Raw genomic sequence first — 63,183 nt, 5'->3', positions numbered from 1 at the left:
TTGAAGGAAGTGCCTGTGAGAGAGTTGTGTCCCTCAGATTCTGTTCACCACAGGTGACACTCAATGCAACCCCAAACCTCTTCTGCACAATCCCAAGGGGTGCTGACTAATCCAACCCAAAGGCTGTGATGTTTGGCAGAGGCAGAAAAGAAAAGGCCAGGTGTTCTGGGAAAGACCACCTTCAAATAACACATCACCCTCATGGCCCAGAGAGACAGTTCTAACTATTATGCCAATAAACCTGGAAAAGACCAAATACAGTATGACACATATTTCCTGTTTCGTTTTGATTTCATGCCCCCTCCCTTAACCTCCCAAGCAGCATGGATACCCCGAAGGCCCCTGGGAACTCTCTCCCATTGGATCTTACGTGGAAAGTAGTTACCTACCTACAAATCCCCATCATCGGATATGCTCTCCACAATCAAATCTTTAGAAACACAAACACCAGGATAAGTCATTAGAGAGAGGCCCACCCACTCCTCCCACCCCAGCTGAAGCCATGGTGCTTCGCACAGGATCCCCTGGTGTTTCACCATCTTGGCCTGGCTGGTCTCGGGCTCCTGACCTCATGAACCACCTGCCTCAGCCTCCTAAAGTGTTGGGATTACAAGCCTAAGGCACCATGCTCAGCCATATTTATTTATTTAATTATTTAGAGACAAAGTCTTGTTCTGTCACCAAGGCTGGGGTGCAGTGGCACCATCTCAGCTCACTGCAGCTTCCACCTCCGAGGTTTAAGCGATTCTCATGCCTCAGCCTCCTGAGTAACTAGGACTACAGATACTCACCACCATGCAGGGATTTTTTTTCTATTTTTTTGTAGAGACACGGTTTCACCATGTTGGCCAGGCTGGTCTCAAACTCCTGACCTTAGGTGATCGGACAGCCTCGTTCTCTCTAAGTACTGGAATTACAGGCATGAGCCCCTTGCCCGGCCTCTCACTACATTTAAGTGACGCCATGGTTCATGCCTGTAATCCTAGCACCTTGGGAGGCCAAGGCAGGTGGATCACCTGAGGTCAGGAGTTCGACACGAGCCTGGCCAACGTGGGGAAACCCCGTCTCTAGTAAAAATACAAAAATTAGTCAGGCGTGGTGGTACAAGCCTGTAGGCGCAGCTACTTGGAAGACTGAGGCAGGAGAATCACTTTAACCGGGAGACAGAGGTTGTAGTGAGCCAATATCATGCCACTGCACTCCAGCTTGAGTGACAGAGTGAGACACTGTCTCAAAAAAAAAAGAAAAAAAAAGAAAAAAATATGATGCCAGGGCATCTCGGCCTCAATACCTGCGTGAGCACAGTCATGTCCAGGCCAGGGCTGCTGGTCGAGGTCCAGCCCCATCTCTTCCAGCAGAAAGGGAGTAAGCTTGTGGGGTGGCTGGGGGACAAGATCCCAGGATCTCGGCCTCTGCTCATGGATCAGCTCTGAGACCCCGAGTGAGCTGGGGGTGCTCTGTGCGCTTTGGTTTCCCCAGCTGTCAAGTAAAGGGATTGGATGAGGAAGTCTTGTCAAGGTGGAATGATCTCACATTTGGGGCAGCAGTGAATGATCCCACTCCCTGGGCCATGCCAGTGGCCTGGCCTCGGCTGAACACAGCCCCAACACTCTGGAATGGGGATGAGGGGGCAGTCAGCTCTTGCTCCTAGTAAGAGAGATGAAACAGGGCTCTGTGGCTGAGTTGGGTGCCTTGCCTCACACCTGTAATCCCAACCTTTGAGAGACTGAGGCAGGAGGATTGCTCAAGACCGGGAATTTTGAGAATAGCCTGGACAACATAGCCCGACCCCATGTCTACAAAATAATAATAAAACACACAGCTATAGTCCAAGCTACTTGGCAGGCTGAGGCAGGAGGGTCCCTTGAGTCCAGGAATTGGAGGCTGCATTGAGCTATAATCATACCACTGCACTCCAGCTTGGGTGACAAAGTGAGACCCTGTCTCTAAAAGAAAAAAAAAAATGGCCTGTGAGCATGGGTTTGATTTTCAAACAGGACCCGGAGGGTAGGGTAAACGTGTGGGTAAATCTAAATGAATGTTATTGGTATAAAATGACAGTAGTATAGAAAATGATATCTTGTGGGGTTTAAAATAAAACATACTGAAATATGTATGGGTACAGTTATATATCTGGGATTTGCACTGAAATAATGTGGGGTAGAGGGAAGCAGGAAAGAGTATACATGAAATTAGCTTGGCCATAAGATTGTTGTTGAAATTGAATGGATACGTGGGGCTTCATTACACAATTCTCTTTACTCTTACATAGCTCTACACTCTCAACATAAATAAGAATAAAAACACAAAAAACACACAGGTACATCTATGCACACACACATATTTAAAATACACAAAAATATTAGCATATAAGTCACTGGGGGTAAATTTAGTTCCTGTTCCAAGGTTCTTGTACTGACTAGGAAGAGGATAGAAGTACTAACTCATAGGCTGGGCACGGTGGCTCACGCCTGTAATCCCCAACACTTTAGGACGCCGAGGTAGGCAGATCTCTTAAGGTCAGGAGTTCAAGACCAGCCTGGCCAACATGGTGAAACCCTGTCTCTACTAAAAAAGAATACAAAAATTGGCCGGGCATAGTGGTGCACACCTGTGGTCCCAGCTACTCAGGTGACTGATGCAGGAGAATTGCTCGAACCCAAGAAGTGGAGGTTGCAGTGAACCAAGATTGCTTCACTGCACTCCAGCCTGGGCAGCAAAGGAAGACTCTCTCTATCTCAACAACAACAACAAAAAGTACTAGCTCATGTTAGACTTTGATAAGTGAAGGATGCATGTTGTAAGCTGTAAAATAATCCAGTCATCTTTTAAAATAACTCTAAGACTGCACAGTTAAGAAACTAATAGAGAAGGAGGAAATTAAATAATAAAAATAATAAATCCAAAACAAGATGTGAGAGGAGATAAGAAGAAATAGAATAGGCATGGAAAACAAATTGGTGATGGGTTTCAACCCAAATAAATCATTAGTTACATTTAAAAGGACAATAAAAATTAAAATAATTGAAAATAAAGTAAAACCCAACTAATGCCTTTTATATAAGGATACAGAGAGGTGGAAAATAATGAAAAATATGTCATGCATGCACTAACCAAGAAAGCTGTATAACTTTTTTTTTTTTTTTTTTTTGGAGATAGAGCCTCACTGTGTCTCCCAGGCTGGAGTGCAGTGATGTGATCTTGGCTTACAGCAATCTCTCCCTTCTAGGCTCAAGCGATTCTCCCACCTCAGCATCCCAAGTAGCTGGGACTACAAGTGTGCCAACTTAGAATTATATTAGCCACACCCAGCTAATTTTCATATTTTTTGTAGAGGCAGGGTCTCGCCATGTTGCCCAGGTTGGTCTTGAACTCCTGGGCTTCAGTGATCCACCCACCTCGAACTCCAACAAAGTGCCAAGATTACAGCCATGAGCCACCATGCCCAGCATAACTATTTTTAATGAAGTAGACTTTAAGAAGAAAAGTATTATTAGAGGTAAGAGACACATCACGGAAAAGAAGAATTTACTAGGAGCCAGGAGCAGTGGCTCATGCCTGTAATTCCAGCACTTTGTGAGGCCAAGGCGGTGGATCACCTGAGGTTGGGAGTTCAAGACCAGCCTGACCAACATGGAGAAGCCCTGTCTCTACTAAAACTACAAAAATTAGTCAAGCATGGTGGCACATGCCTGTAATCCCAGCTACTCAGGAGGCTAAGGGAGGAGAATTGCTTGGACCCAGGAAGTGGAGGTTGCGGTGAGCTGAGATTGTGCCATTGCATTCCAGCCTGGGCAACAAGAGCAAAACTCTGTCTCAAAAAAAAAAAAAAAAAAAGTTACTAGCTAGTTTCAGTAATTCTTAACATCCAGGAAACTGGATGTGAAAGCTTTTCAGAGAAACTAAACTAACAGATTATACATAGAGAGAGATTTATTTAGGAATTGGCTCACATGATTGTGGGGACTAGCAAGTTTAAAATCTGTAGGGCAAGCCAGCAGGCTATAAATTCAGGTAAGAGTTGATCTCGAAGTCTGGAACCTCACGTCTGTAGAGCAGTCAGGAGGCCAGAAACTCAGGCAGGGTTTGTGTGTTACAGTCTTGAAGCAGAATTCCTGCTTCTCTGGGAAACCTGTTTTTGTTCTTAAGGCCTTCAACTGATTGGAGGTGGCCCACCCATATTATGGTGGGTAATCTGTTTTACTTAAAGTCAATTGACTGTCAGTATTAACCACATCTATGAAATAACCTCCCAGCAAGATATTGACAAGTATTTGACCAAACAACGGGGCACCATAGCTTAGCCAAGTTGACACATAAATTAACCATCAGGAACGAGTAGAATATCCAAAAAACAACATACTAGGGATATTATATCTTATATAGCTATTATAATTATATAAAACATATAATTATAGAATGAAGATATTAAGATAACCATTAGAATAAAAATATAAACTATTCTTTCTTTCTTTTTTTTTTTTTTGAGACCAAGTCTTGCTCTGTCACCCAGGCTGGAGTGCAGTGGTGCAATCTTGGCTTACTGCAACCTTTGCCTCCTGGGTTCAAGTGATTCTCCTGTCTCAGCCTCCCAAGTAGCTGGGATTACAGGCACCCGCTACCATGCCCAGCTAATTTTTGTATTTTTAGTAGAGACGTGTTTTCACCATGTTGCCCAGGCTGGTCTCCAAATCCTGACCTCAAGTGAGCCACCCCCTCGGCCTCCCAAAATGCTGGGATTACAGGTGTGAGCCACCACACCCAGCCAAAAATCACCTTTTTCACAAGGATCAAAGCAGTCATTATGCTGGAGATGACAGACCTCACTGTCACCATGCTCCTTTTGTATGTCTACTAGGCACGGTGCTGGGTCCACACTCACAGAAAGCTTAGGAGCTCACACCCAGGGGCTCCGGCTGTAGCAGAATCCTAAGAATAAAACCTGGTGCTGAAAGAGTAGGAGATGAGGCCGGGCGCCATGACTCACTCCTGTAATGCCAGCACTTTGGGAGGCCAAGGCGGGCTAATCAAGAGATAGAGACCATCTGGCCAACATGGTGAAACCCCGTCTCTACTAAAAATACAAAAATTAGCTGGGCTTGGTGGCTGGCACCTGTAGTCCCAGCTACACAAGAGGCTGAGGCAGGAGAATCATTTGAACCGAGGAATCAGAGGTTTCAGTGAGCTGAGATCACGCCACTGCACTCCAGCCTGGTGACAGAGTGAGACACCGACTCAAAAAAAAAAAAAAGCAGGACACTGAACTCTGGGAGGGCCTCCTGGTGAGAGGTGAGCACAGAGGGGAGAGATGGAGGCAGGAGCATGGGCTTCTGGTGGCCCCAGCAGACCCTGTGGCAGTGTGGCCAGGGTCCTCTGCAGGGAGGAATCTTGGACAGGATGACGCTGTAGCAGGCCTCTTCCTGAGGCCTCCAGCCAGCCCGGCCAGGGTCCCAGCATCCAGTGACCCCTGTTTCACAGCAGCAGCTGGGGCCAGCCCCAGGCTCTCTTCCACTCTCAGCTTCTTAAAACTGGAAGTGGAGAGAGTTGTTTGATAAAACACTGCGGCAAACCACATCCTCTCTTCACCAAGGGAGAGTTCGAGGGGATGCCGGCAGAGGGAGCTTTAGAGTAGAGACCCCTACCCAACCAGTGACCGTCAGGCACACAGCAGGGCATGCTATGGAGACCCCCAGACAGTCACTCGGTGAGACCCAGCAGGTCCAGACTCTTCAGAGATCTGTGGCAGCAGGTCCCCACTCCCAAAAGCCACGTGCCCACGGGTGGTCTCTGGTGCCTGAGACCCCAGTCTCATTTGCATCTTTGCAACTTCGAGTTTAAGTGGGTGTCGCATCCCTGTATGTCCTCCTGAGCAGAGGAGGGGCACAGCCCGGGGTGGCAGCTGGCGTCAAACCCTCAAATCCCCTGAGAGCCACTGGGGAGACTAAGCAGTCCCCAGCCCCCACTTGTCCCTGAGCTGCCATTCTCAGCCCTGTGGGAGGAGACAGAAAGCCCTGAAGAGAAACCAAAGGATCAGGTCAGGAGGGGCTAGGGGGGTGGCGTGAGCAATCAAGACAGGGAAGGATGGACAGATGGGGGAATGGAGGGAAGAAGGAATGAATGAAAAGGTGAATAAACGAACAAAGAGAGAGCATGGCCACTCCTCCCTTGCTTTAGTTTACAAAGTACTGGGATCCTCCCAACAGCCTGCAAGACAGAATTTCTGGGAAGCAGACCAGGTGGCTAGCAGGGAGGGGAGGCTTGCCCTGGCTTTTGTGGGCCCAATGGGAGGCAGGGGGCAGGAAGGGGCATCCTGTATGTGTCCTCCCTGCAGTGGCAGCAGCACCTTCCTGGAAGAGGATCAGGAAACACCCACTGTGGCCCCTCTCCATCACGACCTCATCCAGGACACCAAGTATCAGTCACTCAGCTCACGAGACCCAGGCCCTGACACAGGAAGAGAGGATGTGAGGGGTGGGGCACCAGGTTCCTCAGGACTGAGAGACCTTAGATGTGGCCCCGGGCTGGGTGTTGGGGCAGACTGGCTATGGCAGCATTGTGTGTACCCCAGCAGGCCAGTACCACGCAGGGAGCCTCCAAACCCCTTCACCCATGACCCTGGGAGGAGACCCCAGCCTTGGAGAATTGGCCTCACTGAAGGGGCCTGCGCCGGCCAGCAGGGTCAGGTGGGGCCAGACAGGTTCCCACCTGGGATATGCAAATGGGCCTCCTGAATCCTGGAGCCAGGTATGGACTCACACACCACCATTGTCCCAAAGTCCCCATCTGCCCCACGGGCACACCCTGCCACCTGTTCTGTGCAAGGGCCCTGAGGCTGTCTCCTTGCGCTCAAGCCCTGCAGGTGCTGAAGCCCACACACACAGCTCCTGCTTCCTGGGCCAGTGCACGTGCACACACACACACACGCACACACACACACCCCCACACATACACATACCCCCACACAATCACACACATTCATACATACCCACACCCCCCATACTCACACTCACACACACCCACAAACACCCACACATACACTCACACACACAATCACACACATTTACACACACCCACACAACCACACACTCACACTCACACACTCACAGTCACACACACCCTCCCACAGCAAAACACAATCACACATATTCACACCCACCCACACCCCCACACACTCACACTCACATATACTCACACCCACACACACCCACACACTCACACATACACAAACACAATCACACACATTCACACCCACCCACACCCCACAAACACACTCACACATATACCCACACACACTCACACTCACACATAATCTCACACACACACACACATGCTCACACACACACGCCTTCTCCAGCAGGGGCTGGCTGCCAAGGGCCACCCAGCTTCCTCCCACGTCTCACTCACCGTACAACATTTGAGCAGACCTTGGAGTCAGCAGCTACAGCAGCGTGGACAAAGGCCTGGGGGCCACTTGGGGCCTGGTGTCTCGAGAGAGGAACACAGCCAGCACAATCACAGCCAGCGCCAGCCCCAGCCCCAGCCCCAGCAGGACCAGGTCAACCATGGCTCCGCAGTCCTGGGCCATGGCTCTGCGGCCCAGAAGGAGAGGGGAGGCTGGTGGGCAGACGGAGGGACAGATGGTTGGGCAGATGAATGGACAAGAAGATGCATAGATAGACTCACAGGTAATTGGACAGATGGACAAACAGGTGGGGGCTTAAGACAGACACGAAGATGGATCGACAGACAGGCCAGATAGCTAGAAAAAGAGGACAGTAAGAGAAAGATGGTCAGATAGACCATGGGACAGAGATGGGCTTACAGATGGGCGGACAGACAGACAGGTCTGAACAGCGGGCTGCCAGATGGACAGATGGGTGAATGGACAGATGGCTGGCAGCTGTGGTGAGCTGCTGCCCTCACCAAGTGCACACTACGGAGTGGCCAAACTCACGCCTCAACTTCTAGTTTTCAGCTCCTGCTTGTTCCTGGCAGGAGGCCAGGCAGCAAAGCGTCTGAGGGGAGTTTTCTTTGCCTAGAGAAGTCAGCTGCTGTGTTAACTCCCTCACTGCTGGTAGGTCCAAAGGCCCCACCTACCGCCTGCCAGAGCCCATGGTCACACTGTCGCAATGTGCAGGAGAACTTGGTGCCTGCTGCACTGCTGTTGCCAGGTAGGGGCAGGGCTCCCTGGAACCTCCACACCATTCCCCAGGTTCTCAGCAGCTCTGGGAAAGCAGAGCTGGGGCCGCTTAACTCTGCCCTGGATCCGGCAAGGCTGCCCCCCTCCCAGAGTGGAGCCCTGCTCCCCAGCTCCCATCTCTATCCCTTAACCCTCTCCGCACGGCCCAGCCTAGTCAGCATCAAGGTGGAGCTGAACAGAGGCAGAAGGAGGAGACCCAAGGTGGTGTCACTCAGGACCCGGGTTCAAGTCCTTATGCTTCTGCAGCCTTGCCTGGGTCCCCCAACCCCCCCCCCCAGGGTGACCAAGGGCTTCCCAGTCTGCACAGAGGACAGCGGGACTTGACCGCATCAAATGCTGGTGACTACGAGACACTTACGTGAGAAATGCAGACAGACCATGCCTCTAGCCCTTGGTACCCGGCACCATCCATCCCTGGGACTTGCTGTCCTGGAAATGCAGCATGGACCTCCAGGGAGGGGGGCTGTGCCATGTGGGGGCCCCACCCCACCTGCAGCTCTTTCCCACCCTGGCTGCAGGTCTGCTTCCCTGAATCCAAATCCGCTACTACTGTGCTGGCAGCGCAGCCTCTCTGGGGACACTGGCCTGGCTCTGTTCTCCCCAGGCCTCAGGGTGCCTAAATGGGAGGCAGCCAGGGGAGTGAAGACCCACTGAGGGGCTCCGTTGACCAGGCTCAGCAGGGGTGCAGGTGATGTGGGATGGAATCCTTCCCACATGGCCCCCACAGTCCTCCCCGCTTCCTCCCCAGCTGAACACTGCCTGCTCCAGATGTCTACACCTGGAGTCCGGGCGCCTCCATCTGGGCAGCAGAGAAACTGAGACACAGAGACAGACTGTGTCCTTACAGGCCACACAGCCTGCCAGGCCCCTATGTCTGGCCAGAGCCCCTGGTCAGCCTGGGCCGCAGTGATTGTTTAGAGGTAGGCTGTTCCCACGGCTGCCTCTCACGGTATGGGAGCCTGTGGACGCCTCCTCCCGCCCCCACCCGACTCCCAAGCCTCAGTGACATTGCTCAACCAGGAGCTGAAGTGCATTCCTGGGCTCAGGCCAGCCCACCCATCGACCCGCTGCAGTCCTGGAAGCCCAGAGGCCTGGGCAGCAGGAACAGTGGAGACAGCAGTGTGGGGGACGTCCCCCCTCCTCTCCCCACCATCCTCGTCAGGCAGAGGCCAGGGTGCAGGGACCACCCGAGCAAAGGCCCAGGGAAATGAATGGGTGTCATTCTGGTCCTGACCCGAGGCACAGCCAGGAAGGTCCCTGTGGGGAAAAGAGATATCAGACTGTTACTGTGTCTATGTAGAAAGAAGTAGACATAAGAGGCTCCATTTTGTTGTGTAGTAAGAAAAATTCTTTTGCCTTGAGATGCTGTTAATCTGTAACCCTAGCCCCAACCCTGTGCTCACAGAAACATGTACTGTGTCGACTCAGGGTTTAATGGATTTAGGGCTATGCAGGATGTGCTTTGTTAAACAAATGCTTGAAGGCAGCATGCTTGTTAAGAGTCATCACCACTCCCTAATCTCAAGTAAGCAGGGACACAAAACACTGCAGAAGGCTGCAGGGACCTCTGCCTAGGAAAGCCAGGTATTGTCCAAGGTTTCTCCCCATGTGACAGTCTGAAATATGGCCTCCTGGGAAGGGAAAGACCTGATCATCCCACAGCCCGACACCCGTACAGGGTCTGTGCTGAGGAGGATTAGTAAAAGAGGAAGGCCTCTTTGCAGTTGAGATAAGAGGAAGGCATCTCTCTCCTGATTGTCCCTGGGCAAAGGAATGTCTCGGTGTAAAACCCGATTGTATATTCCATCTACTGAGATAGGAGAAAACTGCCTTAGGGCTGGAGGTGGGACATGCTGGTGGCAATACTGCTCTTTAATGTATTGAGATGTTTATGTATATACACATCAAAGCACAGCACCTTTTTCTTAATCTTGTTTATGACACAGACATTTGTTCACGTGTTTTCCTGCTGACCCTCTCCCCACTATTACCCTATTGTCCTGCCACATCCCCCTCTCTGGGATGGTAGAGACAATGATCAATAAATACTAGGGAACTCAGAGACTGGTGCCAGCGTGGGTCCTCCATATGCTGAGTGCAAGTCCCCTGGGCCCACTTTTCTTTCTGTATACTTTGTCTCTGTGTCTCTTTCTTTTCTCAGTCTCTTGTCCCACCTGATGAGAAACACCCACAGGTGTGGAGGGGCAGGCCACCCCTTCAGGTCTCTGAATGTCCTTCCTCAGGAAATGATGGGGGAAGGGGTGATGAGAATGAAGGAGAGGATTTAAGTCCCTCACCCCCCGAGGTAGTCCTGGGCTGAGCCCCATGGGACCTGGAGAACCAGGCTGTACCCCACCAGCGTGTCAGGTCCAGGAAGTCTAATGGCCAGCTCCCACTTCTCTTGCTGCTGTGCAACCCAGAGCAAGGCCTGCCCCTCCAGCTTCAGTCTTCTCCCCTGCAAATGGGGTCACAGCCTTTCCTCTCAGGCCAAAATAAGGATTGAGGCCGGGTGCAGTGGCTCACCCCTGTAATCCTAGCACTTTGGGAGACTGAGATGGGGGGACTGCTTGAAGTCAGGAGTTAAGACCAGCCAGGTCAACATAGTGAGACCCCATCTCTATTGGTTTAATTTTTTTTAAAAAAAATTAAATAAATAAAATAAGGATTGAAGAGTGACTTGTACACCAGTTGAGCCTACCTCCACCTCACCCTTGCAGAGCCCCAGAGACACAGCCCTCCAGAGCTCAGACCCAGTGGGACTTGACTCCACAGGCATAAAACCCTGTTTGTCTATGGGCCCTTTGGAATCACCAGGTTTTCGGGGCTCCTGAAGGATAGCCCTGACCTGGCCTCACCTGGCCCCTGGCCCCAGTGCCCCTGGTGATATCCAGGTGCTGACCTGTGATCACCGCCTCCCACCAGCCCACCTCCACCAGCCCTTCCCAGAACCCTGCTCCAGGTGTTGGAACTGTGCACAGAGGAGGGAGCAGGCCCCGAGGGAGGCCTGGAGGGGCTCCCAATGGTGAAGGCTGCTGTGTCTAGCTGTTTCCTTCTGGACCCACTCCCTCTGGGCAGCGTCCCCAGGGGACATCTTCCCGTTTGCTGTTCCCTGAGAACCAGACCTCCCTCTGGAGAGGATGACAAGCTTGGGTTTCAGTCTGGGCTTGCTCTTGGGAACCCCCCAGGGGCGTGGCTCTGACCGAGATGTTTTCCTCCAGCCTGTTGCCCAGTCCCCATTCCTCGGACCTCAGCTTCACAGCCAGTGTCATCGGCAGGGTGAGCTGGAGGCCTACGGGTCTGAGAAGGCGCCCGGGTTCCCAGCATCAGCTGGCCACCCTCTGCCTAAGAAAGCGCCAGGGTCGTGACACCCCCTGGTGGCTGCTCCTAGGTAGTGTCACTGCCCAGCCCCAGTAAGGGAGGGCCTGGCCCCAAAGTCCGAGGGATCAGGGTGGGAAGGGGCAGGGCTTGGTGTGAACCTTCCCCTGGCCCCCAGCCATGTGCCCCGCTCTCCCCATGCTGAAGATGCTGAGGCTAGTTCCAGTGCCGCATTGTGAAGATCTCCGAATCCCACCTCTCTGTTCCTCCCCAGCCAGATGGCTCCATTTCACACACAATACACTGAGGCCCAGAGAGTGGGGAGACAGGCCAGGGAGGCCACCTGGAGCCTGGCACAGTGGCCTCATTTATTATGCTGCTCTGCTGCTCACAGGGGAAGCCCGTCCCCCAAAGTCCTCTTCCTCATCCTCGTGAGTATCTTGTCACTGGATTGCTTGTCAGCCTTGTCTGCCTGGAGCAACCAGTAGCCAGCAGGTTCCCCGCCTTTCCTGGAGTCCGAGGCAGCTGCCCAGCCACCAGCCGTGCGGACGATGGCTTGCACCACAGCGATGAAGGTGGACGCGATCTGGGTGTGATGGTGCCGGGTCTCCAGGGCTGCAGTCACTGCCTGGGGGTGGGAGGAGAGGGGAAGCCTGAGCAGGGCTCCAGATGCCACCTGAACCACGCCTGTGTGGTCACAGGCCTCAGCCCAGGTGGTGCCATTTCAGGCCAGGTCATCAGGAAGAGCAGGTTGGGGCCTTCTGGGTCTCATTGGAGCAGGGGGTTTGGCCCTCATGGCACAGGGGCTCCAGATGGCCCAGACACTAGAGAGAGGACACCAACCATTGTCCACTCTGTGATGATCCAGGCCTCCAGCCCAGGATGCTCTGGGGCCCCACACCGTGACTCAGTTTCTCCAACCCCTGGCCCACCTGGTCAATGTTTCTCTCCACTGTCGTGATGTTGGGCAGAAGCTGGTTGTGCAGCTGGGGCTCCTCCACGGCCCGCTTCACGTCATAGCCGAACCAGAGGTTATAGATGATGGCCTGGGGCATGGGAGTGTGATCAGCATGGCTTGGGGGCTGTGCGGAGTGGGAAGGGCCAGGGAGAAAAGGGGTGACACATACCAGTGCAGTGGCTGTGGTGATCTGCGTGCCCCCAGCAGCTCCCACCACCATCCGGACCTGGCCGTCCTGGCCCACCATGATCGTTGGGAACATGGATGAGAGCGGCTGCTTCCCTGCGGCTGATGGGAGAAGACAGGGATGCCCATCAGCTGCCTGCCCAGGACACCCGCCCCTCTCCACCCCAGTCCCCCACCCCCGGACTTCCACCCCATACCTGGCTGGATGAAATTGGCAGGTGAGGGGGGTACCCCAAACTCATTGGTGATGCTGGGAGAGCTGAAGTTGTCCATTCATTATTGAACAGGATCCCGCTGACCAGGGAGCAGACCTTGGAGCCAAAGCTACCACCCAGCCGGGTCAGACAGCGCCCGACCTTGCCTGGCCCAGCCTGGTCCCTATCCACCCACTGAGGCTGAAACATACTCACTGAGAGGCCCAGGATAAGCTACCAAGATTGGGCCTCAGTTTCCCACCAGAAAAAGAGGTGACGGAGCCACCTTACTGGATAAGTGGGCGGTCCCTGGGCCACCCGCCTCTGGCACTTTCCCACCCAGGCGGCCCAGCAGCCCCTACTAGAGGTTGACGGTGCTGGTGGCGGACACAGCACTGCCGTCCTCTGTGATGACAGACAGGTGAGCAGTGCCCCTGTCATCCGGCGTGTAGAACTCGGGCTTGTAGTAGGAGATCGGGTGAGTGGTGTTGTCAGAGATCTGGGCCCGGAGCTGGGCAGCGAAGAACTCAGAGGTCATGTTGCGGACCACCTGCCGAGACCCCAGAGCTGGCCTGATGAGGTGGGGAGGGAGGATGGGGAGGGGGCACAGGTCTCAGAAGGCCCCTGACTGTGACTCTGACCAAAACCTTCTAGCACCCACAACCTTCCGTGGCTCCCCAGGACCCAAGGGCAGGCCCAGGACCTTGCACGACCAGTCTGACTCCCTGTCTCTGTTGCGTTTCAGTAACTCTGAATGTCTGTCTGCCTGGTCCTGAGCCTCCAGACCCTTGCCGCATTCAATCATTCATTCCTTCATGTAAAAAATATTTCTAGAGTTTGCACTACATGCCTGGCACTGGGGAATAAACAGGGAACAGACACTTAGGTCCTGCCCTCATGCCAAGAAAAACAAACACACACAGGGAAAGTGCTGAAACCACAAGCCAGGTAAGGGGAATCAAGAGGCATGAGGTATGGGCAGAGTGGTCAGGGAGGGCTTCTCAGAGGAAGCAACGTGTGAAAAGAGCCTGGAATGCAGCCTAAATGGTCAGTGCAAAGGCCCTGAGGCAGGTGGTATAGGCTGGTGAGCGATAGGCAGAGAGTGAATGGAGTGGGGTGGGGAGAAGAGGATGAAGATGCAGGCTGGGGCCCAACCCACAGGACCTCCTAGGTCCCATAAAAACTGGCTTTTGCTCTGTGCCATGCAGGCTTAGGGCAGAGGAATGAGCAGGCTGGGGAGTGTTTTCACAGGGTCCCTCTGGCAGCTATGACAGGGATAAGGATAAATCCCAAAGGGGAGGCTGTGGGTATCAACCAGGCAAGAGATGATGGCCTGGGTGGGAGAAAGAGAAGAATCAAGGATGGTGCCGACTAGCGAGGTAAACCCTGCAGAAGGGGCAGGTTTGGGGATGGTCAGAAGCTTGATATTGGACACTTCATCAGACCTGAAGAGCATGGGTGCAAGTATAAAAAAAATAAATAAATAAGCATGGGTTCACAGGCAAGGGCAGGCTGAGAGATGAACATGGAAGTATTGACATTGAGTGGCTGCTGGATGCCATGAGCCTGGCCAAGGTCCCCAAGGCAGTGGCGAGGAGGAGATGAGGAGGTCAAGGAGGAGACAGAGAGGATGGACCCAAAGGCCGAATAAAATGCCTCAAGAGAGTTTCAACACCGGGCGCGGTGGCTCATGCCTGTAATCCCAGCACTTTGGGAGGCCGAGGCCTGAAATCCCAGCACTTTGGGAGGGTGGATCACGACATCAGGAGATCGAGACCATCCTGGCTAACACAATGAAACCCCGTCTCTACTAAAAATACGAAAGGTTAGCTGGGCGCAGTGGTGGGCACCTGTAGTCCCAGCTACTTGGGGGGCTGAGGCAGGAGAATGGCGTGAACCTGGGAGGCGGAGCTTGCAGTGAGCCGAGATCCCGCCACTGCACTCCAGCCTGGGGGACAGCCTGGGGGACAGAGCGAGACTCCGTCTCAAAAATAAAATATAAAATAAAATAAAATAAAATAAAATAAAATAAAATAAAATAAAATAAAATAAAATAAAGTTTCAGCAACACCCCACAGATTAGTTGACCAATCCCAGGGAAAGGTGTTCTGTCTGAAACTGCCCTCAAGGAAACAGAAAGGCAAATCCACGATGTGGGACATTTTTCAAGACTACTGCCCTGGGCTTTAAAAATCAACAAAACAGGCCAGGCACGGTGGCTCATGCCTGTAATCCCAGCACTTTGGGAGTCCGAGGCAGGCGGATCACGAGGTCAGGAGATAGCAATCATGGTTAAACCCCGTCTCTACTAAAAATACAAAAAATTAGCTGGGCGCAGTGGCAGGCGCCTGTAGTCCCAGCTACTCGGGAGGCTGAGGCAGGAGAATGGCGTGAACCCAGGAGGCGGAGCTTGCAGCGAGCTGAGATAGCGCCACTGCACTCCAGCCTGCATGACAGAGCAAGACTCTGTCTCAAAAAAAAAAAAAAAAAAAAAAACACACCTGTAATCCCAGCTATTTGGGAGGCTGAGGTGGGAAGATAGTTTGACCCCAGGAGTTTGAGACCAGTCTGGGCAAGACCCTGTCTCTAAAAAAAATACAAAAATTATCCAGGTTTGGTGGCACGTGCCTCTGGTCCCAGCTGCTCAGGGGGCTGAAGTGGGAGGATTGCTTGAGCCCTGGAGGTTGAGGCTGCAGTGAGCCAAGATCACACCACTGCACTCCAACCTGGATGACAGAGACTCTGTGTCTAAACAAAAACACAACAAAAACAAAACAGCCAAGGGAGCCTACTGTAGGCAAAGAGAAGGGACAGCAGGTTGTGTCACCCCAACATCCTGCTGTGCTATGTTCAAGTCTCACTTTTGAGACACACCCTGAGGTGTGACATCAGTAACCTACTGTGGAATCCTTCAGAAAAACACGAATCCCAATAGATGTGGGTGGAGACGGAGAGAGTTAGGAAATCTGGCAGAAACGTCCACACTGCAGACTCCAGGAAAAGGGAATATTGATGCTTGGGCAGTTTTGGGATTTTTTTACATTTTTGTAGGTGCGAAAAATTTGCAAAATGAAAACTCGAGGAGAGTGTGGTGAGCTGTGTGAGATGCTGCTGAGTGGGGCCTGATGGGGAAACTGAGGCTGGACCTGGAGATCTGGTGGCATGGGGATAGAGCAGGGGAGGGGATACCCTGAAGGGAGAGAGGACATAGCCCAGCCATGTTTGCTGTAAGAGGAGCAAAGGACAAAAGGAGGCAGCAGATAGAAATTTCTAGAGCAATAACAGCTGCCTTTCTTTCGGGAATAATCCGTGATAAAGAAGTAAATCGTCAGAGGCAGAAAGGAGCATTGTAGGAACAGCACCCCGAGCCAGCAAGTAGATGAAAGAGCTGGCCTTAGCCAAAAGGGAGGGCAGAGGGACACGCTGCAGTGGCTCTGTCCCCTCAGAGAGACAAGACACCAGGTCACTGGCTGCAGCGGGAGTCAGAGGTACAGAATGCTCACGGGGAAAGAGAAGACACCACCCGGGCAGCTGACGCCCCTCCTGGGAGGTCACTGGTCAGTGTCGGGGGGTCTGCAGATCCACCCAGGAATGCCAAGTACCCAAGTAAGTAAGGAGGAATGTGAGGATCCTCAGCGGGAAGGGATATGACAGGGTCTTATAGGGACCCAGCGTGGAGCCGGGGCAGCTACTGAGTGAGTGGGTCAGGTGGTGCAGGGCTGAGGGTGGCATCTGGGAAGCGTTAGTTTGGAGTGACAGGGAGTGGGTGGCCGAGGTCTCTGTTCACCTGGCCCTCTCCCTTTCACCCATCCATCTCACCATGCCCGAGGGCTGCAATGCCCCCATGTGTTCCTCATCTCAGCACTGAGCACTCAAGAACCACAGCATGTGCAAAGGACCTGAGGTAGGAGGGTGGCCACTAATTCCTCACACTGTCAGTTCTGTGGGGCAGAAGCCAAGACTGGGGGTCACCCACCAGTCCATCTGAGCACACAGTAGGCCCACAATCAAAGTTTGTGGCAGGAATGGATTCATAAAGCATATGTGAGGCTGTAGCCACCCTGGGGAGCCCACCCGATGCCTCTACAGCAGGCCCCACACCCACAGTGGGCCAGCCCCTGCCCCTTACTTCAGTCACATCCACAAACTTGGGGTTCCCAAGCAGGGTCCTCTTGGCGTAGGCAAATCGGAAAGCCTCTACGATGCGGTGGTACGTCAGGCCCTTCTGCTTGGGGGTCTCCACGCTCTCCCGGGAGAAGTTGTACCCTGGTTGATCAGAGCCAGGTGCATGTTGCTAAGCCCCAGAGACTCTGAGGGGCTCAGAGGGTTAACAACTGCCTGAGCCACTTTGCCCACCTCAAGGAGCGTTTAATAACCAATAGCAGCAGCTGCTTCAGAAGGCTGTGGTGAGAGTGAAGTAAGGTGAGGGCTCCCGAGCCTGGGCCTCACGTCACACATCAGCTCTGGCCATTCAGTGACCAAGTGGCAGGGTCACCCACTGGACCAGGGTACCCACTGGACCAGGCCCTGCAGCCCTGAGCTCCTGCACCTCTCTCCCTCCTGATGACTCCTGTTCCTCCTCCAACCCTTGAGCATTGCCCGCTTCAGCCCTGTCGCTCTGCACTGCCTCCTTCAGGACACGGTGAGCTGTGATGCAGGGACACACCTCGGGAGCTCAGTGATGGAAAGATGTGGCATGAGGGGCGAGCAGAAATGCAGCAGGGGTGGGGCGTGGGGAGAGAGAGGCAGTGTCATGGGTCCTACCACACAGCTGTGGTGCAACCACTCACCTTTGAGGATGTTGAGGATGAGGGCCAGCACGGGGCCACTGAGCGGCGCACTGGGCATGTACAGCACTGCGTCTCCCAGGCTGATGTTCAGCGGGTGCTCGATCAGCTCAGCACAGTAGTTATTCAGGCCCTCAGCTGTCACAAGGCCCCCTGCAATGGGACAGCAGCTCGAATGGGCACTGGGATGGGGCTGCACCACTGCGTGGAGGATGGAGCTGCACCAGTGGTGTTGGGGGCAGGCATGGCTGCACCATGGTGGTGGGGAAAAGCCTGTACCTACCAGGGAGGACAGAGTGCACTACTGGAGGGGTGGGACTGTGCCCTGGGAGGGGGCCACAGGCAACCTCACCTCCTTGGGAACCTCACCAGCTCTGGCACTCCTGTCTCCCTGACACTGCTCACCACCTGACAGCCGGTCTGGGGCCACCTGCCCTCTGCCTGCTTGGCTTAGTGGCTTCCTGTCTGCCTTCTCTCATCTGTGGCCAGAGAGTGTTTTCTGTTTTTTTTTTTTTTTTTTTTTTTAGAGATAGGATCTTGCTCTGTCACCCAGGCTGGAGTGCAGTGGCTTAATCACAGCCTTGAACTCCTGGGCTCAAGTGATCCTCCAGCAGACCCTCCCCAGTAGCTGAGACTAAAGGCACAACTACACCCAGCAAATTTTAATTTTTTTGTTGTGTTTTGCTATATTTCTTTTTTTTTTTTTTTTTTTTGAGATGGAGTCTCACTCTATCGCCCAGGCTGGAGTGCAGTGGCATGATATCGGCTCACTGCAAGCTCCGCTTCCCAGGTTCACGCCATTCTCCTGCCTCAGCCTCCCAAGTAGCTGGGAATGCAGACACCCACCACCACACCTGGCTAATTTTTTTTGTATTTTTAGTAGAGACAGGTTTCACTGTGTTAGCCAGGATGGTCTCGATCTCCTGACCCTGTATCCACAAGCCTCAGCCTCCCAAAGTTCTGGGATTACAGGCGTGAGCCACCATGCCCGGCCGGGTTTTGCTATATTTCTTTTCTCTATGCTTTGAATTTTTTGTTTTCTTGTTCCCCACCCCCACCCCCACTATATTTATGTAGATTCTCAATATTTCTTTTGTAGACTCACTATGTTGCCCAGCCTTGTCTTGGACCTCCTGGCCTCAACTTCTACCTCAGCCTCCCAAAGTGTTGGGATTACAGGCATGAGACACCAAGCTTGGCCTCGGAGGGCCTTTTCTTTCTTTTTTTTTTTTATGAGATGGAGTCTCACTCTGTGGAGTGCAGTGGTGCAATCTCGGCTCACTGCAACCTCAGCCCCCCAGGTTCTAGCGATTCTCCTGCCACAGCCTCCCAAATAGCTGGGATTACAGGCACAACCCACCATGCCTGACTAATTTTGCATTTTTAGTAGAGACAGGGTTTCACCATGTTGGCCAGGCTGGTCTTGAACTCCTGACCTCAGGTGATCCACCCGCCTGGGCCTCCCAAAGTGCTGGGATTACAGACGTGAGCCATGCACCTGGCTCAGAGGGCCTTTTCTAACTGGAGAATTCCTGCCGGCGTCCATGCTGCTTGGCCTCTTCTCCTCACGATGAATGGATAGAGGGAGGGAGGGAGGCTCTTAATTCTCCTGGAGTCAGCTCCAGACAGACAGGGTATTGGCATGCCAATTTCCAGCCTCAGTGGTAAAGGTCGACAAGCTAATCACCCTCCTCCATGAAACAGTGACAAAAATTACCTGAAGAAAGCCACAGCCAAGCTCCAGGCCCCTGCCTCACAAATTCCCTTCCCCATGCCTCTCTCAAGGCGACCCTCATCCCTTGTAACCCTCTTGGTGAATCAAAGCCCCCTCTACTGGGCCTTAGCCCAGCTGTTCCTCTGCTAGGAATCCCTTCCTCTCTCTGCCTAACGAAGTTATCTGCAGCCCAGCCACCACCTCCTCCAAGAAGTCCTCCTGGATCTTCAGGCTGTATTCTAGTGCTTCCCTAGCCCTGGCTCTTGCCTACACCTGCATTTACCCCAACAGGGACTTGCTCTCCTAGACTGTGTGGCCTCTCTTGGTTTTGATATAAGCAGGAGCTGTGGACCCACATGGCCAGTCAATGACCCTCCTCCACCAGGAACTTCCTGCAGGCTCAGGCAAGACAGGAGGACCCCATGGCTCTGGGCTACAGCTCAGGGTTTCCACTGCAGAGTTCCTCACCCGGGCCCTTGAGGTTACCCACTCACCGGCCGCCTGGATGTCCTTCACAATCTGGGCCGTGAGGCTGCCGTTGTAGAAGGCCTGGGCACCCTCAATGGCCAGCTTCTCATAGGTGTCAGCCAGCCGTGGCAGGGTCAGTCTCTCCCCCTCCCGAAGCACCTTTCTATCCCGGCAGAACACCTCACTGGGGCAGAGGGGGCTCATGTGAGGCAGCAGGTGGGGTGGACTTAGCTAGACCACCCCACACACCTGCCCACACAGGAGACCAGCACAAAGCAGAGGCAGCGCCTGTCACAGGTGGGTGGCCCTGTCACTCGGCGCTCATCCTCCTAGTGTCCCTTCCGGGAACCTCCTAGTGTCCCTTGCCACTCAGGACACATGGCCAGCCACAGTGGCCACTGGGACCCCACGCTCAGAACATGTCCCCACACGTGGTGGGAAGGGTCTGTATCTCCTCATCCCATTATCAGCGCAGGGTCCTGAAGGCAGAGGGCTGCTCCACTGCTGCTACAGCCTGCAAGGTCCTTGGGCTGTGCCTGCCCTGCCTGTGTCAGGGGGCCGCACCCACAGACATACCACAAGACAGGCTGCTGCTCGATGACCGTCCGCTTGTTTTCCAGGGCTGCTGCCAAGCCCTTGCCCATGGGGAAGCCCTGGCGGGCCAGCTGGATGCTGGGCTGGAAGAGGCGAGCCCAGGGCAGCCGCCCATGCCACTGGTGTGCCAGCTCATAGCCTCGGATCTCCCCAGGCACCGCCACCGACAGCCCTCCTGGGGAGAGAGAGCCGCAGTTAGTGACCCTGAGTGGGGGACATCGGGATCTCTCACAGGCAGCATCCCAGGCACAGTCCCTGACTCGTTTTACAGATGGAGCAATGAGGCTTAGGAGGAAAGATTTTTTTTTTCTTTTTTGAGTTGGGGTCTTGCCTTCTTGCCCAGCCTGATCTCGAACTCCTGGATTCAAGCAATCCTCCCACCTCAGCCTCCTGAGTAGCTGAGATTACAGGCTTGAACACCACGCCCAGCAGAAGGGGATTTTTAACTTTTTTATTTATTTTTTAATTTTAATTTTTTTTTTTTAGGAGGGGATGTTTAATTTTTTTTAAGAGGGGATCAGCAGGTAGGAGTGTACATGGACCAGGGATGTCTGAGGAGGGCACAGGAGGGGAAGCAGTAGCATGCGGCTGGGTTTTGCTGTCCCAGGATGAAGTGTCTGTCTGTGCAGGTTCCTGCATGTCTAAAATCCTGTGCCAGGCCAGACTCCCTCCCATCTCGCTGACCACAAGGGCTTATCCTGTAAGACTCATGGGCTCCACCAGAATGTGCCAAAACAAGAGCAGATCCCACCCTGACCCAGGTCAAGCACAGGCCACCTTCAAGACACAGCCAGCCCCAAGAAAGGGCTCCCTTCCTCTTTTCTACTGCCCCAGAGAGGCAAGACTGAGCCTTAACCTCCATCCTGTCCCCTCTCGCAGCCTCAGTTTCTCCATCCAACTATAAGGGTTTTTGTTTGTTTGTCTGTTTTGAGACAGGGTCTCACTCTGTTGTCCCAGCTGGAGTGCAGTGGTGCAATCATGGCTCACTGCAGCCTTGGCTTCCCAGGCTCAAGCGATCCTCCCACCTCAGCCTCTGAAGTACCTAAGACTACAGACATACCCCACTACACGTGGCTTTTTTTTTTTTTTTTGAGATGGAGTTTCACTCTTGTTGCCCAGGCTGGAGTGCAATGGCACAATCTTGGATCACTCCAACCTCCACCTCCCGAGTTCAAGTAATTCTCCTGCCTCAGCATCCCAAGTAGCTGGGATTACAGGCATGTACAACCATGCCTTGCTAATTTTTGCATTTTTAGTAGAGACGGTGTTTTACCAGGTTGGTCAGGCTGGTCTTGAACTCCTAATATCAGGTGATCCATCCTCCTCAGCCTCTCAGAGTTTTGGGATTACAGGCGTGAGCCACCACTCCCAGCCTAATTTTTTATTTTTATTTTTTGTAGAGACAGGGGTCTCGCTATGTTGCCAAGACTGGTCTCAAACTCTGGCCTCAAGCAATCCTCCCACCTCAGCCTCCCAACATGCTGGGATTACAGGTGCACCCAGTCTATAAGGGGTTTTGCCTTCCAGTTCTGACTTTTGAGGAGGTCATTGGAAACAGACCCCTGGGCCTGCTTCCCCCCGAGCCCCACTGCCCATATGGACACTACAGACACTGACCCTTTGCCCAGAAAGGTACAACTATGGCCTCTGCCCCCAGGTACTCTCCTGCTCTTGCGAGAGATGTTGAGGCCATTTGGCTTGGCTTGGCGGCTGCGGCTCTAGAACTGCCTCTCCCACCCTGAAGCCTGGCACAAGTTTCCAAGAGCTGGTGGTTTCAATTCCTAGAAGCTGCACATACATCCCGGAAGGTCTGACACCCAGCACATGATTCCTTCCACCTTGTAGTTAGACAGAAGTTCTTTTCTGTTTTGTTTTGTTTTTTGTTTGTTTGTTTTTGAGATGGAGTCTTGCTCTGTCTCCCAGACTGCAGTGCAGTGGCATGATCTCAGCTCACTACAACCTCCGCCTCCCAGGTTCAAGCGATTCTCCTGCCTCAGCCTCCCGAGTCGCTGGGTTTACAGGCACAGGCCAGCACACCAGGCTAATTTTTGGATTTTTAGTACAGATGGGGTTTTGCCATGTTGGCCAGTCTGGTTTCAAACTCCTGACCTCAGGTCATCCACCCACCTCAGCCTTCCAAGGTGCTGGGATGACAGGCATGAGCCACCATGCCCAGCCAAGACAGGAGAAGTTCTAATCTTTGATAGCAGACCAGGGTGATGATGCTTAGCAACAGTATTTTGTATATTTCAAAGTAACGAAGAGAGGACTATGGTGCTAACACCCAGAAATGAAAAATATTCAAGGTGACGGAGACTCCAAATACCCTGCCTTGATCATTATACACTCTGTGCATGTAACAAGCACTCACATGTACCCATAAATATAGAAAATATCATGTATCAATATCAGAAAAAAATCTTCTCCTGACCTCAGGCCAATCAGACTCTCATGCCGCCACACTTGCCAAGTTCTCTGGTGACCCCCACACTGCCAGACCCAGTGCCCCTCTCAGCTTTACTGGGCTCATCACTCTCCCTGAGAGCCGCCCCTGCATCCCAGCACCTGGCTCCACCCGAGTCTCCCCCGCCTGCCATCCTAGCTCCTACTCTCCCCTCTGTCTTTGCTATCTCTCCTCGTGGTCTGCTTGACATCTGAGCTTCAGCCTCCATTTATGCACTAACTCCCAAATTGACCTGCTGGCCTGGACTGCTCCTCTGATCACCAGACCTGAGTATCTACCTGCCTGCTCGAAGAAAGCATCTCAAACTTCAACGTGCCCAAAACCGAGCTCCTGAGTGTCTGCTCAACCTGCTTCCTGAGAACCCTGCCTGTCTCCATTAGGGTCACCCCATCCTTCCAGGTACAGACAAAAGATCAGGGGTCCCCGGGGACTCCCTACACAAGCATCACACCCAACCCATCCTCAAATCCACAGGCTCCACTTCCAAGTGTGTCTGTCCAGCATCAGCCACTTCCCAGCACCCTCTCCACGAATTACTGCAGTGACCTCTGGCCAGGTCCCCACATGCTCTCTGCCCCTTACACAGCAATCCGTAGGCCAGATCCATCCCCTTCCACTCACACACTCCACGAGCCCCCACTTCCCTCAGACAGGAAGCAGAGGCTTCACCATAACCTAAGAGATCCCACACAACCTGGGCCATTTCCCTTGGGTCACTTGCTGCAGCCTCCCCAGCTCCCCACAGGGCTCTGTCCCTGCCATCACACCTGGATAGCAGACCAGGAGATAACTCCCCTGACCCCATCTCTGCCTCTGGGTCTTTGCTCAGATGTCCCCTTCCCTGACTGGGTCACCCTCCATAGAGTCCCAGATTTTGAGGCCCTCCAGGTCTGTTTTTCTACAGCCCATAACACACCCGCACCTGCCTAGTTTCTTCTCCCACCTGGAGTGTCACAGATTTCATCTGCCATCTTTGTTTTTCACCCCAGCTTCAGGAACAACAGCTGATTCTTTAAGACAATGCTCAATACATTCTAGTTAAATAAATGATTCTAAGCATCCACAAGGTGCCAAGCCTATGATTCCCGCATTCTCTTACCCTGAGCAACTTCATGTCTACAGATGCTGAGTTTCTCAATGAGTATTAAAAACAAATGAAAGATTGGCGGGGCACAGTGGCTCACGCCTGTAATTCCAGCACTTTGGGAGGCCGAGGCAGGGGGATCACGAGGTCAGGAGATCGAGGGACCAGCCTGGGCAACATAGTGAAAACCCGTCTCTACTAAAAAATACAAAAAATTAGCCGGGCGTGGTGGCAGGCAACTGTAGTCCCAGCTACTCGGGAGGCTGAGGCAGGAGAATGGCGTGAACTCAGGAGGCAGAGCTTGCAGTGAGCCGAGATCGCACCACTGCACTCCAACCTGGGCGACAGAGTGAGACTCCATCTCAAAAAAAAAAAAAAAGAAAAAAAAATCAAAGATTGAGTATGTTGCAGAAGACTCCAAAGGGCGCCACCCAGGACCCCCACCTGAAGTCTAAGGCCTGCTATGGTGAGTGTGTCCTGCCCATCCATCCTCCAACTTTCTTTTTTTTTTTTTTTTTTTTTGAGACAGAGTTTCATTCTTGTTGCCCAGGCTGGAGTGCAGTGGCATGATCCCGGCTTACTGCAATCTCCACCTCCTGGGTTCAAGCGATTCTCCTGCCTTAGCCTCCTGAGTAGCTGGGATATTACAGGCCTGTGCCACCATGCCCGACTTATTGTACTTTTAATAGAGAAAGGGTTTCACTATGTTGGCCAGGCTGGTCTTGAACTCCTGACCTAGGTGATCCATCTGCCTCAGCCTCCCAAGGTGCTGGGATTACAGGCGTGAGCCTGTGAAAAAAAGGTCCAGCCTTTTTTTTTTTTTGACAGGGTCTCACTTTGTTGCCCAAGCTAGAGTGTAGTGGTATAATCATGGCTCACTGCAGCCTCAACCTCCTGGGCTCAAGTGATCCTCCCACCTTAGACTCCTGAGTAGCTGGGACCATAAACACACACCGCCATACCTAGCTAATTTTTTTCCCCATTTTTGGTAGAGATGGAGTCTTGCTATGTTGTCCAGGCAGGTCTCCTGGGCTCATGTGCTCCTCCTGACTTGGCCTCCTAAAGTGCTAGGACTAGAGGCGTTGAGTTGTTGAGACCCTCCCATCCTCCAACTTTTATCTCACAATCTATTGTGCCTCCTTTGGGGACAGACAGTGGCTTCCTGGATGGACAGTGGCTTCCCTTCAGGTACCTGGGGAATTTGGGGGCCTCCTCTCCACTTAAGACCAGATTAGAAAAGAGAGACTCCACCTCACATTCTAGAGTGCCATCCCCACAAATGAACAAATGAGTGAATGGGATGCCTGTTGAAAAGGCAGGATATAGACAGCCTGGGTTCAATTTTAGCTTCACCACCTCCCAGCTGTGTGACCTCAGCTGATTTGCATGACCTGTCTGAGCCTCAGCATCCCCACCCTGTAAAATGGGAATCCACACAGCATCCCCTAGCCCAAAGGAGCAGGGAGGGTTGTGAGAGGCTCGTGGGTGAAAAGCGCAGAGCAGAGCGTGGGCCCCAGTGAGCCCTAGTCCATGAGGTCTGCTAGCATAATAATTATTCTTTCCATGTGCTGCACAGACTGGCCCCGGAGGCCTTAGCAGAAATAACAGAAGCTCCCGGCCCTTTACCGTGGTGATGATGGTCCTGACCACTCATTGTGGGAGGGTGTGCTATGGGGCCAGGAAGGGATGGGGGGTGCTAGAACTGCCCCTGAACCCTGACGGGAGCAGGCTCCTGTGGGCAAGGCCCCTTCCCAGTGGCTCAGCCAGCTCTGCACCCATGCCCCAAGTCTGCAGCATGGCTTACCCTTCTGGGACTGCTCCGAGCTGTTGAACATGCTGGCAAAGGCCAGCCTGGGGGCCACCTCGCGGGCATTGATGACCTCAGCTTTTCCTAGAAGGAGAAGCAGGTAGGCAGGCCCACCCACCCAAACCCTTTATGCCACGTGAGCCTGGGGGCCACCGAGCTGTGCCTCGGCCCAACCCACAACCCCTGCCCCTCTCCCTCTCCTCTTCCGAGGCACTCGTGGGTGGTGCTGTTGTAGATGGTGAGGAAGAGGCCACCCTCGATGCTCATGCTGTGGGCATTCATGAGCCCCACACACAACAGGGCTGCAATGGCTGCATCCACTGCAGAGCCACCGTCCCGCAGTGCATCCCTGCCATGTGGCACATAAAGGCATGAGAACCTGCAGGCTTCCACCCTGGCCCCGCATACACACCCTGCTGCCCACCTGCCCAAAGGAGGATGGAAGAGAAGTCCATTCGAGTTTTGGGGTTTTTGTTTTTAGTTTCTTTCTTTTTTGTTTTGAGATGGAGTCTTGCTCTATTGCCAGGCTGGAGGGCAGTGGCACGATCTCAGCTCACTGCAACCTCTGCCTCCCGGGTTCAAGCCATTCTCCTGCCTCAGCCTCCTGAGTAGCTGGGACTACAGGTGCATGCCACCATGCCCAGCTAATTTTTGTATTTTTAGTAGAGACGGGGTTTCACCATGTTGGCCAGGATGATCCCTATCTCTTGACCTCATGATCCGCCTGCCTTGGCCTCTTTTTTTTTTTGGAGACAAAGTCTCTCTTTGTTGCTCAGGCTGGAGTGCAGTGGTGTGATCTCAGATCACTGCAGCCTCAGTCTCCTGGGCTCAATTGACACTCCCATCTCAGCCTCCCAAGTAGCTGGGACTATGGGCACATGCCACCATGCCCAGCCAATTTTGTTTGTTTGTGTATTTTGTAGAGATGGGGTTTCATCATGTTGCCCAGGCTGGTCAAGAACTCCTGTGCTCAAGTAATCCACCCACCTTGGCTTCCCAAAGTGCTGGTATTACAGGCATGAGCCACTGTGCCCAGCCTTTGTTTTATGAGACAGGGTCTCACTTTGTCACCCAGGATGAAGTGCAGCGGCACAGTCTTGGCTCAATGCAGCTTTGACCTCCTGGGCTCAAGCAATCCTCCCACTTCAGTCTCCTGAGTAGTTGGGACTACAGGTAAGAACCACCACACCGGGCAATTTTTTGTCTGTTTTGTAGAGATAGGGTCTTTCTATGTTGCCCAGGCTGGTCTCGAACTCATGGTCTAAAGCAATCCTATCGCCTCAACCTCCCAAAGTGCTGGGATTACAGTTTCTTCTTTTTCTTTTCTTTTTTTTTTTTTCTGAGACAGAGTTTCACTCAGTTGCCCAGGCTGGAGTGCAGTGGCATGATCTTAGCTCACTGCAACCTCTGCCTCCTGGGTTCAAGCGATTCTCCTGCCTCAGCCTCCTGAGTAGCTGGGGTTATAGGCGCACACCACCAAGCCCCGCTAACTTTTTATATTTTTAGTAGGGACAGAGTGCACCATGTTGGCCAGGCTGGTCTCGAACTCCTGACCTCGGGTGGTCTGCCCGCCTCAACCCCCCAAAGTGCTGGGATTACAGGTGTAGACCACCTTGCCCAGACAGTTTCCTCTTTATGAAGCAAACAAATGTACATGATTTTTATAATTGGGACAAAAAGGGAAATTGCTATACTTCATTAATAACATTTTTTTTCCCTGCTAGAGATGGTGACTTACACCTGTAATCTCAACACTTTGGGAGGCCAAGGTGGAGGATCACTTGAGGCCAGGAGTTCAAGACCAGCCTGGGCAATAGAGTGAGACCATATCTACAAAACAGTCTTTTTAAATTAGTCAGGTGTGATGCACGCCTGTAATCCTAGCTACTCAGGGGGCTGAGGTGGGAGGATCGCTTAAGCCCAAGAGTTCAAGGCTGCAGAGAGCTATGATCATGCCACTGCACTCCAGCCTGGGTGACAGAACAAGACCCTGTCTCAAAATATGAAAAACATAATATTTTTTCTGTTTAAGTCTTTAGAAGGGAACTGATCTTTATATATAACATGAGATAAGAGTCTAAAATAGAATAAAACAGTAGAAGCCAGGCACCATGGCTCAAACCTGTAATCCCAGCACTTTAGGAAGCTGAGGCAGGAGGATCACTTAAACCCAAGAGTTTGAGGCTGCAGTGGGCTATGATCGCTCCCCTATACTCCAGCCTGGGTGACAGAGTAAGACTCCACCTTAAAAAAAGAATAAGCCCTTCATGTCCCTGTTTGGGCAACAGCGTTCCTTGGGGGGAGGGGGGAGGGATGGCATTGGGAGATATACCTAATGCTAAATGACGAGTTGGTGGGTGCAGCACACTAACATGGCACATGTGTACATATGTAACAAACCTGCACATTGTGCACATGTACCCTAAAACTTAAAGTATAATAATAATAAAATAAAATAAAAAAAAGAAAGAAAGAAATTGTCTCCTATCCAAAAAAAAAAAAAAAAAAAAAAAAAAAAACAGAAAAGAATAAGCCGGGCATGGTGGCTCACACCTGTAATCCCAACACTTTGGGAGGCCCAGGTGGGTGGATTACCTGAGGTCAGGAGTTCGAGACCAGCCTGACCAACATGGTGAAACCCCATCTCTACTAAAAACACCATAATTAGGCCAGGCACAGTGGCTCACACCTGTAATCCCAGCACTTTGAGAGGCAGAGGTGGGAGGATCACAAGGTCAGGAGTTCAAGACCAGCCTGGCCAACATAGCAAAACCCTGTCTCTACTAAAAATACAAAAATTAGCTGGGCATGGTGGCACATGCCTGTAGTCTCAGCTAATGTGGAGGCTGAGGCAGGAGAATCACTTGAACCTGGGAGGGGGAGGCTGCAGTAAGCCAAGATTGCACCACTGCCCTCCAGCCTGGGTAACAGAGTGATACTCTGTCTCAGAAACACACACACACACACACACACACACACACACACACACACAAATTTGTTGAGCGTGGTGGCACACGCCTGTAATCCCAGCTACTTGGGAGGCTTAGGCATGAGAATCGCTTGAACTTGGGAGGCGGAGGTTGCAGTTAACTGAGATTGCACCACTGCACTCCAGCCTGGCAACAGAGCAAAACTCCATCTCTAAATAGATAGATAGATAGATAGAAAGATAGATAGATAGAAAGATAGATAGATAGATAGATAGATAGATAGATAGATAGATAGATAGATAGATAGGAAAAAATAAGTAAAAATAGCCACCAAACAACAAAACAGTGGAGTTTATCCAAAGAGACAGAGACTCTTAGAACTGAGAAAAGGGGCCCTGTTTGGCTCTAGGAGACCCACATCCTGCTCTCGGAGTCACCGTCCCCTTCCCAAAGGCTACTGAGAGAGTCCAAGCAAAGCTTACATGTGGGGAAACTGAGTCTCAGAGGGGTGAAGGTATTGCTCTGGTCCACTTGCCCAGTTTTCAGGGCCCATGTCCCATGCCCTGCCCCACTCACCTCCCAATCTCCAAGCACTGCTTGGCATCCGCAGCCACGGCAGCCCTGGTATACACATGGTTGTCAGGTTCCTTGGAGGCTGAGGGCAGCCAGAGACAGAGGACGACAATGAACAGCACCAGGACCACGGCCAGCAGGCCCAGCACCACTAACTTCTTCTTCATGCCTCTGCTGCTCCCACGGGGTAAGGAGCAGGGTCAGGCCCAGCCTCAGACATTCCCTGGCCCCTCCCCAACAGGGCACAGTCTAAAGTCGGGGCTCAGAAACACAAGGCCTGTGTCTCCTTCCTGCTTCCCAGAATACGTACAGGCTGTCCGGCCCCCAGACCTTTGCGCAGGCCATGCTCTCTGCCAGAAGCTCTGGGCCTCATCTCTGCCCTCCCAAATCCTCCCTGCTTATCTTCAGAGCCCATCCTGGTAAGAACCCCATCTCCAGCAGTGACCCTTCCTGGGAGCCCCCAGATTTCCTCACCCCTCTTTCTGCAGGGCCTTGCCTACCTCCTCACAGTGGCTGAGCCTCCACTGCTTAGGGAGAAGCTCCAGTAGGGATGGGCCTGTCCTGGTTTCTGCTGTGTCCCCCACCTCAGCCTAGAGCCTGGCACTGTCCAGGAGTCCTCTGAGGACCCTCCACCCCACCTGGAGCATGGGGTTTAGCTTCCATAGTACCCACAATCAGAACACCCCACAGATTCACTGCCACGGGGACAGGACTTACCGTCCAGCAGCAGACGGGGGCCCCAAGCCTTGCCTGGGGTGTTGGCCATGAAAGACAGGAGGATTTGGTGGAAACACCTGAGGAAATAACTGAGGTCTCCCTCACACTCTGCTGAAGCCTGTAGCCACAGGATCTTCTTCAGAGACTCTCTGATCAGGCAGCCTTCTCGTTCTCCTGAAGGTCAAGGGAGGTTACCTGAAGCACGCGCAGCCCAGACCTTTCTGGGGGACTCCGTGTTACCTCCCTCTGCCTCTGGCTGGTTTCTCTGTCTCCAGTTGAACTCTGGAGGCAAAGAGGCTGTCAGTAACACATTTGTTTCCATGAATTCTCTCAGCACGTCTCCCAGGCACAGCTCAAAGAGGGTTTTGCATGGAGCAGGGCAGGTAGGGGACAGGGAATTCCTGCAGAAGCCCAGGATGTGCATGTGGTAAGCATGGCAAAGGGGGCTCAGGGGGCACTGCCAGCCTGCCCTGCTCTGACGCTGGACTTGCCACTCACCTGCTGTGGGGCCTCAGGCAAATCACTGAACTGTCCAGCCTGGATGACGGCAGCACCTCACTTGCCTTGCTGCTGGGAGTGTTGTGAATAGAGTAGGTTAGACTGTGGGCAGGACTTGGTGAATGGTAGCTGTGATTATCATCATGGCTGCACTGGGGACACCCCCAGGAGGCCTGAGTGGCACAGGTCTCTTGCTCACTCTATGTCCCCTGTGGACTCCCTTCCAGGCTGTGCAGTGAGTGGCAGCAGTGACCTTTGGGAAGTCTCATGGCTATGGCAGCAGGTGACAGGTGTGACAACAGGGAAGAGGGATGTGGTGACAGAGGTTGGAGTTCCCCTCTCCCACAGTCAGTTTCCCACAAAGGGAGGTGTCTGCCAGCAAGCCCCTCCAATGAGCCCCAAGCTGGGTTTCCCTCCACTCCACCCTGTCCCAGTGTAGAGCATCTGACCTCAGAGGCAGACACACTGTCCAAGAGGTGGTCTACGAATGGAGTCCCTGTGTCCTCCCCACACACAGGGAACATCCAGATGCCATCGTGGAAGTGTGACCACCTCCCCAGGCTTGGTGGGCCTGGGGCCGATAGTGTGATACATTTGACCCCCTCCCAGCCCTGGATGCAGACACCAAGAGCAGAGAGACCTGGCAGTAGTTATGCAGCAGCACACCACCCCACATCCCCAGCACAATCCAAAGCAGCCCCTCATCCCCACCGTGACCACCACAGCGTAAATCCGGGTGCCACCTGTTTCTGACCTGAACTCCCTCACAGCTGCTGCCTGCACTCCCTCCCTCCAACATCACCTTCCCTTCAGTCTTCCAGAAAGCAGCTAGAGGGCTCTGTCTGTCCAACTACAGAACAGGCCCTGCCTCCTCCTTGCCCCGTTGGACAGCTCACACCCTTCACCAGGCCTGACAGCGCTCTTGCCACTCCAACACCCTGGGTCCCAGCCAGGAGTCCGGGTCAGGATTAAGGGTTCCTGATAGAGACACCGATTCCTGGAGGTCCAAAGAGCCTCAGGAGCTGGGCCAGCAATATGCAGCATCTATTATGGACACAGAACATTCCCATCACATGGCCGGGTGCAGTGGCTCACGCCTATAATCCCAGCACTGTGGGAGGTAGAGGCAGGTGGATCACCTGAGGTGAAGAGTTGGAGACCAGCCTGGACAACATGGTGAAACCCCCATCTCCACTAAAAATACAAAAAGTTAGCCAGGCATGGTGGCAGTTGCCTCTAATCCCAGCTACTCAGGAGCTGAGGCAGGAGAATTGCTTGAACCCGGGAGGTGGAGGTTGCAGTGAGGCAAGATTGCACCACTGCACTGCAGCCTGGGCAACAAGAGGAAAACTCCGTCTCAAAAAAACAAAAGCAAAAAACAAAAACAAAAGGACATTTCCACCACAAGTCATGCGACAGGGGCCTGGCCTGGTGAGTGACCCTGTCCTAGCATGACAGCCCCCTGCACCAAGGAAGCTACCCAGTCCCATCCACTGGACCGGGTCATGCTGAGTGCCCTGGAGGGCATGGCCTCATCTCTCCCAGGCTCAGGGTCATGAGCTGAGCCCCCGGTCAGGGTCCTGGGGTGGTCCAACCATGACCCAGCCTCCCCTGTCTGTTAATCTGTCTACCCAAAGGCCCAAGTAGGCACCTGGAGGAGCAGGGGGCACCCAGCCAGGCTTAGACTGCTGGGAAGAACAGGGAGGGGAGTAGGCAGTGCTGGGCCCTGTCCCTTCCTCCCAGGGCAGGTCAGCAAGGGAGGGTGGGCCCAGCCTCCCATAGGCAGATGTCCCCGGCTCGGAGGAAGACACCCTGCTGAGGTCCTGGGCTTCCATTTCCCATCCCTCCACCCTCAAAACTCACTGAAAGAATGTCCAAGCCCAGAGGCCTGGTTCTCACCCAAACAGTGTGAGAGCTGCACACACTAGGGGAAACTGAGGCTAGAAAGTAGGTCAGCTGCCATGGTTGGCCTCAAACCCAGAACCCCTTCCTTGTGACCCTGATGGGCTTACCTGAGGCCTGGGGACAGTGGGGGCCCAGGAGAGCACCTCTTCCTCAGAAGACAGTTCTGGGCTGCACCCGCTGGGGAGGAAGAGACAGACTTGTCTGCCTGGGAAAGTCCCAGCCACAGAACTGGCTGGGCCCCCCCCCACTCTCCAGAGTGGCTCAGAGCCACGCCTGCGGCCCCCTGCAGCACTCCTCAGGGGGCCTCTGAATTGGGAGTGGGATCTGGGGGTGGCCACCTCCGAGGAGGAGCAGAGGCAGGGAAAGAGCAGGAGCGGCCAGAGGACCCATGAGCTTACCTAGTCCAAGAGACCAGCCAGGGGGTGCCCAGCAGCCCTGGTGGACAGTGGGAGGCATCCGCACAGGGTGCAGGACAGGCAGGCCTCTCACAGAGATCCAGCCTGGCTGGGAGGATAGGGAAGCTGATGTCACAGCAGCAAGGAGGCACACAGTGACTTGGCACGGTGACTCGGCCTGTCACCACATGACTAAAGTTCACGCAGCTCTGGCAGGGCCCTGGATAGCAGGTGCTATGAGCCGGGGAAAGGGTTTCCTTCCTTTCAGACTCGGTTCCCTCCAAAGGGCACTGTCTGCCCACAAGCCCCTCCAGTGAGCCCCAGGCTGGGTCCCTCTGGCTCTCCCTGTCCCTGTTCAGAACATCTAACTCACAGCCAGTGTCCCAGAGATGGCTCTGGAGGTGGTGGAGTAGTGGTGCCCCTGGCACTAGACCAGAACCCAGACTAAGGGGCCTCACCACAAGCTGCTGTCAATGCTAAAAGTGTGTTCCGGGAACATGGCCTGGGGCCCTGAGTGCAGACTGGTTCTGCTGCCCATCCAGAAACATTAGCACCCCAGGCCCAAGGAACCACCTGAACAGCTTGAAAGAGAGGCATTTTTTAAATTTGGTGCATGTCTGACAGGTGGGCAAGGGGTCAGCTCTTATTCTATGCTCTGGATTTCCTCCCACATCTCCAGGGCAGGTAGGACCTTTCCTGAGGCACAGGGGAGACTGGAATCTCCACATATAATTAGGGAGCCCTCCCATGTCCTGCCAGAGCCCTGCCCTGGGTGGTGTACAGCTTGCGTGCACCACCTTCCTCCACAGAGCTAGGAAAGCCCTGCCCACTTAGAGACCACAGGTGTTTTCATCTGCAAAATAAGAATAAAGTCTCTATCTCCATTAGGAGTTTTGTGCAGACTAAAAGCAATTGTCTATAAAAAGAGTTTAGCACAGAACCTGGTGTATAACAAACACCCAGTGAATTTTAGCTATTCTCATTCCTTTTTGGTTTCTGTGCCTTGTCCCAAGTTCAAAGTTCAACACTTAGATTGGGAGTTGTCAAGCATAAGTGGTAATCTTCCTGCTCAAAGTGCTGTTCTCAGACCAGCAGCACTGGGAGCTTGTTAGAAATGCAGACTCTTAGGCCCCACCCCAGACCCAGTGAGTCAGAATCTGCACTTTAACAAGATCCCCAGGTGATTCACAAGTAGCTTCAAGCCTGAGAAACCCTGGACTTGGCGTGTGAGTGAATGGGCTTTGAGAGGCCATAAATGCAGACGTGAAAGAAAAGAGTGAGGCTTGGCTAACTCCCAACAGTGAATTGGCAGGAGGAAGAAAGAATCCAGCAAGAGACAGGAAGAGGGTCCGAGAGCTGCTCCAGCTCACGCCAGCAGCTGCCTTCACAGCAGCCCCCAGGGGCCAGGCCCTGCTTTGAGGGAGTGGCCCTTTCTTTCTGCAGCTGGAGAGTTTCCTTCCCAGGCTTGTGATTAAAACTTGGAAGATCTGTGTTTTGTATGGTAGGAGAGGCTGTTGCGTTTGTTACAAGCCAGGATAGGGTGGTTTCAAGGTGAGACATCAGGAAGAGGGAAGAACTCCACAGCGGAGACCAGCAGCAGCTTTCTCAGCCAGCCTACTCTCCCTTCAGATTCCACTCTGTGCGTGCTCTTCTCACTCAAAACTCATTTATTTCTTCAGTAAAGGATTCCCTTATGTTCCACTATAGCTGTTACTGCTGCCTTACAACGAAGGTAATTTTTAAAGTCTTCTCTTTCTTACAAAATTCTAAGCATATGCAGGGCAGGGACTCTGACCCAATCATTGTTAAACTAATCAATGAATAGTTGAATAAATGTGGTTACTTTTTAAAAGGAGGGGCAATTCTGATTTTGATAGAAAAGAGAACATTTCAAAAGGTATGTGGCCTCTGAGCTAGGCCCTGAGAAACAAGCGGAGAAGGAGAGTGAAAGGGCACGCCAGAGAGAGGGGACAAGTGAAGAAAGATGACAACTACCCTGTGCACTCTATTCAAGGAGGAGCAAGTGCTCAGGTGTAGTGGATGAGGTTAGAAAGTTAAGCTTCGGCCACACTGCAAGGGACCTGCAGCTTGTACTTGATCCTGACCACCTGTGGCCCTCATGGTGCATGCCATGGATCTGCAGATCAGCATCACCTGGGAATTTGCCAGCACCTGCTAAGTCAGAAAAACTGCGAGTAAGGCTCAGCAACCTGCAGGCTCATGAGCCCTCCAATTGATTCTGATGCACATCCAAGTTTGAGAAGCAACAGCTGTGCTGCTGAGGTGGTTGCCGGTAAGTCTGGAGAAAGCGGTTTCTGTGCAGTGGTGTGAGCAGCTGCCAGAGTGGCAGGTGCAAAGAGATGGGCACTGAGGGAGGAAGACACTGCTCTTTATTAAAGACAACAGACAGTAATGCTAGAGATAGAGGCGGCCAGTGTCTGCGGCAGGAGAGATGTTTCAAGTGGAGAGAAGCAAGTCAGATGAGAGACAAGGAAAGAATGCAGGGTGAGCTGCATGGGAAGCCAGTGGCACAGGCGCCTGCCAGTCAAACTGTTACTACCCCTGAGTCCCTCTGTCCTTAACACCCCTTGGCTCCCTGCTCTCTCCACATGACCATTCCCTATTTGGGCCCTCAATGATCTCCTTCTCAGGCTCTTATAATTGGCCTGCATATGACACTCCCTCCCTCTCGGCCTAGCCACAGCCAGGGGATTTCCCTAAATGGCAAATGGGGCATGCTACTGCCCACAGCTGCCCACCCCACAGCCCATGACAGCAGTTCTCAATAAGGCAGCTAATTGCAAGCAGGTCTCTGGTTGCCATATTGATTTGGGGAGGGGTATATATTCAATGGAATAAAGCCATTAAAGATGTAAAATCATATCTGGGACAACTCCATGCAACAAAACTCTGCCTCGTGTCCTGTGTGACTTTCAAATGACATTCATGTGGGCAAAAATTATGCCTCTGAGCCTAGAACCTACTTTCATTTTACTATAATCACAATTCTTTTATTTTGCATGGTTTTAATATATGCCAGGTCAGTCAAGAGAGGATTTTCCTTTGTTTTGTTCAGAATTGTAGCAAGAGTTACTCAGGACTTCAGAAACCCTGTCAGGATGGCAGTCCTGCTCATGGTGCCAAGTCTGATACGGTGACTGTTAGTGTGCATTTAGGGACAGCGTTGACTGTGACTGTGCCTCCTAGCATAGCTGTCCTGAGCATTTACACATTGAAACACATTATTTTACTATGAACTACTTCATAAAAAAAAAATACTTTCTTTATCCCACAACTAGGACAGTATAGCAAATTTTAAAGATATGATTAGGAATGTTATATTGTATATGAATTTCATTTCTGGGTAAAGGGAATATTATAAATTATTACAAAAATGGAGTATATGATCTGGATATGAGCTAAAGTCCTAATTTCTGAGTTTAGGATGTTCTTATTTATTTAGCAAACTTTCATCTGGTCCTATGTGCTCAGCACTATTCTAAGCACTTTATAGATATTAACTATTTGGTCCTCACCAATCCTATGAAATAAATATTATTCCCAATTTTATAAAGACACTTGCCCAAGGTCACACAGCTGGCTTAATGGTAGAGCTGGGATTCAAACCGAGGCCGTCTGGTCTGTCCTTGCTTTTAGCTATTACATATGCCCACCCTCACCCCATGCTCCCATGTACAAAAGGGACTTCTTGATCCCTGCCAGCTTGCCTGGGGGTGAACCCCTCCCAGACCCCATGCTTTAGTCATCTCAAGATAAGCACGCTGCTCCCACCCTCCATGACTATCTTTATTCACATTCTTCTCTGAGCCTGAAATGCTCCACTCCTCCTTCCCAACCTCCCACCCTCACCCCTACCCCATTCCCTCCTCACGCCCCCTGCCCCCTGCCCCGTCTTCATGCCCTGTGCTGGCTCTGCCTCCACACCTATAATGCTTTTCTGCTCTCCTCTGTCCCTAGGCCTCCTGCCTCCCACAGAGCCCACAAGGCAGAATGTGACACACCCATCTCAGCAGCCTCACCAGCATGGCAACCTGGCACTTAGTAGGTGCTCAATGCATGCAGAGAGACAGGGAGGGAGGGGCAAGGGGAAAGCGGCAAGAGTCTGCAGGTGGAAATAGCTAATGAAGGTTACCCAGATGCGCCCTATCCTGCCTTACCTGTCTGCAGGCAGGGCAGTGACCCTGGCTCGTTGATGCCAATAACAAGTGCCCCGGTGTTACCATGACAACAGGCCTGAGGCATCTGGGAGGGGCTGGGCTCTCCTCTTAGGACTCTTGCACTCATGCCCATTCTATCTTGGCACAGACAACAGGCAGAAGCCACCTGGGATGGAAGAAGGAGAACCCCAGACTCCCCTGAAAGAAGGCAGAGGCCAGTCCTCTGAGGGATGGGGCAGTCATCCCTCAGAATGTGAAAGGAGAGCCAGTGTTCACATGCTCTGGACTCATGGAAGTCAAAGAAAAGCCCTCTGCTATCCCAATCTGCCAGGTCAGCAATAAGAAATAGAAGAAAACCGATTTGGCAACATCCAGAGGGTATTAAATATTCATCCTGAGTGCCCATCAGTAAAATCCCAGCAGAATACACCCTCTGACAAGTCAGCTTTCCACCACTGGAGGCTGTCCTCATGGGAGCTTGTTTATGGCTTTGTCAGTTTTAATAGCCAAACCAAGATATTGTCGTAAACATTTGAAAAATGAGTGCTGACATTTCCCTTACTGCTTCCGTATTTAGGGATGTGTAATTGGAGGGCGTTTTGAGCTAAAGAAAATCAGAAGGAAGCAAGGCAATTATGCTTTACAATTAAAAGAGAAAACTGATTAAGAGCTAACAATCAAATATGTGAACTGGCTGAAAGTCTTGCCTAAGCACCCCTTGAGGGGGTCACACTATGTGATCAATGGGGATCAGACTAAGCTAGATCAATGGCAACATGACAGTGATGGCATTCCTTGAAGATTCTGTTGGGGATGTGCATACGCAACAGGAAGCACACACAGGGCATGGTCAAATAACAGATCCACAAGTCAACTGTGCCATCCAACCAGAGATTCTGATGAATACTGATATTGGGGCAGGATCAGCAGGGACGAGTCTGGGGCACAGACCACAAAGAAGCTTGCTGTGATAAATGATATCACAGCAGTGGAAGGCTGATGGTAAATGGACCAGCATGAGTGAGTCAACAGTCCCTGGGTTCCTATTTGATTCTGATGGAATACGAATATTTAACACAATATTCTTTAAAACGGGGGTAGCAGGGGACACTTCTATGGAAGACACCAGAGCAGGGCTAAGAATATATGTTTTGAGGGGCAAGGTACGCAGGGAGAGCAAAAGAAGAGAGGATAGCGCTGGTATCCCCAGGTCTTAGAGCCACCTTGTGGCAGAAGCTGGAAGAATCAGGAGTTAAAAGAGGCACAAGATAAAACTTCTACACCATCAGCAAACTGTGTCTTGAGGAACCTCTACCAGTGTCTTATGACCCCAACTTCCAAAAAAAAAATTTAAGGATTTGCTAAAGGGGAATAGGAAATCAGGAGTGGTTAACCAGAGAGAGGAAACATTAAATACAAGCATACGGTACCAAAGAGGATTCCTGAGAAGAAAAACACTTGTCTAGAACATATAATAATAAAATTAGGGACTTGGACTCTGGAGCCAAACTGCCTGTCTGGACTTGAATCCTGGCTCTGCCACTTACTATAGCACACTGGGCAATTTATGTAACTTCTGTGTCAGTGTCCTCATCTGTGAAGTTGGGTAAAACGGTCCCCCTCACAGCACTGCATGGATTAAGAAACAAGGAACTAAGTTATTATGTGTAAAGCATTCCCAGTGGTTTACAAGAAATGCTCAGTGAATATCAGCTGCTACTGTTGTTACTACCAGTAACACTAGTGCCATAACTCCTCCACATCATCAATCTACAAGGAGAAAATTCTTCTGTAAAGGACAGCATTAACTGAATGCAGAAAGAAGAATCTCTGATTGCATAGCCTTTAAAAAGGTCAAAGTCTCCCTACCGCAATTACTTTTAAACAAGGCACACCTGGATTCAAATCCCAACTTCCCCCACTCACTAGGTGTTTAATTTGAGGAACTGAGAACCTCTCAGAGCCTCTGTTACTTCATTTATAAAATGGGAAAGCAATATGTTCCTCCCAGGGTTGCAGTGAAGATTAAGTGAGATAATATACACCAAGTGTCCAACAGTCTCCAGCACACAGTCAGCTCTCATGTATTTTTCCACTTCTATTTCCCCAAAATGAATGCACCAGCACCAAAGTATATAGGAAAGAGTAAAAACTCTTATGAAGCTCTCTGGAAAATATTAAGTGCTAAATGCGTAAATATTTAATAGAGGAGAGACAGTAACACTTAAGGGGATGCACTCTCCTGGTGCCTCAGCTGCCCTCTGGGAGTCCTGCACGGCCTCAAGCACCCACCTTTGCTCTTCCTAGCCTTCAAAGGGCATAAAAGTATATTATTGTGCACCTTTAAGTAGAGGCCTCATAACAGCCCAAGTACAGTGATACTCATAAGTCTCCTCTGCCAACCACTGTTCATTCTCATTTTACAGTGAAAACACAACAGAAACCAACTCGAGACACCCAAGACACAAAGACAACCTCAGAGCAGATCTGGGGTCTCCCAACCCTCCAGCTACTTTACCCAGGAGGCAATTATGGTATAAACGAAAACATTTGCTCTATGGAAGTCAGAGATACCTGGGCTCCAATCTCAGTTCAAATCTCAGTTTTGCCCCTTAACCAGCTGGCTTGCCTCCATCAAGATTCCTGACCACTTTGAGCCTTGGTTTCCTCATTAGCAAAATAGGGATACAAACACCTACATTATTAGGTTGTTGGATAAATTTAAAAAAGAAAACATGAGTAAAGCACTAAGCACAAATCTGGCATCCAAGAAGTACTTCATACATATTTTTCCCTGTCTGCCTTTAGTAACACCATAAATTAATCCAAATAATTAGAACCTTCAATGAACTAATTCTGTATTCTTCCCTTAGGCACTCCAGTCTTAGATTCCAAGTAGTACCAGAAACAGGCAAAAACTAGGGATGGATTCAAAAAGGCAATGTCAGACAAGGTCTTGAGGCCAGCATCTCCTCTACCTTCTACAGCTGCAGAACCATGTGATGGGCAATGCTGCTCAGAAAACTGACTTTGAGAGCCAGAGGGGACCAAAAAAGGTGCAATTACAATCCTAATGTCCCACTCAATAACGCAGGCAAGTGGGTACCTCGACATTTTCCACAACAAGGGTTCACATAAAATGGGGTCTCTGCTTAACCTTCCATTAACCTGAAAATCCACTTAAGTAAAACAGCCTCTTCCCTGAGCCTCTTGTCAGTCAAAGTTTAGGCTCTCGTTGGCCAAGGGAACAGTCTCATCATTTATACAACTCACTTGTTCCAAATCTGGTACAGAACAGAACTCTGTTATGGGGTTGGAAGAGGTGAAGGAGAAACCCAAAGGTTACCGTTATTTAACCTCATGTTGATGAAAACAACATTGTGGCCACCTAAAGTAGTCACGCAGACTAGGTCATGCCCTAACCATGGCTGTTAGTGGGCAGAAAAATCCCTTTGGCAAGACGTTCCAACCATCTTTGCAAAGTCAAACCCTTGCCCTTGCCTGCACAGGTATCTGTCCTAGCCGAGGCATAGGCTGGGTGAGGGAAGGAACACAGGAGCCTACCGCCTGGGCTCCACCCTCCACCAGCTTCTAACCTGGCAGGAGACAAGGACAGATGGAGGAAAACCATAAGAGCTGCATGTACTTAACTCCTCCCACGTGTCAGCGGAAGAGCCTGATGAAGACGAGAGTGTTTGCAGAAAGCCCTACTGACTAATGCTTCCCAAATTAATGCATCCTGATGATCCGCTTTGAGACAGACTCAGCCTCCATAGAGAAAGGAGCTCAAATTCAGGGCCCATACAACTGGACAGGGCCTGGGTGCAGGCAACATTGTGGGAGAAAGACAACCGGGGTTCAAATCCTGGCTCCACCATTCACTAGGTACATGACCTTAAGCTAGTCACTTAAATCTTTCCTGGGGTTGTTGTGCAATTCTAATAGAATAACTGACCTTCAGCACCTCATGCAAAGAAGATGCTCAATAGGTGCCTATTACCCTCCCTCTTTACTCAGAATTTCCTTGTCTATGAACAGGAGACAATGATATCACTTCCACATAATTGTAGGAGGATTATAGGAGATGAGGTTAAGTAAAGAAAAGGGCTTTCTTTAAAACAATTGGCCTGTGCATTTCACAAATGTCCATGTCTACAGACACACACATACACACATACACACACGCAAACACAGGTTAGGGAATTGTTCTAGATTACAGGAGTCTAAAGAGACAGGATAACAAATGTGATGTGTGATCCCTGGTTGGATCCTAATCTGAAAGGGAAAATTAAAGGGCATGATTGGGACAACTGGGGAAATGTAGGTGATAGGACTACACTAACGTAAAACCCCAAGGGTGTGATAATGGTGCAGTGGGTGGGTAGGTTCTTAGGAGTTACATGCTGAAGTACTTAGGGGGAAGTGTCCCAGTGTCCACAGCTTTGCCTCCAATGGCTCAAAAACAACAACAAACATACACACAGAGGAAGAAAACAAATGCCGTCAGACAACAACTGGCTATCAAGGAAAGGAAATACAAGTGTCCACTGCATGATTCTTAAAACTTCCTATTGATTTGCAATGTCTCTAAATGAAGAGGTGGGAAAGGGGGAAGTGATGCTAAGGGCTCCATGCACACTTTTCTTTTTCCCTCACGTCTGCTCAGGCAGCATGGGCACATAGCCCACAGGTCCTCAGCACTCACCTGGCTGCAGCAGCCTGATCACAAGCAGGCTGGAGGTCCTCTCCGCCAGTTGCGTCCAGGTGTTGTTGTAGTTCTTCCGCCACAGCTCTGCCACACACTGGTACTTGCCTGCTTCCGTGTCACTGGCTCGGCTGATGCTTAGGCGGACGTTGTTGCTGGACTCAGCCTTCTCGGTGGCAGTTCGGGTTCGGAAGCTTGAGGACCTGTCCCCCCACTGGACCCCTCCGTCCCGGATGAAGGTCACCAAGTCATGGAACTCCACCGTGCCCACCGGCTGGAACCGCCATGTCACTGACACGGGGACCTGGGCAGGGTAGTGGGGTTTGATGATACACTGCAAGTCAAAGGAGTCGCTGTAGGTCACCCCAGGTGTCCGGGAGATGGCTGTGACTGCGAAGCCCATTTCTGGAGAGAGAGCAGAGAGATTCAACCAGAGGAGGCATGTGGCTTTCTCAGGGCAGTATGACATCAGCAATGGGGCAGCTGGCAAAGCAAGCAGTGTGGAGCAGAGTCTCTCAGGGCCCCTTTTGAGTTCTCAGGCTAGTGTTGCTTTTAGTATCCTGCTGAGGCCCGGTCCAAGAGTTTCCAAGACTCCAAAGAAAGGCCCACCACAATTCCCCCTGAACAGCACTAGCCTAACCCTTCCCAATGAGATCCTCGTGCATTTGCTCCTCCCCTGGAATTAGACATCACAATCCTCTCAGGGACTGATTGCATGTAGGCAGGGTTGCTCCTAGAAATCTTGAGATTCCATGAGAAAACAGGAAAAGAAAACCCCAAAGCCAATTTCCTCCATTGCACAGGAGGAAAACACAACCACACAGCCCCAACACCTCTTTTCCTGGTCCCTTAGTGCACTGGTGCCGAGAAGGGAAGCAGATGGAGTCGGCCTCCAGTCCCTTTCTCACATCCCTCATGAAATCCAAGAACAGAGCAGGTGGGGACCTCCAGTGGGGTGGGACAATTGTCCTAAATGCAGGGTTCTGCAGTCTCAGTGGCTGTGGGTCTCTCAATATTCCTTATTGAATGGGCAGCACTGCTAAGCTCTAATACTGACTCCTCAATATGAGTACCTCAGAGTTCCTTCAGCCTGGAAATACTGTTTAATATTCATACATTGATCACAATCATAAAGCTAACAGTAGCCAGTATTTATTGAGCACTATCTAGGTGCAAGCATGGTGCCAACTGCTTTGCTGTCATCATGCTCCACTGAATCCCCAAAACAACCTTGTAGAACAGGCAGGCTTGTCATCTCTTCCTGCAGATGTAGAAACTGATGCAGAGAGAGGTTAGATAAATTGCCCAATATCAAGCATTTGGTAAGTCAATGACAGAGTTAGTCTCCAACCACATGTAACTGATTCCAGGGGCCTTTTTAGGTTACTTTACCCATGGAAAGCATAACACAGTGGTTAAAGGTCTAGACTCTGGAGCCAGCAGCCAAGCCTTTGATACTTCCCAGCTGAGTGACATTAAAGTTACTTAACTTCTCTCTGCCTCTGTTTTCCAATCTGTAAAATGAGTCTCTGTGAAGATTAAATAAATCAGTGTTTATAAATATTACAAATAGTACCTGGCACATGAGATATACTATATTTTATTAAATATTTTGTTAAAAAATGAAATAGAAATTTTAAAAAAGTACTTTAAACACTGTAATGTGAAAGACTGGACACAGGATGAATCTTTTGGCTTTCTATGGGGAGGTTAAGTTGGCAAATAGGTAGGTACAATTTGCTGAAAACTCTGGACCTTTGATTTGGATTTCATGGGCTATCTCTACATACCCTTTAAAAAGGTTTATGACACGGAGGCCCATCCTTAAACATGAAGCATCTCTGACAGTCACTGTGCATCTGTGTGTAGTAGGTGTTGCATGAGGGTGGTGTAGGACAGAACCTCAGGGTCAGAACCCACACCAGGTGCTCCTGGCCTCACACCTGAAGGGGAGAGAGCTTCCCCAAGCAAATGACTTTGTCTAGTCCTGACACAGACACATGCCACAGTCACAGAGCACCAACCTCACTAACTCTAATCACTCATTGGACATTCCTAACCTTCCAGGATGGTTAAAAAAAAAAACACCAGTACTGGACATCCAAAAGTTGTCCCCCAAGTTCCACCTCACTGGGTCCACATAGTTGCTGAGTATGGACACAGGAACTGAGCTGATCAGGAAACGCAATCACTGGAGGAAGTTTCTGAGACAGAAATCTGAGCCATATAATTACTGCAAAAAGCAGGTCCATCTTTAGGATTAAGCTTTAGAAAACAAATGCAATTCTAATCTCAGAGGGGTAAGAAAATGGAGGACTCTGTCAAGGACAAAAACCACTCGGGGCTGCCGTCTTTACTGGAAGTATCCAAAAGCACCACCATCCCGACCTGCAAGGAAGGTGGTGACACAGTCCCAGGGAGTGGGACATAAAGTTGCTGAGGTCAACCGATGTCTCCTGATAAACAGGAAGACCTGACATAACAAATTTCTTTCCCAGCAAAGTCACAGACTGGTCATTTAAAATCTAATATACTGATTATATCCAGGCAGATAAATGTTGATAGAAGCCTCTTTACCCCAATGAGAAGCAAATCTAATCTTCCTTGGTTTTAGCAAATCTCAAGGTATCTTTTCATTCCATGCTAATGAGGGAATAGCTTTGTTAGGTATGGGCCCCATCAGGTAGTAGAAACTTCTAGCCTTAGGCAAAGTATTTAATGTGTCTCAGTCTCAGTTTCCTCCATAAAATGAAAGTGTCTGTCACTTGGCTAGGTGGGGATTCAATGGAACAACTAAGCTTAAGTGTTAAGGATTAGCCAGGAACATAGTAAATGCTAAATAAATGACAACAGATAATTTTATACCCTTCTCTGCTCTCTTTCAGGAAGGCTGGCCCCTGAGCAGCAGGGCAGGAAAGACATGCCACACAGTGCTCAGCCACTCTGCTCTCTTTAAGGCCAGGCTGGCGGTGGCCATGCTCCTCCACCTGGGGCCACCACTATGGCTGGGTGACTTCACTAACCTGGATGGAGTTCTGATAACATCACTCTCTCCCAGCCAGACTAGGAGTAGTCACAGCTTCCAGCTATTGCTATCCCTCAGGAGCCCCATCATCCACTGTGGGTCCCTTAGTCCCTGCTAGCACTATCTTAATTAATTAAACCCTTATAAGAAACAAAATAGATATAAAGGAAAGTACTTCAAACTGTATAGGTAAAAGATTGGCCATAGTTTCCTGCTAGAACTCTGACAGACAAAAGTCAGGATAAGGTGTTTGACACTGAAGCTGTCTCCATGCCAGACCCACTGCCAGTCCCACCACTCACTCACCAAGAGCTATGATGGAGATGGGAGTGCTGGCCCCACGCTCCCCAACAATCTGCCACTCGCCATCCACCACCCGCACCCATTCAGTCACATGGCATTCATACTGGCCCTCATCCTCCTTCTTGCTGTTGAAGATGCCCAGGCTGAATGAGTTGGGCTGCACCTGCTCCATCTGGACGCTCCCAAAGCTGCTGCGCTCCCAGTAGGACGAGCCTGGCTGCACGGTGCCATCCCGGTCTAGCCACATGATATTGCTGCAGCGGTTCTGCCTGTCCACAAGCTGCCAAATGACAGAGAAGCGACCCTGCAGCCTGCCTGCCATGCGGATGCTGCAGGAGAAGTGCAGGTCCTCGCCCTCAAGGATGACGCTGGCATTGCTGGCCACCTCCACGGAGATGCTGCTCTCTAGGAAGAGGGAGAGAGAAACACCCTGGAGGCTTTATGGTCTCCACAGCGCCCTCCCCATAGAGGAAACAGGAGGAGGGGTGCAAATGGAATCATATTCAGGTACGGTGAGCCTCAGAAGGTCAAAAACACTCTGACCCTAGCTGATGTAAGCCCTGGCTGGTTCTGGGCATTGCTCCCTGTGGTTTTAGATCTGATAATCTAGGATGTTCTTTGCTGTGTGCAGAGAACTGTGATAACGAGGTTCTAAGACCTGAGCCTGAATAAGAACCTAAGAAATACAACATAGTGGCATGATGATTAGGGCATAAAACAATTTATTGGGTAATCTATTCAGCTGGAGTTCAGGGTTTTTCAAGTTGAATTTTCAGCAAGAAGAGTAACTCCAAAATCCTACTTCACTTCCCTCTTCCTACCATTCGATACTACAGCAGTCAAATAAAAGCTGAACATCCATAATGTGCCATTTCAGTCCTTCAGGACAATTTAGGAAATATGAAAAAAAAAACTGACAGTAAGTATTTGGATGATAACGTGTGCTTAAGTGTGGGTAATAAGGGAGCACAGATGGTCTAGTTTCGCAGAGTGCGTGAGGAGCAGGCTTTCATTCTTTCATTAACACACAGGAATAAAACAAAGCCAGCAGCTCGTCATCCACCACTCTCCCACCTGTCCAGTCAGCCCTGGGGCTCCTTTGCTCTCTTTCTAGAAACATTTGGCCAATCAAAAGTTTGGGATAAGGATTCCACTCCCCTGTCTCATCTAGCCTCTGCTGCTCACTTAACTATCTGAATTTACTCAATCAAATTATTTAAACTCGACATGCCTCAGCCTCTTCTTCTGTAAGACAGGTAGAGAGCCACCTTTAATTGTAGAATTCTTTAAATATTAAAAAGTAAATGAGATGATGCATATAGATTCACCTAACACATAGTAGGTTTTCAAAAACTGGTCATCATGATCATGATTAATTTTACTATTCCACATAACTCTTTGTTTTTATAAACATCACAGATAGCCTAATATGTTTTAATTATGCATGTAGTATTTTGTATAATTATCTATATTGAGTTCAGAAGGTCTGTAAGTATTAAAGAACACAAAGTAACTAATTTGGCTCCAATTTTTGGGTACCACCCACATTAAATACATGCAATAATTTAAACCAATTAATTAAATCAAATCCCAGATTTTAAGAGGCACACCCAATTACCAAGAGAAAACACACACATACATATAACAATGCATTTGAATCAAATCTTTTCTCTCCTTTGTTTCCCCAACAAGCAGAAACAAAGACGAGCACTGAGCCTCAAAATGTAGCTCTTATTATAGTGAGGATGCCTGCTAGCCATTCTGGATGTGCTTGTTTTATGTGAAAAATAAAAGGTCTGGATGGGGCAGGGAATAGCAATTTTCCCAGGAGGGCAACCTCCCCCAGGAGTCATACCAGGATGATTCTTAGAGATAATCAGGCTCCTGAACAGTCACCATCTATAGCACTAATGGTTAAGGGGATGCATTTGGAGACTTCCTAACTCTGTAATCCTGTGGTTCTTCCTTAACCTACCGAAGCTCCAATTTCTCATGTGAAAAATGGAGATACTAATAGTGCCTACTTCTTAGGGCATGACATTGACAGGATTAGATGAGGTAATTATTTTTCATCATCATTAATAACAACAATATTCCTCTTTAGATTAAAGACTCATCCCCACTGTTGCCAATTCAAAATAAGGGATTAAAAGGGCAACTGCAGCATCAAGGAAGAAAATCCTTCCACTTGTCTTAAGCATGAGAATGACTTGCAGGACCTCACTCTCATCCCCTACTGTCATCTCAGCGGACGCTTACGCAAGTCCTAGCTCATTTATTGAAAGGGCTACTGTTTGGTGGTGCTCTGTTGCTTGAGCAAGCCTGGAAACCCACATAGTTAGAATGTGGGGCTACAAGAAGAAATGCTATTTTATTACAGCAGCTGAGGCAAAGGCAACTACAGACCTGGTGCCTCACTGCCCACTAACACTATTTACAAGAATTTCCAGGCCTGAGAAAAGGCAGCCGACAATTTTAAACTCTCTGGATTAAGTGAAAACTAGGACAGAACTAATAAAAATCTGGGTACACATTCGCAAATTAAATTTCAAATCAGGAAGTTGATGGTGTAGCACAGGCTAAGCGCAGGGCGGTGGGTGTGGAGTTAGAAGCAAATATTTCCTAATGCAATGCAAGCTCAACCACTAACTGAACAATCAGCTCTGTCACTTCCTGTGTGGTGCTCTGATTTCTTCATTCATTAGATGGATATCATATTGGCCTCTACGAGGATTTGAGAGGTGGGAGCGGAGAAGGAGATGATATATGCAGAAGCACTTTGGTCTCTTAGGAGGAAAAGCGCCATTAAAATCCAAGGCATTATCACCATTACCGATGTGATTGTTGTTGTTCTTCAGCCGACTTACCCAAGTGGCCTTGGGACAGGATCTGGTGGTGCTGGGGGATTTTAACTACCCAGTTATCTGCTGGAAAAGCAATATAGCAGGCCACAGATCATCAAACAAGTTCTCAGAAGGGGTTGGGGGAAATCTTAGTACAAAAAATATAGGAAGTAAACAGCTTGGCTGCCCTTCACTTGATCCTTAGAAAACAATGAGGAATTAGTTGCAGATTTAAAAGTAGAGAGTCCGTGGTTAAGGCAAGCACAGACTGACAGGAAAATAGTAAAGACAGTGGGCATTCAATTCAATAATTTCAGTTGTACAGTATTCAGCGAGCACCTACTCTATGCAAAGCACCATGCTAGGCATTGCAGGACGGAAAAGGCTAAGAAACAAAAGAATTTCAAGATAATTAGGTGGAGCAGGCGGGCGGGCTGCTGAGGACGCACCGCCTGCGCTTCCCTCCCTGCGTGCCTCACCCCGGGCGGCCCGGGGCTGCCGCGGTGCGCGGGTGCGGGGCCCTGCCTTGCCGGCCATGGGGGAAGGGGGCGCCGTGGGGCGCCGCCGGCCCTTCCCCGGGGCGCCGCGGCAGCGCTGGTGGCCGCGGCAGCAGCAGCAGCAGCAGCGGCAGCGGCAGCGGTGGTGGCCGGGCAGCGGCGGCGGCTAGGGCGCGGGGCGCGCTGCCATGGGCCTGGCCGGGCTGCAGGCAGGAAGACGTCCAAGCCCCGCGCGGTGGAGGTGGAGGCGGTGGCGGAGGCGGCGGCGGCGGCGGTGGCGGCGGCTGCGGCGGCAGCGACGGCCCCGGGCCCGGAGATGGTGGAGCGGAGGGGCCTGGGGAGGCCCCGCACCGACGGGGAGAACGTATTTACCGGGCAGTCAAAGATCTATTCCTACATGAGCCCGAACAAATGCTCTGGAATGCGTTTCCCCCTTCAGGAAGAGAACTCAGTTACACATCACGAAGTCAAATGCCAGGGGAAACCATTAGCCGGAATCTACAGGAAACGAGAAGAGAAAAGAAATGCTGGGAACGCAGTACGGAGCGCCATGAAGTCCGAGGAACAGAAGATCAAAGACGCCAGGAGAGGTCCCCTGGTACCTTTTCCAAACCAAAAATCTGAAGCAGCAGAACCTCCAAAAACTCCACCCTCATCTTGTGATTCCACCAATGCAGCCATCGCCAAGCAAGCCCTGAAAAAAGCCCATCAAGGGCAAACAGGACCCCCGAAAAAAAGCTCAAGGAAAAACGCAACAGAATCACAAACTTACGGATTTCTACCCTGTCCGAAGGAGCTCCAGGAAGAGCAAAGCCGAGCTGCAGTCTGAAGAAAGGGAAAGAATAGATGAATTGATTGAAAGTGGGAAGGAAGAAGGAATGAAGATTGACCTCATCGATGGCAAAGGCAGGGGTGTGATTGCCACCAAGCAGTTCTCCCGGGGTGACTTTGTGGTGGAATACCACGGGGACCTCATCGAGATCACCGACGCCAAGAAACGGGAGGCTCTGTACGCACAGGACCCTTCCACGGGCTGCTACATGTACTATTGTCAGTATCTGAGCAAAACCTACTGCGTGGATGCAACTAGAGAGACAAATCGCCTAGGAAGACCGATCAATCACAGCAAATGTGGGAACTGCCAAACCAAACTGTACGACATCGACGGCGTACCTCACCTCATCCTCATCGCCTCCCGAGACATGGCGGCTGGGGAGGAGCTCCTGTATGACTATGGGGACCGCAGCAAGGCTTCCATTGAAGCCCACCCGTGGCTGAAGCATTAACCGGTGGGCCCCGCGCCCTCCCCGCCCCACTTTCCCTTCTTCAAAGGACAAAGTGCCCTCAAAGGGAATTGAATTTTTTTTTACACACTTAATCTTAGCGGATTACTTCAGATGTTTTTAAAAAGTATATTAAGATGCCTTTTCACTGTAGTATTTAAATATCTGTTACAGGTTTCCAAGGTGGACTTGAACAGATGGCCTTATATTACCAAAACTTTTATATTCTAGTTGTTTTTGTACTTTTTTTTCATACAAGCCGAACGTTTGTGCTTCCCGTGCATGCAGTCAAAGACTCAGCACAGGTTTTAGAGGAAATAGTCAAACATGAACTAGGAAGCTAGGTGAGTCTCCTTTCTCCAGTGGAAGAGCCAGGACCTTCCCCCTGCACCCCCGACATCCAGGGACGGGGTGTGAGGAAGACGTTGCCTCCCAATGGCCTGGACGGGATGTTTCCAAGCTCTTGTTCTCCTAACGTCTCGACAGGCGCTCACTGAAGTGTATGAATATTTTTTAAAAAGGTTTTTGCAGTAAGCTAGTCTTCCCCTCTGTTTTCTCAAAAGCTTACTGAGCCCTTGGCCCCAAGCACAGGCCGGGCATAGATTTCCTCTTCCACAAGCTACCGCTTTTCTGGGCACCTTGAAGCATCAGGGTGCGAAATCAAACTAGATATGGGCAGGGAGAGTGTTGCTTACCTGCCCTGCTGGGGCGGGGTTTCCTGAAACTGGGTTAATTCTTTGTAGAAGTGTGAACACTGAATTTATTTTAAAAATAATAATAAAAATTAAAAATAATTAAAAAAAACCACGAAAACAACTTACATGTATATAGGTCTTGAAGTGAGTGAAGTGGCTGCTTTTTTTTTTTTTTTTGCTTTTTTTTGCTTTTTGTAGAAGAGATTGAGAATGGTACTCTAATCAAAAATAAAGTTTTGTAGTGGAACCAGAAATTACTTACCTGACATCCACCCCCATTCCCCCTCATCCTGCTGGGGTTGAAAGTTCCAGACCTGCTGTCGAGGCCTTGTGTTTGTCAGATACCCACTGTCCTCCTGCAAGGACGCAACTGAGCTGAGGTGTGAGCCTAGGAGCCCAGGACCCCTGACCCCAGCTGCTGCTGCCAGCCTCAGAAAGGCACCCAGGTGTGCAGGGGAGCACACAGGGCCCGGCAGCCCCCAGGAATCAAGGATAGGGCTAAGGTTTTCACCTTAACTGTGAAGGCAGGAGGAATAGGTGGCTGCTTCCTCCCACCCTTCACAGAACTGATTCTCACACACTGTCCCTTCAGTCCAGGGGGCTGGGGCTCAGGCGCCATGACCTGGTGTCTCCTGCCCACCCTGGTCCCAGGTAAATGTGAATGGAGACAGGTATGAGAGCCTGTCCTCATCTTTGATTTCCCCCCCAACCCCACCTCAGGCCTTACGACGGTGTTACCTAAGAAAGTCTTCCCTCCCACCACCCCCCCCCCCCACCCCGCTAGCCTGGTCAGTGGTCAGCAAATTGGAAGAGGATCCGATGGGAGTATAAATGTGAGACACAATGTCTTGATTATACCTGTTTGTGGTTTAGCTTTGTATTTAAACAAGGAAATAAACTTGAAAATTATTTGTCATCATAAAAATGAAACAAATTATAATATGTATTGCCAGGAAAAAAAAAGATAATTAGGTATGTGTGTGCATGGTTTTTAACAAAATAATAATAAGCATAAAAGAAAATAATCCAGTTGATGAGAAAAGAAGAAAAGGCTGACAAGAGGACCCCTATGGCTACTTTCTACTTCACACCTGAAGAGAAATATTTTAAATAGTAAAACATATAAATGAAAAGTAAAGGAAATTATTACAAGGCTCAGAGAAAGAATAGTTTTAGCAGCTGAGAAAAGTTTAAAGGTTAGTCTTAAAACTTTACCACTTGTTTAAAATCAGAGCATCATAGGTTTTTATTCTCTTTACTAAAAACAGAACTATGGGAGAATGAGATTAATAAGAATATCTTGATACTGTGAATGTTTAAACACAATACAAGCAAACACCGGTAGTTTCTGGAATCCCTAGCAATGGCCACTACCCACCCACACAAGGCCAGTCTACATGAAGGCTGGGAGCCCACTGAGGCAGCCTCAGAAATCAGCTAAGCTTAAAAGGCTATGCTCCAGGAAGATGTGAGAGGTCCCATCCACTGACTTTTAGAAACACAATTTCAACAGGGAAAAGCCATTTAGGGAAATGCCAGCCTTTATACCTGAAAAACCCAGATGGCAAATCCTTAATAATGCACTTTATGATTTAAAATCCTCCCATAAAAGACCAGCTCTCCTTAAGTGAGATTTCAAGGCAGGCATCTATCCACCCACTTCTTCTGGGACTTGATTCCCACACAAGAGCAAACAGCTTTCTGGGATTCCTGGTTTCCCTCCAAGCTGAGCTGGCACTGCTTGTGTATGCACAGGGCTGCTAGCAATCAGATAGGCCTATGCCCAGCCCTAGACTGCCCTGATCCTGGACACCCCTGATCCTGATCCTCTGCTATGGGGAGACTGCTAAATGTAGGCAGGTGGGCTACAACAGGGAAGAGAGGCTCAACGGTTTTTCCCCCAACTCTGCATTAACCTCGAGGGTTCCATCTGTCTCCCCTCACCCTCACCACACTATTCTCTCTCCCCCTACCTCTCCTAAATGATGCTGAGCCAAAGGAGAAGAAAGCAGCACATCTCTCTACTTACCGAGGGGGAGGACTATGATGGGGATATTCTTGGGACGCTTGCTCTCCTTATCAATGAATTCCCCCGTCACGGTTTTCTCTCGCTCAGTCACCCGGCAGTTGTATTTCCCTCTATCTTCCTGGCGGAGGTGGTAGATCTTCAGCACAAAGACACTGTCGCTCTCTTTGGCCACGTTAAGCTGTCCCTTGGCTTCCCGGTGAGCAAATTCGCTGTTGAGGACAGGCACAGCGTTAGGGCCTATGGTGGCGATGAGCGAGCTGTTGAAGGCCCAGGAGACAGCAAAGTAACAGTCGGGAACATTCTGAGCCTCCAGGATGCATCTGAACTCCACTGGCTCGCCCACCGTGTGCAGCCGCTTCTCTGTTTCCAGCCGAACAGTGAATTCTTTGTCTGAGAGAACAATTAAGAAAAGAGACACATTCTGGGTGAATGAGGGCCCCAGCCAACTAAACCACATTAGCACATTCCCACTATCCTTCCTCTTCTTTACAATACTAATTGCGGGGAGGACCACAGCACTTGGCTTGAGAGTAAAATCCAACTCAGACCCAGGTTATCTGAGGTCCAGAGAAACGCCTGAATATCACAGACAGAATTCAAAACTACTTCAGCCCAGACGGTCTAAGCAAACTATTACCCCAGTTAAGACCAATGGGGCTCAGTCTGAAGCTTTAGATGTCTTGCATGAGACCCCCAGTTCAGTGAGAAGCTACTAATATCACTCAAATGGTGGATTACAAATATCTAGCCTTGATATATGCACCCAGAACTCTATTTAAGCAACAGCATTATAAACATTTTCAGCAGATATTGTAAGACTTACCCCACTGAGGTCTGTGGGAAAAAATTACAGAATGGCCTAGGTGCTGGCCCAATCCTAACAAATGCTCAAAGATTAAAATTCCCTCTCTACCCCCCGCCATGTGAATACTAGAAATAAGATGTAGCTATGACAAAACCCTAACAGAATTACATAGAAAAAATAAAAACTAATGTCTGTTCACTAGTTTACCACCTGTAAGATCAAATCTTTAGGCAGATTTCAATGGAAGTAGGTACTTTCCCACTGAAGTACCTACTAAGTACTTACTTTAGTAGGAAAGTACCTACTTTAGTGGGAAAGTACCTACAAAGTACTCACGCCTGGTTAAACCTTAGTAGGTACTTTCCCACTTAGGAAGTACTTAGTAGGTACTTTAGTAGGAAAGTACCTACTTCTGCTGAAAGCCAGACAGCCTCTGAAATGATTACTAAACCCAAGCAGCCTCCAAAGAGCTAGGTGTTTTTTAAATTTTTATTTATTTACTTATTTATTGTGACAGGGTCTCGCTCTGTTGCCCAGGCTGGAGTGTAGTGGCATGATCATGGCTCACTGCAGCCTCGACTTCCCAGGCTCCAGCCATCCTCCCACCTAAGCCTCCGGAGTAGCCACCATATCTGGCTAATTTTTGTTGAGTTGGGTGTTTAACCAGGCATAGGGGGTGACCAAAGAGGGGCTCATCTCCACTAACAGCATCACCACAACCTGTGTACCAGTGTACAGTGGCTATTAATCTCATTAGACAGCTATCGTATCTCATAGACACCCAGGGCAGAAGTCAGGGGGATGAAAACGGAGTTAAGGGTTAGAGACTGGAGCTGTGACCACTGCCCAGTTCTAGCTCTGTTCCTCTAAAAAGAACACTGAGGTGGAAAAAATCTCATGGCAGAGATGTTTGAATTCCATGTAGATTCATTAGCTCTGACCTTGTCTGCCTTCCCCAGACTGGCATGTCTAGTCTTTCCCACTATCTTCAAGATCTTGCCCATTCATCGCGTCCTAGGCACTCTTCAAGCAGACGAGGTTTCTGTTTCCCCAAGAAAACATAAGAGTCACCCATGAGCAGCATCCACATTCCTCTTTTCCAGCCCCAGCTCAGCTTTACCCCTCCCGCTCCTCAGGCTCTCCAGCCCCTCCCCCCGATATAGGCCAGTGTCCTGCTGCAAACACCCCTTCTTTCCAGTGACCTAACTACTTCCTCTAGCAGCCAAACTTCCTGACAGGGAAAACCACGTCATCAACTCCAGGGCCTCCCCTCCAATGAAGTAGCTGCCGTCACAGCTTCCAGCTCCCAAGAGACCAGTCTTAAGAGGCATGGATTGAAGGAAGCGCATTTCACTCTGCCACCATCTGCCTGGATGAACACACACGTATGGGACAGTCCCCGTGTTATCTGCTGGATATTATCTCTCACGTCAACCCAATTAGTCATTTATAACCCGACATCAATGACAGAGAAGCACTCCTTCCACATAAACACCACTGGAGCTGTGCAAGGGGTACCCTAGACCTCAGACCTTTCCATTGCTCCAGGTTAGCCTGGCTGTAACTCTGGCTTTCTTCTTTCGGCTGCCAAAGACTCTGCTTGTCTCAGGGGAATCCCCCCATGCCTTGGTGACACCTTCATGTTCCCAGGTTGAAGACACAAGATTTACCCGCATCACCCCCGTTTCTGCCCTTGGTTATGCCCAGTCAATTACATCTCTAGAAACTGACCTGTGCTTTTTCCAACACCCCTTCCACTTCATCTCACTGAAATTAGGCTTCACTGACTTAGCAAATGTCACGAATGATCCACCCTACCCCTACCCCTACCCCCATCCTAACCAAAGGCTTTCCTCAAGCAGGTTGAGGCCTCTGAGCCTGCTCTATGATCCCTTCTCTCCTGCTCTTCTTCTTGCTGGCCTGCCCACTCTGTTCCACTCTCTCACCTGCTTCTCTGGTCACCTCTTACTGCTGCTGTTCTCCCAGGCCCCTTCCCATTTTTACCCCATGGGCTCTTCCAGGGCCCTGATCACTCTCAGGCTCAGTCTCTGAGCCCCAGACCCCTATGTCTGAGGACCCACTGGGTGTTTCGCATACTGAGCATCTCTATCAGAGTCTATCTGATGGATGGGCTCTTTCATTAGAATTTACAAAAACAAAAAGCAGCCAATGCTGCCACAAATGCAAAGGTCCCGCATGTCCTCATTATTGTTCCTTCCCTCCCACAGTTCAAGGAACCCCCAGAGCCCCAGCCCCAGCCCCTGGGCTTCTAGACAGTTGGACCCCTCCTTCCATTGTGCTCTTTATTCTTTCACCTCTGGCACCCACTGACCTAGCCTTGGCTCTTATTAGCTCTTTTCTACCTGGTCTCTTGGCTTCAGATGCAACGGATTTAATCAACCTCCAGGTGGCCTCCATAGGTTTTTCTTTCTGAAACCCTGATCTCATTGTCTTACTCCCTGCTTAAAAATCTCTACCTCCTCTCCAACTGTCTGCAGCAGAGGTCTTCAAACTTTATGAAGAAGAGGACAAAGGAAGGGGACTTTTTATTCATATAAAATCTTCTGCTGCCCAACATAGTTGAAGCAAGGGGGGACCACCCAGGCCCTCGCATGCCTTCTCCCTGCACTCCTGGGTGTGCACACGTGCACATGAACACCAACACACACCCATGTCTAACCTCCTAGGCACCTTTAAGGGGCTTCCAGGGTTCCAAGAACAGCTTTAAAACTCTTGGCCCACAGAGTCAAGCCCCGGCTCTATATCACTGCATTTGGGGCTTTGGGCTCCCTTTCCTCTCATCACACACATCTGGAACTCAACATCTGGAACTAGTCATACTTGACTCCTTTCTGCTTGCCAAACATATCAAACACTTTTGCACTTTTATGCTTCTTCTCCTGCTGACTCCTCAAGCTTCCAGACTCAGTTCAAGTCAAGAAACTTATTGGTGTTCCTGGATTTGTCTTATCAACCATCCCATTCAGAGAAAACTATGGTTGCAAGAACACTTCCTATTTCTGGTATTCCCAGAGCACTCTATACAAATGCTATCAATGCACTTAGCACATTTTACTTGTCCATTGGTTCTCAGGTCTGCCTAAGTGCAGGGACCAGTGCTAGTCAACTTTGAAGCCCTTAATGCCTATCACCATCACACCTTCAATGCTGTGGAGACTGGCTACATGTTTACTGAAATAAACTGAGAAGGGTAGAGTTGGAGATGCAACTGCTGAACCTAAACAGCACAGGAATGCAGAGTGAAGTCATCAACTTTTTTTTCACTTAGTTTTCCTTTTGATGGCCTAGTCTAGATACATTTTCAGGGTAAATTCAAAAAGTTCTAATTCCATATTGGTAAGATTAAAATAAAGAAGATTAACTGATGCAACCTAATTTAAAAGCATTAAGACTCAAAATTTGGCCCAAATTTTTGAAGTTGATCTTAAAACAATCCAGGAAGGGAAAGGATAAATATAAAATAAAGCTCCTTGGATAGATTTTTTAATACTGAAAAATCCAGAAGTTGCTAAATGTCCTACAGAGAAGATAAAGTGCTCCCTAGTCCTACCAACCCCTATGGTAAAAGATTTCACATCCATTAGATGACTTATTAAAGTGATGTCCAGAGAATTGCTTCTGCCCTAGAAGCTTTGCTTGAAAAAAATGTAGATAGCAGAAGAATCACCTGGGAAGCATGCCAGAAATCCAGCTTCCCAAGTCCCATCCCAGGAGCCTCCAATTGAAGACTTCTGGTAAGAAGCCCCAAAATGTGTACTGTTAGCTGAGTCTGAGGCATTACTCTAGAATGGCAGAGAAAGTATGCAAAGACCCAGACAGCTAACTGCAGCAAATGGGACAGGGAGCCCAAGAGACAGGTCCTGAAGAAGGACCCCACCTGTACTGCAACTCACCAGCTCATTTCCCACAAAGCCACACTCACTCACCAGAACCACCACAGTCCTCACTGGAAGTGAGCATCCGCACAAGGAAAGGCTTTCAGGCCACTCATCACCAACTTAGTGATGGCACAACAACCACGCTCCAACCAAAGCTGGGGGAACTGAAGGCCCATGTGAGAACCTGCCCTCAGCCCAGCAGAGGCAGCCAGCAACAGCTGTCTGCTCTGGCCTGGAGCCTGGTGGGCTCATGAGACTGGGGAGTAGAGTCTGGGGCCACAGGAGATACCAAGAGAAGCCAGGGAGGGTTTCAGCTGGCTGTGCCACCATCATTTTGCCTCAAGACAAATGATGGTGTCTAAAGACATCATGCAACCTCCTCAGGACCCCTTCCAGGCCTTCACTTAAGAAAACATCTACAGTGGAACTTGGTACTCTCAGACTGGCCTCATCAACATGCCCTATGACTCCTCTTGAGCCCCAACATAAAGTAATCTGCATTCAGCATCCTCACCTGCAAAATGGGAGTGCTACCACCTACTCACCTCACAGAACGTCTGGGGGATGGTGAAGTAATATGTGATAAAGCATTTTGGAAATTACAAAATATCACCAAAGACTATTATTAGATAAAAAAATAATAATTTAAGCCAAAATTTCTCTAGTTCATAATGTTAGACCTTGGATGGAAGTCTCATTATCTCAAATGGCTTCTGCAAATGAAACCAGATGGGTGCCCGAGGAAGGCAACATCATTAAACGGGGCAGCAACTGTGGCTAATGGGAATGAAAGCCCAGAGTTTTAAGATACAAATGGTTTCTCAGAAATCTCCCAATTTTTAAAATGAGTTTCTAATTCAAAAAAGTGTAAACACCACATAGGTGGAAGAAAGCATGTCTCTAAGCAGGATTCAGTCTGTGTGGCACCTGCCTGTGACTCAGGTCTTAGGATACCTATGTCCCGCACATCCCTCAGCTCCCTCCGGCCGCACACAAGACCGGCTTTAACTTCACATGAAAACCTGCTGTCCTGGTAGAGGTGCCCAAAGAAGGAGTCTCCACATTCTCCCAGTATCTGACAGCTTTCACCACCAAGTAAAGGACAGGACAAGAGGCTCAGAGGGACTGAACAGTTGGCTGGACGTTGACCATGGCTCCCTCGGAACGCTTTCGGGTCATAGCATACCATGACCCATCCGGATCCTGGATCCACTCGGCGGCCTCGCAGTAGAACTCGCCCTGGTCAGAAGGCTGCACGTGGAAGATGGTGAGGCGGAAGGTGGTCCTCCCCAGCTTGTCCAGCAGCACCTCCCCCAGGCTCTGCCTCTGGGCATATTCGCTGCTGGAGTGAAGCATGAAATCTCGGCTCAGGGAGATGACCTCCACGGGCTTCTCGCCAACTTTCTGCCAGAGCCAGCCCACAGACAGGTGGCTGTGCTGAACGGTCTCCGAGGCCACCTCACAAGTGAGCTCCAGTGGGTCCTGCTCCACTCTGTGCAGAGTCTGGGGCATGGCAGTGGTCTGCAGGGAGTCTGGGATCACTGCAACACAGAAATGTCCTGAGACTGCAGTCTCAAAGCCACAGAATCTGAGACTCCCGGGGCTAAGCTCCCATTCCACGCAGGTGTCACCGCACTGCGTCCCTAACAGTCATCCTTGAACCATCGATTCAAGGCCACAGACAGCCCCAAATGCACATAAACAGAAAGTTTTCTGTTCGGATTTGGAAATGCATTATTTTGGTGCTTACACTTACCTGTCTCGTATTTTAATAACACTTGGATAAAACATGGGGTGTATTTCATATTACATAATAAATGAACTCCCTGAAAATACTGTCTTTAAACAATTGTCTTATAGGTCAAATAACATTTGTTGTTGATTCTGGCACTGCTTTGAGATACTTTAACTTCACTTCTGACTGATCCTCTAATGGAAATACCTCCTGGAACTTTTAGTTTTACATTTCTATACAACATCCTTTCTTTCCTTCCCACATCCCCATCCTGTAACTTACTTCAGCAATGCAGCCCTAGGAAGATGATTTTTAAAAAAAAAATTTTTGGTAGAAACAATAATCATCATACCCTATTTTTAGTGGGTTTAATTTTCACATAATTCATCGATCAAAGGGGTCCTCACTGGAAGGAAGCCACAGTCTGGAGAGATTCAGGCAAGAGAAGAGATTTTCTCCGTGATCCCTTGGTCAGAATCATACCCTGATCCTTGCTTGCACCTTTCTGGAGATTAAATAGCACCACCTCTCTGTATGATGAGAGTACCCTAGTCACAACTAGTATGTGTTTTCTCCCTGTTCTCACCCAAGGATTGGGTCTTACAGGTCTCCTGCTGGGAACGGCCAAGTGCAGTGGCTCACACCTATAATCCTAATACTTTGGGAGGCTGAGGGAGGCGGATCACCTGGGGTCGGGAGTTCGAGACCAGCCTGACCAACATGGAGAAACCCCGTCTCTACTAAAAATACAAAATTAGCCAGGCATGGTAGTGCATGCCTCTAATCCCAGCTACTCGGGAGGCTGAGGCAAGAGAACTGCTTGAACCAGGGAGGTGGAGGTTGCAGTGAACCCCATTGCACTCCAGCCTGGGCAACAAGAGCGAAACTCCATCACACACACACACACACAAACACATACACACACGAAAAATAAAAGGTCTCCTGCTGGGACACAGACTAGTTAGAGAAAGGAAAAATAAACAAATGATAGTATGTGTATTAATAAAAGAACTAGCAGCACCCACTGCTTAGTTGTGATAATAAAAACTGGACATTAAGATAGGCAGAAAAACAGAACAGCCTTGATACGGTTAACCCTTTGACACTGGCAAACACTGTGACCAGTGCTGCCCACACTGGAAGCTCCTGCATCCCTCTTCCTCATGTTTCCTTCAGCATTAAGGAGCAACAAGGGAGACAGCCAGTTCATAGTTCCTTACGCATGGAGCCAAAGGACCTTCAATGTACAAGGTCTGAGCAAGGACCCGCAGCCGCATGTGCTTCCTGCTTCAGCAGTGCCCCGTGGGTCTCAGAGCTACCCAAAGGCCTATCCTTCCGAGAGGTTTCTCCTCTCTTCCAACTGATGTCATACGTCTCACCTTCCTTGTCATTCAGATCATCAACCACAAACGTCCTTACCTTATATTTTCATATCCTTTTTCACCAGTTGCAGGGTTAGTTAACTTATGAAATTCTTAACATCTGCATTAGATCTTTTTAAAGTTTCACCCTCAACCACCTATTATTTAGAAGTGAACACAGAAATTTAGTTTCCTTGTGCTATCTGTTGACCCCTAAAATATGTTGGGAGTTTTGGGATTTTTTTTAAAGTCAAATGCATGGCATAAAGCAAAATTACACTACTAAAGAACTGAGTCAGGCCAGACTCTGGCAACGTGAAGACAGCTTCTCCTTACCCACTAGGTTCATCTTTGCACTGTAAATCCCAAAGTATTGCTTATCGGTGCTGGGTGTGTGGCATTCATATTCTCCGGCATCCCGGGCCTGAAGATCTGTGATGTGCAATAGGGTTGGGTTCCCCTGGACTCTTTCTATGAAGATCTTCCCTCCGCAGATGCGCTGGGTGTAGATGGCATAGGGGAAGGAAGAGTCCATGGTGCTGACGATCTGCACCTCTTGCTCTGGCGACGAAGGCAGGTAAATGGACCACTGGAAATTCTGCTCAGAAGGTCCCTGGTAGCCACTCACATTGCACCAGATAGTGATGTGGGAGCCCTCCGTGCGGTACAAGGGTCCTTCCTGAACGGTGACCTGCCGCTGTGCTGACACCACACCTACGAGGGAGAGAAACACACGCAACATGCTCACTTACTTCTCAGACCAAAATGCAAAGTAGGCAGCAATCTCCAAAGGGTTTGTTATTTGTGTGACATGATAATAATATAAACAGCTTACTGGCCCTTTCAAAGGCACTCTGTGATTTATAAATATTAATTAAAACACTCTGTGGTAAAGCACTGTCCCTAATTTGCATATATGGGAATTTGATCATGCCAAGATGTGCTTTTGTTACTTACTCAACAGCTGACCCTTGGGAATTTCATTTAGCCCCTCTGTTTGTCATGTATATGGCAGTTTATATCTATTTATTAATGCTGTGTATAAAGTTTTTAATAAAATAAGCAGAAAAAGTTGAATCCTTGGCACAAATTCAGATGAAAACAAATAAAAGCAACCATCTAGAAATCTGGCTGAAATTAAATGCTTCTTCCTTGGTCCGAGTGCTGTTGGGAGGGAGTCCTGGGAGCACATTTTTACTGGTGCTGCACCCTTCATTTTCCCATGTAGCTGCTCCCCAACACCACCCCAAGGAGCATTCCTTAGTTTCTCTTCCCTCCATAAATGGAGGCAGAGCTGAGCTCCTGCAGGCTGCTATCGTTTTAAGCTGAGCACACCCAAATACAAATGTGAAGGGCTGAAACAGATCCCTGATGCCCAGATTCCCACAAACTGACAAAGGGGGGAACTAACAGTGCCCAGCTAAACCTGTGACAAGGACAGTCAGGCTACCCTTGAGTTTCCCACTCAAGACTCCCCCGCTGACCTCCTGCCTTCTGGCTCAGATACTGTTCTCCAAGGTCACTTCTGCCTGCCTTCTCCATGTTCTTCTTAAAGTGGCATGGTGAGTTTAAGTTCTCATTTCATGCCAACTCAACACTGATTGTGCCTGAGCCACTCAGAAGGTGGGAGGGGGCACACCGCTGCCTCTTCATTTCGGCAGTGGTCACGTACTGCAGGTTGTGAAAAGCGCAGGTGAGTTATAGGTGCAGCTTTGCCACCAATTAGAGCTGGTTGTGTCATCTCAGACAACTTGCTTTTCTTCTCCAGACCTTGATCTTCTCATCTATCACATGATTTCTAAGAAGGCTTTAGAGAGGACTAGCATGGGTTCCGATGCTGGCTTTGTCACTTATTAACTGTGGTCTTGGATAAGCTGCTTAAGCTCTCTAAGCCTCAGTTTTCTCATCGGTAAGATGAGGATAATAATGCCTGTCTCATAGGGTTATTGAGAAGATTTAGTAACATCTGTAAAGACCCTAGCACAGAGCCTAGCCCAAATTCAGTCCTCAATAAAGAGCTGCTGGCTAAGACATACTTCTGCTGGAACATTCTGTGGCTCTGGATCCATAGAGGACAGGATTTGGCCAATGACTGCTTAAGGACATTTCAATGGCCCCTTGACAATGACACCATCACTGGGCTGCGCACCTCATCCCACAGCTGCAGCCCATTCTTGTGATAGCTTCCCTTTTCCCCCACAAATGGGAATGGCGGCTGCCCTGGCTATGCCTATCTGAAGTGGATCCAGCTGGTGAACAGCTGGGACAGCTCAAATACTAGTGGAGTGCAGCTCTCTGCCCAGCCCAGCAGGTGACTGTGCCTCAGTGTAAGCTAATATAATCTGCAAGATGACAGACCTCAAAACGGCCCATACAATGAAATGCCCATGGCTTGCAAAACTTTAATTCATGCAGAACCTTTCCTCACAAACAAAATCTTACACAGAAGCCCATCTTGGCTTCAGCAGAATCAGGAAAAATAAAAAATTGGCAGGGGAAGGAAATAAACAGAACAAGTGGTATCTGAATTTATTTGATATATTCTGGTTGATGGCATTAATTATGATATTTAAAGTCACCATGAGGACAACTCATTAGTAATATCAGTATGTTAAAATATGCTGCATAACATTTTTACTATATGTACAGTCATGCACTGAATAACATTTCAGTCAATGAGGAAACACATGTGGAACAGTGATCCTGTAAGATTATAATGGAGCATATATAGAGATATAGAGATCTAATATATGGCACTTAATGTTGGCGTGGCAGATGAAGTAGGGGAAATGACTGATATTTAGTAACAGTGCTGGGACATTTGATTTTCCATAATAAAATATATAAATGAAAATATATATCCCATCTAGGTTTGCTGAAATACACCCTATGATGTTCACACAAGAATGAAATTGCCTAACGACACATTTCTTAAAACACGTCCCCATCATTAAGTGACCCATGACTGTATACACACACACATATGGTGACATTTGAATCAAATGATTGCAGTATTCCTGAAACACAGAACATTTT

The 63,183-nt window shown here is 50.0% G+C and overlaps 2 pseudogenes; one reads left to right on the top strand and one right to left on the bottom strand.

The window, feature by feature from the left end:
• Positions 1-11,809: 11,809 nt before the first annotated feature.
• On the bottom strand, positions 11,810-29,441 carry LOC129530542 (glutathione hydrolase 1 proenzyme-like; annotated as a pseudogene).
• Positions 29,442-48,626: 19,185 nt separating this feature from the next.
• Positions 48,627-50,164, top strand: LOC134757951 (N-lysine methyltransferase KMT5A-like; annotated as a pseudogene).
• Positions 50,165-63,183: the final 13,019 nt, after the last annotated feature.

Source organism: Gorilla gorilla, chromosome Y, assembly GCF_029281585.2.
Source record: "Gorilla gorilla gorilla isolate KB3781 chromosome Y, NHGRI_mGorGor1-v2.1_pri, whole genome shotgun sequence".
NCBI classification, from domain to species: domain Eukaryota; kingdom Metazoa; phylum Chordata; class Mammalia; order Primates; family Hominidae; genus Gorilla; species Gorilla gorilla.
This window is presented reverse-complemented; position numbering and strand designations above follow the sequence as displayed.